This window comes from Phodopus roborovskii, unplaced genomic scaffold (assembly GCF_943737965.1).
Source record: "Phodopus roborovskii unplaced genomic scaffold, PHOROB, whole genome shotgun sequence".
In the NCBI taxonomy this organism is placed as follows: Eukaryota; Metazoa; Chordata; class Mammalia; order Rodentia; family Cricetidae; genus Phodopus; species Phodopus roborovskii.
In genome coordinates this window covers 27,042,591-27,114,679 of record NW_026126409.1, presented here as the reverse complement: position 1 = coordinate 27,114,679, position 72,089 = coordinate 27,042,591, and positions in this window count along the sequence as shown.

The window sequence follows — 72,089 nt, the reverse complement described above, 5'->3', positions numbered from 1 at the left end:
AGGATTCTCAAGAGGAACTCCAAAATGAGATACTAGAAAGAAAAAAATGAATACATGACCCAAGGTGGCCTTACTGTACTTCCTTTACCAATGCTTCTGGTACTCCTTGGAACCTCATTTACTAACCGTCCATAGGGATAATGAGGCCTACCTCTAAAATAATTAACTGGTATCAAAACCTAAAAGCACTTCTGTAACCAAGCACATATCAAGGGCTTGGTAAATATCTTTGTCCTTTTCTTGTTTCAGTGGGTTTCCAAAAGAAAATTGAGAGTGAGTTTCGAGAACTTTATAATAGATTGAATTAAATGGAAACTGATACAGAGACTCACAATAGGACAATGTGCAGTGGGCAAGAGACTTTAGAACACTCAGTCCTAAATGGGATGTCTCCATAAAACTGCTCCCTGCAGGGTTCAGGGAGCTATGTGGAAACGGAGGTGTAAAGATAGAGCCAGAGGGGACGGATAACACCAAGGAAACATAGTCTTCCAGACATAATAGGGTTGATATACATACGAACTCAAGAATATTGTAGTAGCATGCACAGGTTCAAGCCTGATGGGATTCCAACCCTATGAAGGGGATGTTGACACAGATGTGCTCACATTCCTAACAAAGAAACTATCTGTAATTGACTTCAATTTACAATGGTATTTTTTTTTTCTCGAACGGAATCTTACTGGATATATTAACCACACTTTAGGGCAAGCCCCACATCCATCAGTAAATGTCCAATACAAAATAAACCTAATACTATTTTTGTAGATGTTGCCTCATATTGCTTTGTTTGGGCTTTTTTTTTTTTTTTTTTTTTTTGTCTTATTGGTCTTTTGCTTATATGTTATGGTTTCCAATTTTGTGTTTTTATGTATTTCATTTTTGGTGTGTGGCCATGCCTGTGTAGGGGTTTATTTTTTCCTTCTTTTTCTTTCTTTCTGCTTTTCTTTGTTTGACTGCTTGTTTTCTATGGAGAGAGAAATGAAGCATGTGGAGTTGAGTGTGTCGGAAGGTGGGGGAGATATGGAAGCATTTGGGGAGGGGAAAACATGAACAGAATATAGTATATGAAAATTTCTTTTCAATATAAAAATAAAATAAACATTCTGAGACTTCTATGGATTCTTAACTTACCCACTCCCCCTCCCTTAGAAGTATTTTTTTTTTAATTTGCCATTTGTTCTGTGTTGTGCAGACTTACTAAATTCTTAGTATGTTGGAAGCAATTCTACAATAGTCTCCAGAGTTCCAACACTATTAGGGAAAATCCTCCCAGAAGGAGATATTCTTTGTTCAAATCTCATCTTCATCGACTCATTTCCTCTGTATGTTGTTAACGTAAGTCCTGTTTAGTTGTTTCTAAGAGAGGAGTGATCTAGCAGTTGTCATCATGGTTCAATTCATTGTAACTGTTTGTGATTTCAGTCGTTGATTGTTTGTTAAACCTAGAATTAAGGAGAGCTTTGAAAATACTTGCAGCTTGATTTTTAAAGGAAGGGAAAATACTCTTATTTGTTAGTCCTGATCAATATATGTGTAAAAAGACTGTAAAATTAGAAGTTTTACTTTCTCACCCCTTTTTCCAAGAAGTTACTTTGCTCCTAATTTAAATCTCTTTAATAGCATTCTGACCATCGATTTTTGGGGGCCCATTAGGACAAGTCACCATATGTTGCATTTGGACTAATACATTCAGAGACACATTTATTCACTGATATTGCTATTCACAATGCAGAACAGATAGACTTTAATTTACTTTATTTTGTCCCTTGCAGACAAAGCATCTGTTCTTAGAATGGACTTTACACAAAACAATGTGCAATTAATTAATTATGTATCTATAACACTTATCACCTCTTATTATGGTTACAGCAAAATAGAAATGAAGACAAACCAATTCAGAATATTATTCAGAAGTATTTGTACTTTGATGTACCAAATAGGATTTATTTTATAGTCATCTCTCACTGTCAGTGAGTCTTGCATCCTGAGGTAAATAATTGTGGGACAAGTACACTTGTAAAATTTGTACCTATACTTATCAATATTTTCTGTCATTATTTCCCAAATAATAAAGTATAGCAGCTATTTTCATAGTGTTTAAATTGTATTCGGTGTGATAAACTAAGGATGATTTAGAGTTGATGGAAGGTTTACACAGGTCACATACAGGTAGCTTCTCTCTATTGTTTATCAATGAGGAGCCCTGGGATGGACTCCCAGTCAATGCTGGGAAATGGCTACAGAGTTTTCAGACAGGTGGCTAAAAGTTTCAGAGACATTTTCATGACAGGACTTTATGTGTTTTGAATCCAGGCAGATGAAAGAGGATGGATAAACTGTTAGTCAGAAGTATTGAGACACCTTGCTGGGCAAGTAGCTCAGTAGTAGAAAACTTGCCTAGCAGGTAAGTTGCCTTGGGCTTGATTCACAGTACCTCAAGTAAAAAGCTTGGGATAACTGCTGATGTGACTCTTATATACATATTCATTTATCTCTGCTTAGTTACAGGCAAGAGGTGATTGAGTACAGATTCTAAAGTTAGTTCATGCCCCTGTTTTAGTACATGATAACTCCACTGTATAGAACAGTGTGAGGATGCTATTTGGTTCTCTGGGTGGTATAAATTCTGAAGCTTAATTGACAAAAATGTGAATTTCTGTTAAACCTGTGCTCAGCCCTAATGACCTCAAAGCAAGGAAGGCAGGGAAGCTCATTAGAAGTATGGCTTTTTGTGTTTGTCTTTTGGTTCCTTACCAGAATCTTCCTCGATATTTACATAATGCTGTATATATTGAGCATTTTATGACTTCAACTTGTAACTATCATTTGTTAATTTGCAATGTGCATACATCATTCTGATAGCTGCTTCTTGTGGTTCAAGAGGGCTTGGATTGCAGTTTCAGAGTGTAGGAGCTGAAATCCTAGTGGAATCTGAGGTAGAGTAGAATGTGGCAAAAGGTAGGAATCATGCATTTCCCTAAAGATAAAGACTTCAAAACTCCACACAAGTGTTTCTCTAAATGGAGAAGTCATGACCATTAAACATCTTACCCTTAACCAATAAGCCAATTAGCATTAAATCCATTTTCTTGTTCTGTGGTTTAGCATCAACTACCTTCTTGAGTTAGGCATTCCATGACTCTGGCATCCATCTCACTTCATGCCTACTGACACAGACAGTAAGAGGAACATCCTGTGTCCTTCTGTTCTCTTATGTGAATGCTGGATGAAAAGATCATGCTCCATGTGTGAAGTTTCCAAAGATCATAGGTGGCCACGTGATACTGTCCCTTTTCACATTTTCTTGAATATGGAATTTTACTGGTACAACAAATTTCTTTATATCAATTTTAGCAACATTTCTTGAAGTTTAAGGTGATTTTAGTTTTTGGTTTTTTGAGACAGGATTACTCTGTCTTGTTTTGGACCCTGTCCTGGAACTCATTTTGTAGACCAGACTAGCCTGGGACACACAGAGATCTGCCTGCCTCTGCCTCCCCAGTGCTAGGATTAAAGGCATGTGACACCAACGCCCAGTTTAAGGTGATTTTTAAATTTATTTTACCTGATAACTTTTGAAACTATGAACATGGTCCACTTTCTAAGTTTATTTGAGATCTCAAATTCACTGAAGCAGGAGCTTCTCTAGACCATGTTGCCATTCTTCTGCTAAGCAACATACTTCATTCATTCAACAAGTATTTAACTGAGCAGGTCACCATAATTATTATCATCTTAAGGATACAGGGGTGAGATATTAGTTAAATAGTAATAATAGAACACAGTGGACCATACAATCTACACAGTCTTACAGGATGTGCTTGTTCCAGCAGCCAAAACCTTTCAAAAGAACAATGACACTATATTTCCATCTGCTGACAAAAATCTTCTTCTGCTATAAACAGGAATGAACTTTTCACACCATCCCTGATTGTCCAGAGTGACTGCATCCAAAAGAGAGAATCTAGGTATTACCAGATCATCTATTAGTGGGTGGTACCCTGCAGAGATGCTTATCATTTACTGATTTCTGCTGTCATTTCTGTGTCCTTTTAATTTCCATACAGGCTTGTGCATTTCTGCTATTGCCAACTTGTCCATTGCTATATCAGTCCTGCACATGCAGGACACCAGTGTGGGGGGTGGGGAGGGCATCCACCATAGACAGTTTTCCTTTCTAGCATAATGAAGAAGCTTGGATAGAGGATATTTTTGTTTGGCTCTAATGTTGACTTACCACAAATTAGAATCACCTGGGCAAAGAACCTCATTAGAAGAATTGTGCTCATTGCCTTCATTGATGTGGGAAGACTCACCATGATTCTGTTTGACAGCCTCTGGTAGCAGTCTGGATTTAAAAACCCCAGAATTTCAGAAGGAAGTCTGCCTCTCCTTTGCTGGCCCAGCTTTCCCTCTTGCTGCCCAGTTGATTTGTCTTATAGTTACCGCTCCTGCTGCTGCTGCTGATTCCTTCACTCATAGCAGAACCCGAGTTTTCAACTTTTCGCTGTAATAGAGATCAGTGGTTCCCAAGAAATCTTCCAGGCTTCTGGAACTAACTTAAGACTACTGAGGTATCTGTTGTGGGGTATTTGTACACTGTGTAAAGATGTATTTGCTGTGACTGGTATAATTAAAAGCTGAACTGCCAGTAGATAGGCAAGAGGTTAATTTAAGTTATAAGAGCTAGGGTGACAAGCCTAAGCTAATGACCAAGCTTTCATGATTAATAGTAAGTTTCTGTGTCATTATTTGGGGACTGGTGATCCAAAGATAGTTTGAGAATGTTTATTAGAGTTATCCTGCCTTGCGGACTGAGTAACTGCAGGTAGGTTCTGTCCTCCTCCACAGTGAGTGATAAGTATCCTGGGACTACTCTGACTATTAGGGCACTAAGCCTCAAGGGTCGAGTAACTAGTAGATCCTTAGACTCTCCAGGTGGCATTTGGCTATTGTTACTTTTGTAATACTTGCTTAATAATTTCTGGTATGTGAACATGCCTGTCCCCTTTGCTCTACACCTCTTCACAATCAACTAAAACGGGATTTACACACACACACACACACACACACACACAAAAAAAAAAAAAAAAACCCACCCCCTGCCACCACCTTCCCCAGGAACTGCTTAGAATAAGGAAGATCTGAGACTGTCACGATCTCCTAAGGATCTTGATAATTCTAAAGGTAGAATCCTTCTAGAAGAGTGGTTCTCAACCTTCCTAATGCTGCAACCCTTTACAGTCCCCCCAACCATAAAACTATTTGTGTTTCTACTTCATACCTGTAATTTTGCTACTGTTACAAATAGTAATATAAAAGTCTGATGTGCAGATAGTCTTAGGTGACCCTGTAAAAGGGTCCTTCGACCCTAAAGGGGCCACAACCCACAGATTGAGAACAACTGCTCTGGAACAATGAAGCTCACACACCACTGGGAATGCTATACATTGTAGAGCACAGAGAAGTGTTCTCTCATAAAGTAGGTGGGGTTGTGGGCTCATGCTATTCCGGATCTGCATAAAGAAGTACCAGATGTTCCTCTTCTGTTTATACACCACGATTTCTAGCATTGTGGTGAGTAATATTTCATAGCCCAGAAATTCATAACTAGGTGACTTCTCTTAAAAGCTGACAGTGTTTGGATAACATGAGGATGCCACTTTCTGCTTATTTTTTTGTTTTGAGGGGACAGTCATGTAGTTGGCCAATGTTTTCATTTGCTGAGGAATCATGGAGTTATGACAGTATGCTTCCTCCATCACCCAGGCTCAAATTGGCCCAGATCAAGTGTGGTACCACTCCTATGGCAAAAAAATAAATAAAAACATTCCTTTTAATAGATTCAGGAACATGTCTGATAATGTGACAGATGCACAGACCTTTGCTTTCCCGACTCCATAGGGATAAGGGAAGGAAAGCAGTGATTGATAAGTGCATCCCTCTTTCAGGCTAGGCAGAGTTTTTTTGTCCTACACACATTATCTCACTTAATCAACAGGCCTTTATGTTATAACCAAAGCAATTAGCCAGGAAGACATAGACTGCTTGCTCTTGATCAAACAGCTGGTAAAGTGGAGCTGGAGACTTAAACAGTGGAGTTCAAATGTTGTTTTCTCTCCTATACAACACAGCCCCACATCTGAGTGCCTATCTGTGAACTGTATTTGTGTAAATATACTTGTGAAATGTCAAAGTACTATGAAGAGAATGTACAGACACTTCTGCATTTAGGAGAGAATAATGACCTCATTTGAGACATTTACCTGAACTTAAACCTGAGGTTACCCTGATATGGCTGGCTTATTCTTGGTTGCCATGTGGAAAATCACCTGTCCAGTAGGCAAATACCAAATGCCATTTTATCCCTTTCTCTTGTTATGAGAAAGCCACAGTGGAATTCTTTTTCTTCTCAGCTTTGTCTCTGAATGTTAAGATATCTTGTACTATCATTATTGGAGGAGCTGAGAGCTATCTGGTCCTTCACTTTCCACCTTCCCAACTAATGGTGGCATGTTATTATGGGAACTTGAACTTTTATAAGTGTATTACTGAAAGGGATATGGATATGATGAATTCTGTGTCTCCCTGCAATGAAATATATGAGTTGTAATGTCTAAAAGTCTGTATTGGTGATAAACCTCTTCAGGGTGTGTTTGTGTTTTGGATTTATTGTCTCTGTGGGTTTTAGTAGGGGAAATTTTGCTTTTTGTGAAAAGCGAGAAAAGCAATATAGTAAAAACAAGCTTTCACAATGGCATTCCTAGTGGAAGTCTGATACCAAGTCTGATCACAATAACTCAAGTTGCCACCATCTCCAGATAAATGTTTTTGTGAAGCCCTTTTTTTTTTAAATGTTTTTGTGAAGCCCTTTTCCTTGCCTCCCCTACAGAGTCTTTTATTTCCAGCCCTCCCTGCCTGCTCACTTGGTTTCTGGCTGGCTGGCATTCCTAACCAGGACCCTACCAGGATCTAGCTTAGCATTTCTGCTTCTCTGTTGTTGCTAAACTTATCCTCATTGGTGGACCCCACTATGCTCATCAGCGAATCATTTCCTCCCGGTTACACAGCCTTTTCACAGACCACATATGCTTTCTTGCCAGCCATTTTAAAGATCTCTCCATTTGACTAAATGGAACCTTATATCAGTCCTTTGTAGCCCACTGCAATGTTTTCCTCAGAGACCATCCACAACTCCTATTACTAAAGCTGCTCAATACTTACTTTCTGCAATATATTCTGTTCCTCTGTCTCCTTCTCTCTTAGCTCTGGAGGATTGCCAGAGCTGTCAAAGTTGTGTGTTCTGTGAACGCTGTGTGTGAGAAAAACGTAGTGTCTGAAAAGTGACCAAGTCGGTCTTGCAAAGAGCTGCATAGACTGAAGATTCACTCTTAAAACTGGAAAGTATAGTAATATGTTATTTATGATTTACTAAAGCTTGCCTGAGAATTCAGAAATTGAAGTCAGCCACAGCTATAGAAATCAGCCAGTGGTGGCACACACCTTTAATCCCAGGACTCAGGATTAAGAGGCAGCTGGATCACTCTGAGTTCAAGGCCACCATGGCCTATACAAGAATAAAAATTAACAGAGCTCATGTCCTTAATCCCAGCCCTAGAGAGGCATATAAAAGACAGGAGCCCAATGTCTTAGGCTGCGTTCTGAGAATGAATCCCCAGCCACACAGAGGAAAGCATAGCAGTCTGAGTGAATCTGAGGATCACCCTTTGGTCTGAGCACAGGTAGAGGCAAGATCTAGTAGCTGACTGTTTGGCTTCTCTGATCTTCATCTTGAAGCTTGAACCCCAATAGCAGTCTCTGGGTCATTTGTTTTTCATGTTACAGGAAAGTTTTGTTTGGAGAGAAGAAAGGAAAAGCCAAAACTTTCAGTCCATATGCTTATCAAAAGACATCTTTTCCTTCTCAGACTGCCAAGGGCTATTAATAAATTTTTGATGGTGTCTAGAGAATATCTTTGGTAGTGGGGAAAATACTTAAGAGTTTCTCTAAGAAAATGCCTTTCAATTTCTTGTGGTTACTGTCAGTCTAAAAATTGGATTCTGTTCTTTTAAAGATAATCTGAATACTCTTCAAGCCCTGGTTGGTGAAAAGACAGCATGTCCTGAAATAGTTGAAAGTTTACAAATCAAATATTTTAGATCACTTTTAATAAAAAGCATAAAACTTCACCATCCAAAGACAAATGCTTTACCATTCTTTATATTCCTTAATTTTCAATCAAAGTGTAAAAAGCAAGACACATTAATTATTAATGTTGACAGCTCACAAATGTATTAGTTTTGTATTTCCTGTATCAAACAGCATGGAACTATGAAATTAACAGCACACCACACTGCCATAACTCTAGGTTCTCTCACACTATCATTCTTCTAGCCTAGCAGATTCGGAGGTGCACCGAATTTTCTGAATTAGTTTCTTTCTCACTTCAAAGCTTAAGTAGTTCACTCTGGTAAAACCAGGCCTAAGAAAACAATTGAAGAGTATCTAAAAGTCCTCCATGGGTATATATCATTATAGGGAAATATATGCACCAGGCTTCGTCCCTTTTATTTATGTTGTGAACACATTAGATAAGAGGATACTCATGTATACAGGGTCACAAAGAGAAGATGACAAAGCTTAAGCCATTCCCAATTTTCCTTGTCATCTGAGCTCTAAGTAGGCATGATTATGAACAATCAACTCTCAGGTCTCTAGTGTTGCTGTAGCAATTTTAAGGGCCAGGGAAAAGTCAAAGACACCTGTGGTGATATTTGTAACTGGAAATTATTAGCATGCTTAAGACATGGTAAGAATATATTACAATACAAAAACACGTTTGCGCAACAAAATAGTTCTGTGGAACAGAATTTGATCAAGAGAAAGTTGTATGGTGGGCATTTGGTCGTGGAAATATAAATCTGTACCTAATGATGGCTGTGAACCAGCTTTCCAATCTATTACACGTGCCATTTAACCAGACAACATATGCCTGTTATTTTTTAGCATGAAAAGCAATTGCCATATGTTCAATGATTATGGAGTTGTAACTAACAGGTGTGCTTTTGCATAATAATAATGATTGCAATAGTATCTTCAGCTTCAACTCCCTTTCCATAATAAAGGGTGAAGGAGGTAACAATGATTATTGGGTATTTGAATTTTGTAAGCAGCTAGTCTAGATAATTTATAGCAAAGATCAATTTCAACAGTTAAGGTTATACTTTGTTTTTTCATCATTCAGATAATTATCTCAGAGTTCCATTTTTCATCATGTAGGTGGTTGAATTCCTAAATATTTGTAGTGAATCCTCAAAATCTTTTCAAGAACACTTTTGGATTATAATGCTCTGTGCTGAAAAGTGGGATGCTATTTGTTTTCCTTTAGATATCTGAGATTGGGATGGGCCCAAGTGACTGTTTTTCCTCCAGCAGAAAAAAATAGGAAGTTGTTGAATTTTCTCTAGTAAAGCTGTCAGCCTTAGTGATATTAAAATTACCTTACTAATAGTGTGTTATGAATGTATCACTGTCAACATGATTCTTTTTGAAAATAGATTGTATTCAGAGGTCAGGGGCCAGGAGAGGAAGGCACAGATTGAGAAAATAATGACTATGCTGTAGAGAGAACAGTGAAAGCTGGGACTACTTTTGTTCTGGCACATGGCTCCTTCATCATTAGCCTGGTACATTCTGTGGATGGTGTCCTTTTTTGAAGGAGATGGATGTTAACCTCATTCAGGTAAAGTGTCATGTTGGCATAGCATAGCAATTTATGTAATTAGTGTCAAATTCTCTCTATAAGGTGACAGGATGACATCACATGGATTGTGAAACAGCTTTTCAGAATTAATTGGTAGCTTACTTAAACTGTTAAAATGTAATGTCCTAGATGGGACTTAAACCATAGAAGAATCAGGCCAGAGATGGGGTGGGGAAGGAGAAAGAGGCCAAAGAGAGTTATGAGAGGGAGAGTAGAGGAGAAGGAGCAGAGGATGAGAAGAGGGAACCAAGAGAAAAAGAAAAGCTTCCTCCAGTTCTTTCAGGGAAAGTGATTGTAGACAGAAGTTTCTGTTCTGCCTGATCCCACAGCTATTAGTCCCAAATAAACTGTCTTAATTATAAACTATTTGGCCAATGGCAAAGGCTTCTTATTGGCTAGCCTTTTTCTATTAATCTAAGTATCTCCACGTGGTCTTGGCTTATGGGAGAGTGTCCAGTGTACTGTCTTCCCAATAGTTAAATGGCATCTCTCTGGAGACTCATTCTCCATTCCTCTTCCCAGAATTCTCCTTGTCTTTTAGACCTGCCTATACTTCTCACCTGGCTACTGGCCAATCACCATTTATTCATCAACCAATAAGAGAAACACATATTCACAGCACACAAAAGGACATCCCCGATCAAATTATATTACATATTTCTAGGAATCCTCATGCCTGATGAAGTGCTGTCTTCCTTGCATTGAAACAGTGGCAAGAGCAGCAGGTTGGAGGCATAGGAACCTAGCTTTAAGAGAAGCTAGGATCTGTACTTCACATCCCAGACAAAAGTCTTCCCTTCTTAATCATCTTTTTTCAATGGACCCAGACATACAGTGACCTATGTCTTACCATAATCAGGTCTTCATCTTCATCTGCTGTTGATCTTTGGTCATTTCAATTGAAAGATTTATTTTCAAAGTATTTTTGAAGAATGGTTTGACAAGTTCACCTTTTCATCTGAATATGGAGAGTCAGGCACCTTTATTGTTCTATCAGGATGTAAGGGAGGGTTGGCACAACTTTATCAGGTTTGTCAATTTCAAGCTAAGTAGAAAACATATGATCACCAATTGTATGTCCCAATGTAGCCTTCTTGGGTTTGGGATATAAAGAGCCTGGAAGATGTGCTTAGACTAAAAGAAAGGCTGAGAAATGTTAATTTCTTAAAATACATTTTTTAAAGGCTAATATAATTGCAACAGATAGAGGTGTGTCTCACTTGTGTTTGTAAAGAGTACCTTTGGAGAACAGGGTAAGGAAATGGTTTTTAATTTATTTAAATAAATATTTTTATTAAACCAAATAAAATATCCTATATTTTTTCTAATTCAATGTACTTCTAAAACTCAGTCTTGGTAATTATGACAAAAAGGGAAGATGTGAGACTATCCAGTCTGATAGACTGATAGACAATCATGTTTTGTTCAACTAACACTATATTGTGGCAAACTATCTAACATTCAGCTTTTGTCTTTTGATAATTGTACTTTTTATTGCAAACCATTTTCTATGAGACAAAACATGATTGGTTTTGAACTCAAATTGATTTAGGTGACTGGATGGTATACCCAAACACATGTTTTAACCCAACCGTGACTTATTTTTAATGACTTTCTCATATAATTTGGTTTTGGAAATTGATCTGCCCTTTAAAAATAATATCAGCATTTGAAGGAACTTCACTTGCCTTTTGTTTCTGTCATACCCACATCTGCTCTGGAGAATGCCTTCAAACATGCAACTTTTATAAAATGCAAACATTACTGTTTGTTGCTTAGAAATGGGAACCTAGGCAACAAGAACATGAATGTGGCTTGGGGAAGAGGCTGAGTACAAAAAAAAAACCACTAAATGCCAGTGTTGTCACTTTGATTTGGAGGCTCTGTGAGGAACTGGGGCCCATCTTTGGGCATGTCCAGCCTCCTAAGGCATGCAGACTATAGATATTTCTTCTGTGTCTGCTCAGTTGTTTCTTCTTCTGAACTGTGCCCTGCTTCTCTCTTCTCAGGCAATGACTATCAGTTCCAGTCATGGCTATGACGCTAAGGACAGGATTTGCAGAGCTTCCAAATAGGTGTCCAGAGGAGGTTGGCTACTTCCATCTTCTCATTGCATCTTGTTCTTATGTTGTGATGATAAACTTAACACAGTGCTCAGTGTTGCTGGCACATAGGAACCACTGTAAGAGGAGATGGAAAAGGCTCAACATAGCATTCAGTGTTGCCAGAATGTAAAACAACAGCAATGATCCTGAAGTAGATGCCCAGTTAATACATGGAAGAAGATATATTTACTGACTTCCCATTTTCTTTTGGGGGATACTTTAAGCACTGAATTCCCATACTCTTTAGTACTAATGTTGATATACTAAAAGTAATTGTCCTAGCCTCAAATATTTATCTATAAGATGGGATCAAAGTTCCATAAAGTTTCTCTGAATTTATTGATGTATGAGGAAGAATTATTACAATCATAAGAAAATAGCTTTGTTTCATGTCACTTGACCCAACATAGTTATCTGATAGGGCACTATGGCTTGTATTAGTCCTGACCTTCATACATAAAATATCTGTGTTCTGGTCTTAAGGTAACAAGTTTCCCATCTTCATGTGCATCTCACATTCATAAGGATGATAAGAAAGTTGAGAGCCAAGAGGAACCATTATATCCTGTATGGTGACTCAGCTTTGTCTAGAGATATGTGATGCCTGTCCTTACTTGAGAAATGCTTTTCTTGTTTTACTGTCTTTCTCCAAACTAGTGCCAGAAGCTCTGCCTCCTCCTTCATTTTTTTACCTGATTAACCCAACTTTCAAGTCTGACTTTAGATCTTCTAGAAGGCCCCTGTACAGTCTTTTCTCCATTCTTCCTCAGGCTAATATAAGTATTAAGCTGGGACCACTCACTTGGTTCATGGATGTGTCTGTGCACATGCCAGAGCAGAAGCATTGGAACAAATGTCTCTCAATTTGTAACTAGAGTCTCAATATCTAGAATACAAAATCTTTATGTGTTATTGATTTAATTGGTGGGATGGGTGTGGGAGAGTGGAGCCTAAAAATGAAGTGGACTAAAGTCCCATGAAGTAGTCAACTTAATTCATGGTATCAGACAATTTATAGTCTGAGGGTATTCTGAGGGTTTAGGGACGTCGTGAGCAGAGGTCACATGAGTTTAGGCTTTGAAACATCATCTGAATAATAGTAGTTGATGAGTAATCTGAAATAAACCCCCTCCTATTTACTACACCTGACAGGAGCATGGGAGAACATTCCAAGAACAGACCATGTGATGGAGGAACAGAGGTTGCAGGACTCTTGTTGATGTGCGAAGCTCTTGGAACACACAGCTTTGTTCCTCCCTCTCTCTTAAATTCATGTCCTCTTATTCTTTGTTACTGATATATATGTGTATATACATATATGTATATGTATAGATACATAAGTATAAAAAGACAGCATACCGAGTTGGTTTAGTGTCATTTGTGTGTATATCACTTCAGGGCTGACTACTTGGTATTGAAAAACCAGTTAGGGGTTAATCCCTGGGAACACTAATCAGTCAGCAGTCCTTAGTTAGCTATTGTTCTTTTCCTAGAGATGAGATCCTATGAAATTTCCTCTTCTGTGTTAGCATGTCTATTGGTGTTGTCCCTATTCAAGTCTTATTTTGCCATCCATATTGTTTTGATATCATGGTGTAGCTTTCCTCTCATTTCTAGGAGACACAATCCTACAGCAGACTTCCTGGTGCTCAGGCTCTTCCAATCTTTCCAACTCCTTTTCCTTGATGTTTCCTGAACCTTACGTGTAAGAGTTATATTGTAGATGTATCCATTGGTCATTGGCATATAGATGACCTGAGAAGTATCAAGAAAGGACAAACTAACTGGGAGGTACTTTCTGAGATGCCTGAAAAGAGATCTTTGTACCCTGGAGAGAAGAAAACATTAAAAATACCTCATTCTTTTCAGCGTTATGTTTATCATGTTCTAGTCAAGAAAGCTTTGTTCTACTTAAATTTGTGTATACTTTACCATAGATTTTCTAATTTCCAGTCAACAGCATAATAGACTGATTGATGGTGCTGCTTTCCACTAATTAACAACTGTTCAGTTTTTAAGATCCCAGTTGCTTTGACTTCTCTTTCTGATCTTCAGAAGCCCATTACTTAGTCCATTGTGGATTCACTCATCATGCAGATAGTTGCCATCACTTTGATGAACATCAGGAGACCATAGAGGTGCTGTGGACAAATAAACAGGTGGCTATTGTTGACCCTGAGACCCATGACTGTAGCACTTGAGCAATTAGATTCTTGAACAGAAGGTGAAGTATGTCCTTTCTAGGCAGACATGGTGAGAAGCGAGTGTTTCTCATTGCCTCTGCTCTAAAACAGTGGATTTCAACCTCTCTGATGTTGCAACCCTTTTACACACAGTTCCCCATGTTGTGGTGACCCCCAACTGTATAATTATTGTGTTGCCACCTCATAGCTGTAATTTTGCTACTGTTATGAATCATAATATAAATATCTGATGTAGGGTATCTGATTTGTGACTCCCATGAAAAGGTCTTTCAACCACATCAAGGGGTCTTGACCCAAGGTTGAGAACCATTGTTCTAGAGGATGCCTCCCAGGAAGCTCATCCAAATGATGAAGATTTATCAGGTCAGAACAACCTCACCTGTGAGGGACAGAGAGTTTGTAATCATTATGAAAATGGGAAAAAGGACTTACTTACTGAACTGGGTAGTCACTAAACAATATTATTAGATAGATACACATATCAGGAGAAGAAACAATGATAAACTTTTATATTCTGATGTCCCACATGGAAGAGCCAAACTTTCTATCTGGTTCCCATGTGGATCAGAAAAGGACATCTGTGGACTGGTTTTTTTCCCAAGAGCTTTCTCCTTCTTAGGCTCATTTGGGGGTCATCCAGGAGCTGTTATAAGTGACTCATCTTCAGGTTTGTATTTACATAGAAACCACTAGAAACCGCGAGCCTATATTCTTTACAATACTGTCAAATAGGTGGAAGTAAGTGTATATGTGTGTGTGAAAGCATTTCCTATTTGGGAACTATGAAAGCTTAGTGGTAATTAGAATTGAGCACTAAGGAAGTTGTGTGTTTATATTTGGGTGGCAAGAGACTGGCAGAACCAGGAACAGAAACCAAGACTTAAGAATCTCCCCCCTCCCCGCCCCCGGGGGTGGGTGGATGGTGTTGGATGGCAAGGATTGGAAGTGCTACAGTAATGACTCAACAGTTCAGAGCATTTACTGATCTTGCAGAGTTGCAGAGCATTCCAGTTTGGTTCCCAGAACACACATCTGGAAGACTGTAACTCTAGTTCCATGGGATCTGATGCCTTCTTTTGGCTGTTGTAGGCACGAACAAATGTGTGGCAAACATGCAGATAAGCCAGCAAACATACACATAGACTAAAAGTAGCAAATAATTTCAAGGAATAATCTTTTTTTCTCTATAATGTTTGAAGATGTGAGAACACAACTTGTGGGTTTTCCTTATGGGCAAGGAAAAAGGGGCGACTAAGGACTGATTAGAATCCTTGGGGCTCTTTATTTCTTTATATTGCAGTAAAACAAGACAGGTCTCACATGCTATGCTGCAAGTGCCAATTGGCTAGTGTCTATGTATTGTCTGAACGCAGGGTAATTTCTTGAAGGGTGTTAATACAGTTCTTGGTTGTCATTTTCAGCAAGAGTTAAAAAGGTAGCATTGCTCTTTCCTCTAGATGGGAAGAGACTTCATAAATTGCAGTACTTTGCACATGCATGGAAAAGTATCTTTGAAAATGTTCCCTTTTGTTAAGTCAAGTGATTTTTTTTTTAAAGTATAGGATAAGTGAATTTTTATGTTTCATTTTTAGTTATTGAATTGCTTTAAAAAAATGCATTTCAGGAGGATCTCATTCCTCCTGGAAGTTAAAAAACAATCATTCAATCTCACAGTCACTTTGAGATTACTATGATTATTATTATTTTAAGTGCAACAGTTTGGAATGTTAAGTCTTAGATGGCTCCTTTAACTTGTTTGGCTAAGCTGACATTTAAATTCAGCCTTTCACCTCTTCCTTTCCCTTCATCTTTGGAAACAAGTATAGAAAAACACCTTCACTTAACCCAAGAGACTTTTCCTGCTTTGTTTCATTGTAATCAGTTGAGAATGTCTGGGACAGGGGAGATTGCTGCCTTTCCGACTGTGGGAAGCCACATAACATACTGCAGAGCATCTGTGCCTCTCTCTCCTATTACCATTGGGAAAGGTGACAGGAAATAGATTTAAGGGCTTTGCCTGACAATAGACTTCCTTCATTTATATATTTCAATTTGTTTTCAGTTTTTTTTTTTTTTTTTAACAATTTTTTCTTTTGGAATCCTTGGAAGGATTTATGCCACCCTAGTTTCAATCTTAGTTATTTCTGTATATAAGTTATATAATTTGCATATTTACACACACACACACACAGACACACACACACACACACACACACACACATATATATATATATATATATATATATATATATATATATATATATCTGTTCAGTTTGAAACTTCAGCTTGCCTCTGCATGATCTTGAATGCTCTCTCTCTCTCTCTCTCTTTCTCTTAACCCTACCCTCTCAGAGAATCTCCAACAAAGAAAAGGCCTCAAAATTCTCAGTTCTGTATTCCTGGTGACCATGTAACTCCCTTCCCCGTTGCTGACAGCAGCCCAAGACCCTGCTGGAGCATTCCAGCTTTTGACCAATCTTGACCACAAATCCAGCTTGTGGCAGACATCACTCCTTGCCTACAGACTATATAATTTCCCCACTTTAGTTTGGGCATGTGTCCTAATCTCTGGGACTGGAGAACTCACTCTGGAGTTGCTTTGCTCAAATATACCTGTTCTTTTACTTTTTCAATTTGGTTTGATATGGCTTACTGTGCTGGTGGAGAAACCTATTATCAGGCTACAGAAAACCTATTAAAATAAACCTTATAATATAGGATGGCCCCTTGCACATGATTCCTTTTCATATTTGGGGGTAAAGATAAAAACTAAAGGTGCCAATTTAGATTCCTAAATTTGAAGTGAAATGTTTAGATACCTACAAATATTAGAGTGTCAGAAGAATATGTGCTCCTGAAACTGGCAAATTTTAATATTTAATTTCTTTGGGAAATGAATAAGGTTTTAAAGTCTGACGTCAGGATTATATTAACCAAAATGAAATATGAACTGTTCAATTTTAATCCAGGACAGTAGAGAAGTTAGAGACTGAGGAAATTAGTATATGGATTCTATACTGTATGTCTTATATTATTAATAAAGTAAGTATGTCACTAAAGATATATCATAAAAGAATCTAATCAACTGCATGAGACCAACACTGCCTTTGAACTTTCTGAATATTCTTTAATATTCTTTAATAATTAATTCTTTGCCAAAAATGATTATTTTATTTACATGATTTTAAAATTTTTTATCTATTTATTTTTATTTACATTAGAAACAATCTTATTTTATATATCAATTACAGTTCCCTCTCCCTTTCATTTTCCTGTGTCCCCCCCCCCCACCAGCCCCGATTCCATCCCTCTTCTGCTCCATAGAAAGGGTGAGGCCTTTAATGGTGGATCATCAAAGTCTGTCACATCACATAATTATTTTATTGACATTATATCTCTCATGGCCAAAGTGGAAATGTGTTAGGAATGATTGATTTATTGTGCCAGCCAACAAATATTATACAGTCCTGAGTATACTACCATTCCAGAAACAAATATACCTGTGTGTGTGTGTGTGTGAAAGTTCAAAGAACTTTCAAGTGAACTACTAGAGTTTGATAGCGTGAGGTCTGGGTTTAGAAACAGAGTTCTTAGGACAGTGGGTTATCAACCATTAGTAAGAAAATATGTAGTCTTCAATATTAGAGAACTGTTTTTAGGGAGCTACATGAACAATTCAACCACCTTCAATGTATGTTTTTCATGAACCTGATCAAGCACCCATTTGACCACCTTTTATTGTGTGACAATTATCCGTATTTTACTAAACCCATGCAATACTCAAGAACCCTGTTACTTAGTGAAGTGATGGACTAATTTACCCTACAAAAATGCATGACAAGGCCAGCTTTCATCTAACCCCTATTGTGTCTCCCTTTTTTGATCTTTCATATATAGTCATCCTCCATCATTCTGAGGACATACATCTTTCCCACCAGTGCAGGTCACCCTTAATCATATCTTAAAATACAAAATGTAGCTACTCACTGAATCTTCACAGTAATCCCATGAGAGACATTATCAATACTATTTTATGTATAGAGAAGAAAAGTTTATAAGGACTGCTTTAGTTGTCCAAGGTATCATAGCTAGTAATGTTGATTAAATCATATATTAATACTATCATGATGTGTGTGCTTGTATATGGACTATCTAAAATGTTCACCTCTCACATAAGTACCACTTCACAGGAATTCTGAGGTCTCCCCAGGGGGTTGTAGAAACTTCTCTAATATGAGTTTCTTTTTTAATGTTATATGTAGTTGTAGTGAAGTGGTTATAAAATTTAGTTGAATGATCTTAAAGTGACAGAATCAGACTCACATCGCTGATGATCAGGCTGGAGTAGGAGTTAATGCTCCATTAATTTCTTGTCTGTCTTAGATGCTTGACCTTATTATAATGACTAATTGTATATTGCTCTACATCTGAAACTATAGCCTCTTTTTATCAGACACAGACATCCTTCTCTGCCCAAATCAATGCATCCTTTCTGAATGAACTCCTGAAGAACATTGTTCCTACTTTAGACTCACTGAATAGACCTAGGCTGATGGTAGCCTTGCCTGACCTACCATCTCTTGATTCTACAGCCACACAGAGATCCATTTCTAGAGTTAGAATTTTCTTCAATGCTACATGGCCTCAGATTTCCTATTTGCATGCCACTTGCACACTAGGTATTGGGGGTGAAACATAGGTCAATGCATTACTATCACTTTTTCCTTCACATTAGGACTTTTCCTAAGCAATTCTTGGTTGAGGTAAAAGTTGTTACTTCATGGTCTCTTTTGTGAGAAATGACTGGTCCACATTAAACTCTCTCACATGTATAGTTGTAAATGGAGTTCTTAATTGGTCTAGATAATAAAAACCCGAAATCAGATATAGAGAAAAATGCTAAGAGATCAGAGAGAAGAAGGAGCAAGCCACCACCATACCTTTCCTCCTCAGTGTCTCCAGACAAGAGAATGAGTTCCTGTTTCTCCCTGCTTATTTCCTATTTCCACCAGTAAGCTTGCTTCCTGTCTCTCTGTACAGACCTCTAGACCTCTATAGTTAGCTAGTGTCGAGTTCCATTTTCTGACTCTCAGACAGGCTTTACTTGTACAAGCAAGATATCACCACATAAAGTTTACAGAAATATTTTATGCTCTGTTAAATTTGAACTTTAGTTTAGTACATAGGGGTTATATAGTGGAATCACTTGTGGTGCTCCCTAAATTTAAAGCATTTATCTAAAAGCTAAAGCGCTTCATAAAATGTAGAATTATTGAGTTGTTAAAGAGTGACATCTAATCCCATCAGTGCAATGATGAATTCTAAGTGTCTTTCTGAATGCCTGGACTTGGATTCACTGTACCGAATAAAACCTCTAAGGTAAAGTCATTGTTTGAATATCTTTTATAAGCTATCATACAATCCACAAAAATAATGAGAGCTTTAATAAGTAAGAAAGATAGCAAGGTAACTTAAAGTCTTATGGAATCTTCCCCCTAGAGTTGAGAGGAATAGATGTTTCAGATTTTTCTAAGATTTTAGGAAGAAGCATGGGATTATGTTACAGTAGTTGCTTTCCCTGCGTTTCTGTGGGGGGTAGAGGTAAGATATGAAGATGCCGGTCCAGGAAGACCATACTGAAATGAAAATAGAATTTAGTCATATGGCAAATGGGGTCTAATTATACTCAGGGACAGGTTAAAGTAATCAGAAGGGAAAGAGCCCAATTATGAAATAGGCTCAATAACACTGATGGCCCAATAAAGTACAACAAAATAGGAGATAAAAATAGAATGCTTTATATAAATTTCAGAGCAGTTTAGAATGAGTATTTCAGATAACTCTTAGATGGAAACATATAAAAATGAAATTAATAAGGTAGATTGATTTCAAAAGAAAGTGAAAGATGCATTTTATATAATGACTGATGCATTTTATATAATGACTGGACCAGCTTCCTTCTCTTATGTTCACTACTTTATAAATGTTTCTGGGTTATAGGGTAATAATTATTTAAGGAGAAGTTTATCAAAATGAAGCCAAAATAAAATTAATCACACTGTAGTGGTCAAATCATTCCATAAAGAATAATTCTCAGAGTCATTTGAAAGTAATGATTAAGAGTTGGATAGTTTTACAGAGGTAGTCGGAGTTGGGGGATGAGTTCACCCTGGTCCTGATTTCATCAAGAATTATAGCTGTGAATGCAAACGCTCTTAGGCCTGATGCTGCAGCATTATGCCTGTCTCACTGGTTATTCTCTTGAATCCTTTGTGTTGTAGAATGTTGATAGGAATCCTGAAAATAAGGGACAATAGTTCCCTCTGACTGATAGCTTGAAAAAGACTGATAAATGTTCATTTGTCACTGAAGATTGTTCTACCTTCTTTCTGTGTTCCAAAATCCATATTCCTGTATTATTTCAGAAAGAAAGGTGGGCATATGCATTTTTCAGAATGCTGTATGACAGGAGAGAGAGGAGTTGGACTCAACCCCAGCTAATGGTTGGTTTGTCCAAAGGGCCAGTGTCCTGCCACCCTCCATTTTTCAGATGAAACACCTCTGCCAAGCAGAGCGCCACACAACAGTGTTTTACTCAGGGCTCTCAGAATTCAAGATTCTCATCACCAGAGATGTCACTCCAGCATGGAACATCTTCTCTAATGGGCAAGAGGGGTGTCCAGAGATTCTTAGCATATCATATTTCATCTGAGCCTAAGATTTTCTTTCAAAAAGTGTGGCTCTTATTTAGAAATCAAAACAAGGAAATAACCAATAACTTATCTGTAATTTGATGTTTCCTGTCTGGACTGCCTGCTCCCTGACTGCAACTGCTTCCAAATTACCACATGGAGACTTAGTATTATTTATAAAAACTTGACAAATAGCCTATTACTAACTAGCTCTTACATTTTAAGTTAACCCACATTTCCTACTTATGCTCTGTCACATGGCAGTACTTTTATTAGCATGCCACGTCCATCAATCTCCTGCCCTTCTTCTGATGACTCTGTGATTCCACCCTTCCTCTTCCCAGAATTTTTAGTCTGGCTCTCATTCTCAGTCTCTTCCTGCTCAACTATCAGCCAATCAGCCTTTTATTAGCAAATGAGAGTAACATATTCATAGTGTAGAAAAGGATTGTTCCACAGCACTTATCAAAAAAAGGAAAAAAAATAATTTTCTTTCTACATACATTTTCTCCTTAAAAATCAAAGTCAAATTAACTTATTGACTAATAAATATGGCGATTCATATACTTTTGGATGAAAATGATTTGGCACTAACTGTCAGCAATTTGACAAAGTTTTTAGAAAAATAGAGATCTATGAATTCCAACAACAGTGTTGCTTTGTTGCTGTGGTTCTGGGTGTACTGGCTAGAAGGTCATTAGGATGTACGAGCACTGAGCAAATGCCCTTAGGTTTCACGTCATGATTGAAACATCTTCAATGTGCATCTGTTGTGGTACAATGTCCAACACTGTAGGTGCATGTCTGAAAATACTTGGATACAGTGAGATGGGGAAAGAACCTGTTAATTGCATGTCCTTTCCTTTCCATTGCCAGGAACTAAATGAATGGGAAATTCATTCACAAGGCTCATTATATACTTTTCTATGTAAAAGGGGCCTGTTTCCCACATCCCTTCCAGTATTGTCCTTATTCTACTTTGTCTTGCAGAGTGAAATACATTCCTTCTTATTTCAGCTACATCAGACACATTCATGAAACTTCAACCTTGTGGAAGTCTAGCACTTACTTCCTTACAGCCCTCTTGTTTCAAAACCAGGTTTAGAATAAATGAGAGTCTTTCTTTGTGGTTTAGACATTTTCCTTGTGACAGCTGTATGTTTTCAGCATTGCTAAGAGAAAATAAGAGAAAGTAAACTGTTTCCTCCTCTTCTATTTGGTGACAACCATAAGACATAAAGTTAAAAGCCTAGAGTGTTCTCTAGAAGCTATGTTTTATCTGCACTTGGAAACTCAGCCATTAAAAACCAGCCAGCATGAGAGGCTGAAGGTAGTGAGGAATCAGAACAGGTAGCTCATTTCCATTCAGCCTTTTGGGATAATATAAGGCTGAGATACTGAAACAAGGGCACACTGTTTTCTCATGGAAAGAATTAATCAAATCAGAGCCCTTTGAAAACCAAACTGTGAACCCTGAGAGTTAAGGGCAAAGGAAAGTAGTCAATACTCCCAAAGGTTCTTCCCCCAAATAGTCAAGCAATGGCATTCTTTATATTGGAGCTCCAAATAGGATTGCAAATCAAGCTCTTCCTGAGTGCTATAGTGAGATTGTCTTGCAAATTAAAAACAAAACACAAAAGTGTCAAATCTTGGTGAAGTTCAGTGGCAGAGTCTTTGTTTAGCAGCATGAGTGAGCCCCTGAATCCAACCTCAGGTACCATGAAAGAAAAGAAAAACAAAAGGCAAGGAGGACCTTCTACCTCCCTTCCCCCTGTCACCATCCTCCCAGCTCCCAATTAATTTACTCAGGAGATCCTGTCCCTTTCCTCTTCTTCAGGGTCCGTATGTCTCTCTTAGGGTCCTCCTTGCTTCCTAGCTTCTCTATGGCTGTGGTTTGTAGGTTGATTATCCTGAAGGTAGGCATCCTTTTTTAAGACTGTTGGTTCTAAACATTCACAGGAGACCAGCATGTCCTCACACATTCTGTCACCCCAGGGGTTGGAGAAGAGAATCCAGAAAACAGCCTGATTTTTGTGAAGCTCTTACAGGAGGTTGGCTGAGGGATTGCTGCAGTTTGAAACACACCCACAGTGACAAGACTGTGACAGATAAGGGAATGGATATGTGGTCTCTGTTTGGGAAAATGGTTGCCTCCCTCTGAACTTTGATATGTATAAAGTAACTCATTTTAAAGTACATCCTTTTCCTGTCCCTTTTTTGGCCCCATGCTCGTTGATCTATCACTTAATATGTGATTTCCTACTGGAGTCCTTGATCAATATGCACAGCTGTTTTCATTACATGAGGAAGCTAAAAGGGCCCTTGGCTGGTCATCCAGTTTAATTGAATCATGCCCAGGTTTTTGGCAGAGTTTGAGTTTTATGAATGAAAGGCAAAACTTCCTGTGATGTTTTGCTTTTCTACAAAGGTAGGTGAGAAAATATGTCCTCAGGGATGGGACTTAGGCACTTGTTTAACAATGGCATGTGGTAAAGGAGTCCTAATAGTGGACAGTCATGTTCTTTTGTATGTGATGCTGAAATGTAAGGTAATCTATGAATTATATTTGTTTGCTGACTTTTGAGACCACAATTCCTTTTATTATTTTATTAAAGTGTCGCTCAGGTTTCAACATACAAGTGGCTTGTTGGTTAGAGCAAAATTGTGGAACCCTTTGCAAAGACCTGGTGCCACTCAGAAATATAGGTCTTACATATTTTGTTTTCTTTCAACTCATTATTGCCCTTCTAGATCATTACTAAGTAAATAACAACCAACAGAAAGCATGTGCAGAAGTGCGAGCATGCCCCAGAATTTTCATTTTCATGGTTCCCTGGAATTTTTTCCTCCAGGGAACCAAAGAACTTGGCCTGCAGCCACATATGTGATGCCCTTGGGTAGAGCTGACTTGGCATCAGCTTCTTCCACCTCTTTCCACAGCCTAGGGTGAGGGGATAACTCTTATATTCAGGAATATGGATTTGGGGGAGGCTTGTGCTACCTCTCAACATACACTGATGGAATTTAGATCAAGAATGTCTAGACTTCTAGAACCAAGTTCATTCACATTTTCTTCTTGAGAATTTCTTTCTCCAGAATAAAGAAGGTACTTGAGAAGTGAAAACGCTTCTTGATTAATTATTGTGACCTAAACAAGGAATAGAAGTCATCTTTGGCTCTGAGAGCATGTAAGGGTGATTCTCTGCCCTTGCTGGTTTGGGTATCTCACAGTAGACTCCAGACACCTAAAGGATGGATTTTACACCAGTGTCAGGTGCTGATATGAAAAGATTTTGGGACTGTGTTTCAGGGAGAAATTCTGGTTCTTCTTGAGACATCTGGAAAACATCTGCTTTAGTCATTCCCCATTTCTAGAGTTACAATGCAGGGATATATAATATATGTCTACAAGGACAGTCCCTGAAGAACTAGAGATAGCTATGTATTTCTCAATACAAATTTCTTAGAAGAAATTTTTAGGATTTTAGGAAAAACTTGGATGTTCAGGTAAAGTAGAAACTTTGGTTTGTGTTCTGTGTGTCTGTTACCAGTAGACTTAGGAAATGGATTCAGTCATTGCAGAAATAGAAGTACACTTTTCAGTCACTCTGTCCTAAATAAAGCCATCTAAACACAAACCTTGGAGGAAAAGAATAATTGATGATAGAAACATCTAGAATTTACACCAATTAAAAGTTAGTTTCTTCATATGAGCTGTTGAATAATTTCTTCATGATCTAGACCTATTTTTTTAAGGGCCAAGAGATTATAAGAAAATAAGCCTAAACTAGAATGTGCCTCCCTATTTCACTGATTAAGATCGCTTATGTTAAACAGCATTTCTATTCATATAAACCTATCAAGGTGATAATGATAGTTACCTGCATGGTTCTGAGTATCAAAGGAAATGACAATTTTGGTTGGCAGTTAGAAAACTGGTCCCAAAGCCATTGTTCAATTAAGGAATAAGCAACACATAAGCACTTTTGTATCTCTGATTACTTTATTTAGACTAACCAGTATATGTATAAAATAATGATTACAAATTAACTGGGTAAAATAGAGAAAATTTATGTGACTGGTGTAGTAAATATAGGTGATATGACAAACCCTCATAGTTATGGATTGAAATAGTGAATCAGAGCCAATTTTAAAGTGTATTCAAGAGCTAGTCATTTTAAGAAATTCTCATATTGTTTGGTAATACTGTTTCAATTATAAAAAATGTTCTTTTCCTTTCACCATTATCTACTCTGTAATTCACTTCTGCCTGTGTAGCCCCACCCTTTTTTGTTGTAGTAATTTATTTTTCAAGATTATATTCTAATTACATTTCATTTTCTTTTCTCCATCCAAACACAGTCCTGCTCTCCCTCAAGTTTATGGCCTCCTTTTCTATCAGTTATTTCTTACATATATGTATTTGTATAAACATATATATTCTAAAATATACTTTAAAATACTCTGTTGTAGAGTCCATGTGTGTTTTCAGGGCTGATAATTTGATACTGGACAACGAATTTCTGTGCTCTTTCCTGGGGAGGAGCATCTCTACCATTCCCAGCTTCCCCCATCCCATGCAGTTCAATTTGTTTTTTGGTGTCCTTGTTCAGTACACATTTGGGCAGTCATGTTGGTGAGAGTTTATGCCAAAACTTCTGATGATGTTACTAGGAGAAAACTCTCAGAGCTGACTCCTTCATCATCTGCCTTCTACAAACTTGTCTATATACAGTTTCTTTTTTCCTTTCTTTCTTCCTTTCTTCCATCCTTTCTTTCTGTTTTTCTTTCTTTCTTCCTTCCTTTCTTCTTTCTTTCTCTCTCTCTCTCTTTCTTCCTTTCCTTCTCTTCTCTATTTACTTTTTTTAAATAAATAAATTTATTTATTCTACATCTCAGCCAAAGCTTTCCTTCCCTTCCCTACCCCCTCCTCTATCCCCAACCCTAATCCACTACTACTCCATTTCTGTTTAGGAAAGGGCAGGCTTCTTGTGGATATCAACAAAACATGCCATCAAGTTGCCATAAGACTAAGCATTTCTTCATGTATTGAGGCTAGGCAAGGTGACCCAGTACAGGAAGTAGGGTACCAAAAGCCAGTAAAAGAGTCATAGACAGCCCCATTCCCATTGTTAGGAGTCCCACCAGAGTACCAAGCTGCACAACTGTAACATGTATACAAAATACCTAGGTTAGTCCAATTCAGGCTCCCTGGTTGTCAGTTCAGTCTCTCTGAGCCTATTAGCTCAGGTTAGTTGATTCTGTGAGTTTTCTTCTGGTGTCCTTGACCCCTCTGGGTCCTACACTCCTTTATCCATCTTTCTTGCAGGATTTCCTGAGCTCTGCCTAATGCTGCATCTGTTTCCATTAGTTGTTGGATGAAGACTCTCTGATGATAATTAGACCAGGCACAAATCTATTTGTATAGCAGAATGTTGTTAGTCATCATTATATTGTCAGTTTTTCCTCTAGTCATGTTTGGTTCTGTCCTAGGTCTTTGGATCATCCAGCCTGCAGGTCCTGGTGCTACAGGTAGTGTCATAGGTAGGCTTACTCTCCTGGAAGGGTTTTAGGCTGTACCAGTCCTTGGTTGGTCACTCCCTCTATCTCCAGGTCACCCTTACCACAGCACATCCCATAGACAGGGCAGAATGTAGGTCAAAGATTATGTGGCTGGATTGGGAACCAGTTTTACACATCTTTTCAGACATTGACACTGTTGTATTTAGAATAGCTTGGGGAAGAGCAAGATGAACTAATAGGGCTAAAGCTCACTTGGGAGATTCTCCATATACCAGATGTGGTGGAATGCTCCTGTCTCAGTACTTAGGAGGCTGAAGGATTAGGTTTGTGAGGTGAGGCCAATTTGGGTTACACTGTGAGCTTCAGGTCATCTTTGGCTATAGAGTGAGACTCTGTTTAAAGAGAAAAGAGTGAGGGAGGGAAGAGAAGGATGAAGGGAGGGAAAACAAACAGAGAAATATTGCAATTAGCATTAAGACCACAAAGAAACAAACCTTAACTCCAATAATGTTCCTGATGATATGAACCTCCAATAGGAATATACTCTTAAAATGTGCATTACTGTCTTTAATTATCTACCTAGGGAATATATATTGAGGAAAAAGAAAGCATCTGTAAAAGCCTGGATGTTCTTGTCATGTGTAGAAGCCTACTTAAACTCCAATAACACCAGCAGAGCTTTTAGTTGATTAATTGTTAATCATTATAACAAACAACACCTATTATATTTTTGATCTGGTACAGAAATGAAGTTATATATGCTTCAGGGGTAGGGATAACTTAGAAATCATCTGTTTTAATACACTAATACTTCATTTGCTTATAATATTGAACACTGTATCAATTGTGTCTATTGATAACATAGACACATAGTATCTATAGTACTATGATTGGGTTTTACATGTAAATACAAGATGACTAAAATAGGAAGCATTATAAGGTTGTGGAAATAAATGTAGTGAATATTCCAAACCCTCTTTGTTATTAATTAGAGATATATGTATGTATAATAAATAATATCCATATAATATTGATATAGAACTAGATTGCTAGTATTATATACTTCATATATAGGCACTATGATGAGTACACATAGTATTAGAGATACTTGACATTAGGGACACTACTACTATGAGCATTGTATCTATGCCTAATATATTAATTAGGCTTGCTAGAAAATTTTACTTCTATATGTCATTCTAGAATCATATACTTTTACCTTGTTTTATAACATGCTTTTTCATATTGTATGCTATGCAATAAATGTTATCAATTAGAGGTGTGGCTCTTAACAAGAGCAGTCTCCATCCGAGGGCTTTCACATATGGATAGGAATTTTATTGCCTCAATGATTGGTAAGGGAAGGAATGACAGCTGCCCTGTCAATATACTGGAAAAATTTTGCTCAAAAAGGAATTACCCTACTTCTCATAAAATGTTTCAGTGACTCTCAGGATTTGCATGTAAGTGAACAACCTGTTCATAATTGCCTGAGCTAAGATTTAATTTCTTCTTAGTTATAAACCCCAAGTGCTGTTTCCACAATTTTAGCATTCTCTGAGCTTTCTAGAAAGATATTCATAAAACTGATCATATTTCACTTCATTTTGTTGATAAGTTCTCAGAGATGCCCAGTCTTTCAGAGGATGGCATAGCCAAAGGCAACCCTGCCTGTGGTACTTAAATTATAAATTCCAAGAAGCCCATCAGTTGCATGTAAGCCATGTTTTGCATTACTCACAAAAATCATAGCTACAAACATCAAGTACTTCATTACGTATTCTAATGTTTCTGACCAATTCTTCTTGTATTAGAACCCCTCTTTTATTCCAAAGGGACATCCTTTTGACACTTAGGGTATCATTATTGATATTTAAATTACTAAAATGCATAGATGATAAACACACTATAGCTTGTGATAATGAAATAAAAATTAATACATGACTCACAAGTAAGTTTGAGAAGTCTTAGCATAGGTGGCAGGCTCTGTGGAAAATTGCCACACCTGCCAGCCCACTTAGAACTTTAAGATGGTAAGAAAATGACTTTTGATTTACAGAGGTTTATTACAGCATACATACTTCCTTCTTGTAAGTAAACCCCTCCTGTGGTTACTTCTCCTTTATTGCCAGTCTGTAAGCAAGATAGGCATTTGCAGTCTTATGTAACATTATCATGAATTTGACAGTCTTCTTTACTCTATTCTATTCCTAATGACAAGTTACAGATTCTAATCTTAATCAAGGTAAGAAGATTGTCAAACAAAGCATGGTGACTAACATGCAAAGATAGTAGGGGACTGTCAGTCTAGTGCAATCAGCTTTAGTGGCAGTATTGGAAGGAGAGGCTGAAGTCTTCTGTTCTAGATGATAGCCAAAACTTTCAGTGGTCACTTAATATTATCCCTAATTTTGAAGCCCATTGAACTCAGAGAGGAAGGTGAGCTAAATGACTAGCTAAGTCTTTTTAGACTGCAAAGTCCTCTTTCATTTCATATGTATTTAATCTAATGGTGTTTTCTGGAGCCCTGGGGTATAGTGATGAAGGGGTGGGTCATCCTCATCTTATGTACTCTTTCCTGAAGATTACCAGTGGGTTCCCATGTTATATAAAATTAGAACCAAAGAAATATATGTAGAGATCAACTATACAGCTACCTAAACAAAACCTGAAGAAACACAATAGCAACCAATAGACTTATTAACATGGAAGAGGGGAAGTATCCCAGGGCCCCACCTATAGTTAAAGAGCTGTAGCCAAATAAGGACTATTGAGAACAGGAGAACTGGTGTTCCTCAGGGATAAGCTCTTTAACTGGTTATGCAATACCAACCTGTCAACACTAAACAGACTTAGCAGGATGAGTGTGTGTGTGTGTGTGTCTGTGTCTGTGTGTGTGTGTGTGTGTGTGTGTGTGTGTGTGTAAGAGAGAGAGAGAGAGAGAGAGAGAGAGAGAGAATATAAATGGCTAAATTTTCAGAGGGTATATACAAGAAGGATGGAAAGAAAATGGAAAATCTATAATTATATTTCAATTTTAAAAAGAAAATAAAAGAGGGAACAGTTTAAGACTTAAATGCCATATGTACAGTATAAATGTTTATTACGTACATGTCCTGTGTTAGATATTATTTAAATTTATTAGTTCATTTATGGATATGTGTGTGTGTATGAATGTCAGTGTGAATGCAGGTATATGTGTCACAATTTGCATATGGAAGTCAGAGAACAACTTTCAGTAGTAGTTTTTCTTCTTTCGTATAGTTTTTGAGGCCAGCGCTCTCTTTTGCTTGTCACTGATATTCAAAAATTTCTGGCAATTTTTTGTCTTTGCCTCTCATCTTCCCAGGAACACACATGTACCACATCATCCAGTTTTTCATGTGATGCATATCATCCATCTAGTATGGCAATCACTTTCAACTGCTGTGACATCTCTTAGGCCCCGGGTGATTAATTAAAAGTAAAGGACAGTGATTCCATCCCTGTGAAGCACATTGTTGATGTCAGGTGTAGTGGAAGCCACGAGGTCTTCTAGTACAATGTATACAGCAAGTGATGTATTAAAAATACAGATCTGGAAATAACAGGGTTGTTGAAAGTATATATCTATTGTGAGATCACCTTAGCTTATAGTCGTTACTCTCTTCCATCCTTTATTTCTTCAACTGAATAGTTGTGCATATGACTATTGTCCTCGAAGAATTTATCTCATGATTTTAGAAGCATCAGTGCATCTGGATGATCAATGTTAAATGTCTCACTCTTTTGTCAAACTGACAGTTATAAATTGGCCATCAAGGGAGGCTTTAATATTTAACCCAAGCCACAAAGTTATACAAAATTTATAAATACCAAAGATTTAACTAATTGCTCTAGACAAAGTCTTTTGGTTATGTGCAGTTCATTTTTATTATTGCCATTATAAGGTCTCTCAATCATCTTTAGAGCTTCCTGTTTGTTATTTTACTATGGCAAGTACATCCTAATTGCCCAATTACACAAAAGACTTATGTGATTCAAAGAAGAAATTCTTAGTTGACAGCACAAATAATATTCTCTTTGAAAATGTGTGCATGGAAATAAAAGTCAATTGGCTGGAACATATATTCTTATCTATTTTGAACTTACCTGGTGCTTCCAGTCATACAGTATGCTGATGGAATCATGGAGAATAAGGAGTATTCACGTAACTAATAAATGCTTTAAAGTCTCTATTTCAGGCTCTGAGTATTGAAAAATAATTGAATATTATACCTATAATGTTTGGCAGTCTAGACAGTAGGTTTATTTGGAGGATGTTTATCTGCAGAACAAGCAGAATAATCCAACATTCTTGATTAGGAACTCACATGCACAGTTTTTTGTTTTTTTTGTTTGTTTTGTGTGTGTGTGTGTGTGTGTGTGTGTGTGTGTGTGTGTGTGTGTGTGTGCAATAGAAAGTAGGAAAGAGGGTTGCCACATAGCAGAGCATTCTTATATTCTGTTGTTCAGTTGGTTGTGAGGTATCTTGGACTGTTGCCATTTACTGTACCTTTTGAGTTGAATTCATATCAATTCTGTGGTATAAATGAATTCTAGCCTTTACAAAGGAAAGTCTGTTAATTGATTCATATACTTACAATCTTTGACTAAGTAGACTTAATAAAAATTTGAAGTTTATTATATCTGTAATTATTTAGCACTTTTGTTTGGCACTTAGAATAAATATGCAGGTGCATGTAATTTGTCTGCATGTCTCATTTGGTAGCTTATATCTTCTTGCTGGTGGTGGTCTCTATATGTAGCAGTTAGTCACAAAAATTTTGGTGGCTTTAACAGTCTTTCCACTCTCTCTTTTACAATGTTTCCTGAGCCATGGATGCATGAGCTATGCTGCACATAGATTGACAGTGATTAGCTCCCCACAATCTATTGATCTCAACTTTGTGTTCAGTTATGATTTCTGTAATTTCTGTAGAGAGCAGGGTTTTCTTTGTTTGGGAAGGGGTTATAGCTACATTTATCTATGGGTATATGATAAGATTTAGAATATAGGTAAGGAAGTTTGCTCATCTACAAAGTGGTAGTAGTAGACTCTCTTCTACTACTTTACTATCCCTGAGTGGTTGAGTAGGTTCCTCCTACCAGGAGTGAGTCCCTGAAGTCTGCTGTTAGATTTCCTTTCTTCCATATGGTTGCATAAACAAGACCTGAACAATGACAGTATCAATAGGCATTCTAACATGGAAGTGGGGACAGCCTTATGGGGTCCTACTCCTAGAAGAAATAATAAGAGGCAACTAATGACTATTGAAGAGAGAATTAGTTTCTCCTAAGGATTCATGCCCTGATTTGTTCTCCAATATAATGCAGGGCAACCTTGAAACTATATACATACACTCAATGAAAATGGACTAAGCAGTGTGTGTGTGTGTGTGTGTGTGTGTGTGTGTGTGTACATATACAACAAAAATTAAGAAAAAGAGGCTATCAATTTGAGAGTGGGGGGCATGGGAGGTATTGGAGGGGGAGCTGGATGGAGGAAAAAAAGTGAGAAAGTGATATAATTATATATTAACTAAAATATATTTAAAAGTATCTTGGTGGTTATTATTTAGATTTTGAAAATAAACAGGTCCCTATCCATTTTTCTATTAGTAGCTGATAAAAGTTTATGGTTATTATATATGTTCTTGGTTTCTGTTTCTTTTTAAGACCTTAAAATTATTTTTCATTACATATATGTGTGCAAATCTGTGTATGGGCTTATACGTGTCTGTGTATGTGTGTGTGTGTGTGTGTGTGTGTGTGTGTGTGTGTGTGTGCGCGCGTGCTGGTGCCTATGTAAGAGGCATTGCTCTGGAGCTGGAGTTTCAGGCTGTGAGGTGCCTGATGGGTGCTGGGAACAGACCTCAGCAAGAGCAATAAACACTCCTAACTTCTATCTCTCTGGTCCTGGCTTCTGATCGTTTGGTATGTTAGGAATACTTTCTTGCAAGTTTTAAGGACATTATGTTTGGCACTAGTGATTAATACTTTGAAAACTTATGTAAATACACTCCAGTGTTTTAATATTCTTTGGACCCTGGAGGTAGTAATATATAATAAAAACTCTAACTCAAAGAAACCATGAAAAATCTTTTTAGGAAAAAATGTAGTAGGCATAGTTCTTCCATTGCTCTAAAAAAGAGCCCATGGCTGCTTAATCCCTGATAAGCGAAACCAATGCCAGAAGGAAGGTACCTATTGCCAGGAAGCTGACCCAGAGCCAGGACTCCCTACCTCCTACATTATTTTCAGTCACTGATCCCATAAGGCACCTTGGTGAATTTGTCCTTTCTCCACCTCCACATATTGTGACCATTCTCTTACTTTCATCTTCACCTTCCGCCGAAATGGTATTTGAGCAGTTATCTGTACAATGTAAGTACACATGTGTGAACGAGAAGAGCACAGTTCTGAGTTCATATTGAAAGTCAGAGCATATGCAAATAGCCACATATTTATTCTACAATTTTGTGATTTGTGGCTTAGCAAATTGATCATTTTAATTGCTTATAGACTATGTAGACTGACTATTACATTGATCCTATATTGTGTGCTTTTGGCATATGGTAATTCATGTATTTTTCTCACTTTTTCTATGATAGTCAATGATACCACTGAAGAAAACGGTAAAAAGGACAACAGCTTAAAGTATAGTGTGGATTAACAAAAGAGAGGGACTAGAACATAAAGGAGGCAAAAAGCTTTGTAAAGTCATTTCAGAGTAACTAGGGCATTACAATGTTGCTTCTCAATTTAATAATTCAGTGCTTGGGGGATATGGAGTTTTTCAGTGATCTAATACAAGTGAAATAAAGGACAAATCAAAAGTAGTTATGTATTGTTTTCTGGAATGTATTGTCAGCTAGTGAATTTAATTCTGCCAGTGGATGTAAAGTCACACCACTCAGTATAATTTTGATAAGGTCCAAGTAAGTGTCAAATCAGAAATGAATATTTCATGCTCAGAAATTATGATTTCTAAATAAATGACTTTTAGGTAATTCGCTTTTAATTTTCTTCCTGATATCTCAAAAGGGATGGCTATGGGACTAATAGTTCAATATATTAATAGTTAAAGAACACAATAAAAACGGAGGTGTAGAGGGATAAGATCCTGTTTATAAAACATATTTAGATACAGAGGATGTTGTGGTGTGGAAAGCTACTGCTGGGAGAAAATGCTCACTGCCTAATTTTAGCCTCTGTTTGGATTGCTTTTGTTATTGACACATTTGGTTAATCAACTCCTGCTAAGAATTCTATTTGTCTATCCAAATAAAATATCTATAATTCATTATAAGAGAATAGATGGCATGCATGTGTTCTGCTCCAACAATGACAATGGCAGTTTTAACTAGGTATGTATATGTAGGTACAAGATGCAGAAGACATTCTGTAACATCAGCTGAAAACCCAGGAAGAAGCCTGGGAAATGAAGCATTACACACTTGTTTTGTAATTTAAATGATTAAATAAATATATTAATCATTTCTTTCTCTTTTTCCTTCTCCCCCCCCTTTACATCCCTATTTCTTTTCATTTCCCCCCATTTCTTAAGTCTCCCAAGATGGTTTTAAAATCCCAGGGTCAAAGAAATGTTATTACCTCAGCTCTTTAAGTGGTTAGGGTTATAAGGGTACGTGCAGTCTATGGCACCCACACTGTATAATACATGTTTTCATCATACCACTGTACTTCTTAATTGCTTATTTTTCTTGAATTAGTGAAATGGTAAAATTGGGTTATGTATTGATTTTAATGAGGTAAAAGTACACTAGGCACATAGTATAGTTTAGTGCAAATTGTTCATATATGCCAAGAAATATAGTAAATTAATTGGAAGTAAGAAACTATATACATAACATTGTTTTGTTTGTAAATAATGTTTTTATTATTGCTTGGGAAAAGAGTAAAAACTGGTAAGGGACTAGATGAGCTACAAGGTTGATGTAATATTATAGTGCATTCCTCAATAAAGAATACTAAAATGTATCCCTCTATCTGTTTTCCATATCTGGAGCTAATGGAACAGCTTTTTCAAACTCATTTTCTAATCATGTGGTGGCTTCAAAAAATAATAGTGTAGAAGATTATGGTGTTTTTCTCATAAGAAAAGCATACTTTCATTATTAAAAATATGGAAAATATAGACAATTTAATGAAAGCAAGTGACCATTTATAATGCATTCTATAGAGACGATTAGTGTTAATGCTTTGGCATAATTCCTTCTGGCTTAATTGCGTTGGTAATTTTATTTAATTATTTTAATGCAATATATCAAAAATAGTCAATTCTTTGTGTGATTACAAAATAAATTCAAGTTCAATTCTGGAGAAAAATGGTGAATTGTCAAAATGGTAGAAAGATTATTTTAAGTTTCTGGAAAACAGGCAGCTTCTATTGATGTCAGGGTAGATGATCAAGCTTGGTAAAAAGAGGAAGAGTCCCAGTTGAAACCAAAGTTTCACTGGCCTCCATTGAATGCATTTTCTGTAGTCCTCCCTAACTAAAGTCACTTTCTAAAGCAAAGTCCTGGATGTATTCTGTGTGAGTGGTGCTGATGGAGCATGAACATCTGTTGGAAGCAGGCATCCTAGGCAACGAGGATTTGGATACATGCCTTTTGACCACAGGTTTGAGATCCAGAGAGCCCTTTCCTCTGGGAGTGCCTGTTCCTTTGGGAGTGAGGGACAGTAACTCCAGCTTCAGATGATTTTCTTTCTCATGTAGATTTATTCCAAGGAGAAATTATGTGGGTTAAGTGAATTGCATACCCTCCTCTTGGCTTTCCTGTTCTCTGGAATGTTCTGCAGAATGGATTCCTCATTTTCTCATTATGGCAATTGCTCAAGATATAAGTGTTACTTTTCTCAGGTTTAGTTTGGCAAGTGTTATCAATAAATAGATCCCTTGAATATTTCCCACATAGTACTGGGAGTCTGTTTATTACTTTTATTTGGTTTCCTCTTCCAGAAAAGCCTGGAAAATAAGTACCCAAAAGAATGAGATAGCAAATGGTTTTCCTGTGATGCAGCCTAACAATTCATGAGATAAGATTAATAATGACAATCATATATAAGAGAAAGACAGACTCATTGTAAAATGTTTTAAGATGTCTTGGTCCTTCTAGAATGAGATGGGGGAAGGATATAATGTGAATATACAATATATCAACCGATTATAATTTTAATGTATGTGGGAGTTTTACCTGTATATATGTTTGTGCACCACAGGCATGCCAGATGGCCAGAAGAGAGTAACAGATATTCTGGTATTGATACAGATGGTTGTGAGCCACTATGTGAATGCTGGGTCTCAATTCCAGTTCTCCTAAAAGAGCAGGTAGGCTCATAGCCCCCAAGACTTCTCTCCAGCTCCAATTGTGATCATTTTAAGTTTTGGCTATAATAATTTAGATTTATTCCCTATCTATTTGGCACACATTTGGGGATGTTGTGAGTAGTTTTAGAGTGGAAGCCATCCCTATTTTAAATTGAAGCCAAGTCAATGTGTGACTTTCCCATAACTAAAAACAGAAAAGGTCACTTGTGTGGGTGGTAGTTTTTGAGAGGAAACAAAAGGAGGTGCATAGAATGTGGAAGTTTCGAAAGGATTTTCAAAGTGATTTAAGACATAGAAAATGTGGTATCTTAGAAATTAGAGACTTGGCATCAATTTCCCCAAGGAAAAATGGATGTGAAGTTCTTTAATGAGAGTCAAACATGAACAGATGTAGATGGAGAATACTGACCAGCTGTTCTGAAGCTATACTTGGGATAGAAATAGGTCTTATAGGATTTACATTATTAAACAGAGAAGAAATGTTCTGGTCATCAGAATTAAATGTTAGAAATTCATAAGTAATACCAAATCATTCTGTTAAAATTAGGTTAGTCATTTGTGTATAGATATTTAAGGAAATATGCAAACATGTATTGTATATATAAAATAGTGGTACATGTACAAACATGTGCTCACTGTCAGATTAAACTATTGAGTACAGCAGACCTATTAACTCTAAGATTGCATCACCATGAGACCCACTATTAGGTGTCTTCAAATACTGTTGGAAGGCTTAAGATTAGACAGTACTTGGAAGATAGGAGTACTAAGGAGTAACTTAGTCACAAGCCTTACACCATGGCAACAACGAGGTGATGCAGCTTACCTGAAGAAAGATATCACAGTGTGAGTCTTCTCTGTCTACATTCTGAACCAAGACAGTTTGATGTTCACAATTTACATTTTCTTTCATTTGTTGACAGAAAAGCACACCAAGCAGGCTATGCATTTCTCTGAGAGCAGTGATGCATTTCACAGCATTGACAACTGTCCAGTTGTCTTTTTGAGGTTTCCAGACTTCTGAATTGTCTTTTCTTGAATAGGCCAGGGCATTTTTCTTCATCTTTTCTACTTAAACTGCAAAAAAAAAAAAAAAGGAGACCAACTACTTTAAAAATGTTTATTGCATACAAATAGATAAGCCCTCCAGTCTATTTTTTTCTCCACAAAAAGAAAAATAATAAGCAGCAGTGATCTACAAGAGATGCTTTGGATACAGTTATTAGGTGCTCTAGGACCTTCTTGTGGCAGATTTTATTTACCCACATCATTAATAAATCTGTTGTCAGCATAATGCATTTATTCATCTGCTGATAATTCCTTTCAAATTTACATGCCCCTACCTTCTTTTGATGAAAACCATCAACATGAGTCTAGGGCATATAAGGCAATTCCAAATTTAAACAAAGAAGATTCAGAATGTGATCTAATGGGAGTGAAGCATTTGACTGTTTTCTAGTCCCATTACCATTAAGCCTCATGACTTACTGAATAGCTGTCACTAAATGATGCAATCAGATGTTTGATGGTTGAAGTATAAAGTCTTTTTAAAAACAAGATACCATTAAAAGTAATGGGTTTTATTATAGCATCTTTATGTCTATATGAGATTATCAATTGTTTTTTACTCATCTTTTCCCATTGTCCTCTCCCATTAACCTGTTCCACTATTGATCATAAGCTTCCATCACACACATGGTCTTCTGCTTTCCTGTAATTTATACTATTCTATAACCCTCTTTTCCCCAGTCCCTTAAGGGTTCTTCCCCAACCATTCATGATTCATATAATTCATAGTGTCATTGTTACTTTGTCATATATATATATATATGTATGTATGTATGTATATATATATATATGTATGTACAGACTCATGTGTGTATTTAAATTTAGATTATGCATATGAGATAAAATGTTGATATATTTTCTTCTGAGTACGGATCATTTCTTTTACCATAATCATCTTCAATCTATTTTCCTGCAAATGTCATGATTTCATTATTCTTTACACATGCATAATATTCTATTGTGTCTAAAAAGAACATTTTCCATAGCAGCCTATTTAGAAAATGAGCAAATGATAGAAGGTGATGGGATTGTTGAAATGATGCATCAGGGAAGAGTACTTTTCTCCAAGCCTGAGTTTGATCCTGAGTACCTCATAATGGAAGCAGAGAACTGACTGTCCTTATCTCTATTTGTGATTTGATTCCACACCACCCCAATAAATTTAACAAAATTAAGTGATGTGAATTAATTTACCAGAAGGTTATCTATAGATGGCAAAAAAAGTTTACTAAAATGTTCAAAATTATTAGGTTTTAGGGAAATGGAAATTAAAGTTATAATGATATCCGAATCAGGTGGCTAAAATAAAAAGATTATTGACAAAATAAAATCCTGGCCAAAGTTCTGAGACACTGCATCAATATGGTATTATTATGGGTATTTAAAATGTGATTGCTATTGTAGAAAATATTTTGGCTATTTTATTTTTAAAAAATGCCCTAAATGCAATTATGATCCCATAACTGAGTAATGATCTGCCTAGTCAATATCCCAGAGAAACAGAAAGTGTGTTTACACAAAACCTAGTGACTAATGATCATAATCATAATAAATGTTCATTTGCAGTAGCTAAAAAGTGGAATCAGCTCAAATGTTGTCCACCGGATGAATGTTTAAATGCATAATGATTTATCTGTGGCATGGAATAGTATTTAGCAATAAAAAGGGAAAGACGACTGGTATATGAAGCAGCCAGAATTAATTGATCTCTGCAAAGTGGATTGTGCTGAGTGAGAAAGTATGAAAGCTCAGTCCCTAAAACTTACTTATTGCACCATTCTATATATAGAACATTTCTGAAATAGCAAAAGCAGAGAAATGGCAAACATAGTGGTTGCTAGATGAGGTAATGGGTGGTAGGGGAAGGAAGTGGCTATGAATATAAATAGGCAGCCGGCGGAATGGTTGTGCTGTTGAAATTGTCCACACCTGACTCTGTGTATGTCTGTCTCAGGCATGTATTTCACCCTTACATCTTTAGGTTTCCATTGTGACAGCTGGGCAAGAGGTCCATGGGATCCATGTTATTGCTTATAACTGCCTAGATGAACCTATGGTTCTCTCAAACTATACAGCTTAGTTAAAAATTTACATTACATATTTACCTATTAAATATTTACATTTATGATTTACATGTGGTAGGTAATTCATATATATATTATATATTATTCATTCATACATAAGAAAATACCTTAAGAGAATGGGAAAAATCTATACTTAGATAATTCATGAATAATTATATATAAATATTTTCATATTTCCCTTTATTTAAAGAAGAATTTTAGCATAATTTAGAGAATAAACCTGTCATCTACTAACCTCCCAATTTTTCATTTCTTTCTTCCTTTTCAGTTCTTCTTTGGGGTCTGTTTTCTGACTTCTGAGAAAAAAGTACATAGGTCTAGGCTCACTTCCCTACTTTTGAGTAATTCCAAATGTCCAATACTGGTTTGTTTTCTTCATGTGTGAAATGGGGCATGAGATATATGCAGAAGCATATGACTGTTTACAGAGAGGTAGTTCATGTTACATGGAATAGCTGCTTGTTTGAATTACTTACTAAACTGAGAGTAAGAATAGAATAGAATTGGATGAGTGTTGGTGGTGCACACCTTTAATCCCATAACTCAGAAGGCAGAGGCAGGTGGATCTCTGAGTTTGATGTCAGCCTGGTCTATAGAGTGAGTTCCAGGACAGCCATGGCTATTACACAAAGAAACCCTGTCTTGGGAAAAACAAACAAATAAACAAAAAGAATAGAATAAAATTAAAATGAAACTCTTCACTGTTCTTCTCTTTTGCTATATAACATGTTAGCCATTTAATGGCATCCTGGCTATAACTTAGATATAGGAGGTATTAAAAGACAAACTTCTAAGAGATTTTTCAGCTCTACATCACTTCCTTGGAAAACAATATGTGAAAGATGTGAGATTCCTTTATTAATGTACATATAGTATAATTATGAATTCAACCCAGCTCTTCGGTTTTATTTTGAAATTTAAGTATATATATAATTTTTGGTGGTATTTATTTATATTTGTATAAATATGAAAAGAAATAGTTACATATTTGTTGTGTAAATGGCGATTGTTTTATATGATCACACATTTGAATTGATTATTTATATTATAATGTCTCATTTTGGTAGGGGTTACTATTTCTCATATATAATATACTTTGTAAATGAGAAAACTGAGTACTGTCAGAAAAAAAAGGCAAAAGTTATAATATAAATATAATGAAAAATACACAAATACCCAAGTACTCAAGTTATTACTAAAATAACTTCTTTCATTAAAGAACAAAAGACCAGTATGACACTGCAGGGGTTATTTAATATATGATTTATGCAAATAAGCACAATTATTTGGAAACATGTTTAGGTATTAGCACTTCATATTGTTAACATTATTTATCTTTTTTTCAAATCAAGGTATATATTATGGTCTGAGTTAAAGCTCATTGCAGAGTTTCCCCTGTCTACACTGCTCTGTTACTGATGCTCTCAATGTAATGCCATTGTGGATATATTTGTAATTTGGGGAGCTGCAATACTGTAATGCATTTGTAGTAAATGAGTTAATGTTTAGGAAAAATTGAAAATTTGTGTTAAGGGAAAGATTTAGTTTTTAGCAGCTTGGGGGAGAAAGGGTCTATGATGGGGGATAATGTTCTTGTACACTGTAAAGACTTGTCACTTGTATTGGTTTAATAAAATACTGATTGGCCAGTAGCCATCCAGGAAGTATAGGCTGGGCTACCAGACTTAGAATTCTGGAAAGAGGAAAGGTAGAGATACATTTGCCAGCCAGATGCAGAGGACACAAGATGAGAATGCCTCACTGAGAAAAGGTACCAAGCCACATGGCTGAACAAGATAAGAATTATGGGTTAATTTAAGTTGTTAGTAGTAACCCTGAGCAATAGGCTTATTAGTAACAGTTCATAATTAATTTAAGCCTCTATGTGTGTCTTTGAGACCAAATGGCCACAGGACCAGGCAGACAGAAACTTTGTCTACAGGTCTATTTCATCTTACAGGTTATACTCCATCTTCTAGGGAAGCCAGAGCAGAAAGTCAAAGCAGGCAGGACATGGAGGAGAGGCCATGGATGGGATGCTGCCTACTGGCTTGCTTACCATGGCTTGCTCAGCCTGCTTTCTTGAAGCATCCAGGATCACCTGGCCCTCCAAACTGGGGCCCTCCAAAATCAGCCATCAATCAAGTAAATATACTGCAGCCAGGCCCACAGGCCAGTCTAGTGAGGGTGTCTTTTCTTGAGGTTCCTATTTCCTAATGACCCTAAGTTGTGTCAAGCTGACATAAAACTAACTTACACAGGATCTTATTAATATTATTAAATTTACAGGGTGACAGAAAGGTAATATAATGTTACTTCTATTGAAGCAAAGTAGAGGAAAGGTGCTGGGCTTACATAAGAGATTTTAAAAATCCTTGTTATTTTTAAGCTACTGCTTAGAAAACTCCTTCTCTGTTTAAACAGTGGTTTATTCACAAAAGAAAGTAATTGCAGCATTGTTACCGATGGTAAAGTTAAGAGTTGATCAATAGAAGAATGTTCACACCACATGGGGAGTTCCATTCAGGTATACCATTATGTCTCTGAGGTGTTTTGCTTTCATAACATGGAAAAAACACTTAAGTATAATACTAATTGATTAAGCAATGAGTTTACATTAAAAAGCTACAAGAAAATATGGTAGCACAGTGGAGGTTAAAGCTAATTGGTAGATTCCTGGGGCATTTTCTTGTTTGTTCTTTGAATGTGGCAAATTGGCAACTTTCTCCATAAAGTCTCTTTAATCAGAAAAAAAAAAGGTAGTTAAATTTTCTAAGACTTACATATGGCATTAGAAACATTGCTACATCCTTGCAATTAAAATAGGAAATGAAACTATGGTACTCCTGAAAAAAAAAATCTTAGCTTTGTCTTTTTGGGCAGTGTTTTGTCACTGCCTGAATTTAGCATGATTAACCTCTTAGACCTGAATTGATAGCAAGTGCATATATGATGAGGGACGCTCTGGAGATTGTGGTTCTTTCCTGTTGTATTGAGGTGTGTGATAGATAGATCTCTGTGTTTCTTGCAGTCTTATGTGCATTTTCATTCGCATGCCTTCCTTCCTCCCTCCCTGCCTCCCTCCTTTTCGTCCTTCCTTCCTCCCTCCCCTTCTCTCTCTCTCTCTCTCTCTCTCTCTCTCTCTTCCTTCCTTCCTTCCTTCCTTCCTTCCTTCCTTCCTTTCTTTTTTCCCCTATGAGTTTTGCTATTTAAACCAGATCCACAAAGAAGTGAGGGGGTTAGTTACCCACAACTTGGCAGGAGGCAAAATGTCTGCAATTACTCTTGTTGCTCTGAATTGACTTTGAGTACTGTCCTTTTGGCCTGCACACCTGGCTCTCTGCCATCAGGAGGCAAAAGTCTATCTGTTGGTTTTTTAGATATCACCCTTTGGCTTTATTGAGGGTAAAATGTTGCCTTTGTGTCTGAAACTGGAAACAGTTTTTTGTTTTTTATGATGGAGCCTGGGTGTGATTCACTGAAAGTCCATCTGCCATCTGTGGGAAGATTGGCATTTGGTCTGCTCTTCATTTATATCCAGGTGAAAAACTCTAATACTTTGACCATTAGTGTGGCTCCTCTAATGCCATCCCTAGTTCTGCTATGCTGTCTTTAACTGACAGTCCTTAATTATATCCTTCCACGACTAACTCTGAGCCAGAGGCCACAGGATCTAAGCTTCTTCTTCCCCCTGAGGATATGACCCTTTCCTCCTTCTCTGCCATTTGGTTGGTTTCCTTGTTGGGACTCACAGGCCTACCCATTCTTTGGCATAAAGAAAAAAGTCACTCTTTTCTTACCTGTTTGTTCTTTCAGCAGTTAGGATCCCTCTCCCATACACTTACTCTTCTTACTCCCATGAAAGAACTTGAAGTTTTATCTCATTATCAGGGGTATGTTTCTATGTATACATATCTTAAGTGCACGGTGATTTTGGCACTTCTATTTTATTCTCACACTCACTGGAACACAGTTTTGCCTGTTTTCCATAGGTTAAAAAGAAAGAAAAGAAAAAGTGAATCTGATGAAGTTAACCCCCCCCCAGCTGTCCATCCAAGTTTCACTCTTCTCCCTATAAATACTACATTTTCTCACTGCCGCTTGGACATTATGGAAGTAACTGCACTAGAATACATCTTTTGTGAGTGCACTTTTTAAGTGCTACTCATGTGTTATGACATACATGTGCCACCTCCTTCTGTGTCCACGGGAAAACAAAGGCGACAGGCCCTCTGCAATTCTCCAACCCATCTTACCACATTAAACCCATGTTTTGTTTTGTTTTTTCATTGTTGTTTTGTTTTGTATATATATTAATGTGGGAGTGACGACTTTCCAACAAGGCCCCTGCTCCTGACCCATCCTCTTCTATGATCCATCATTCTCCTGCACTCTGCAGGACCAGCAGGGCAGTCTCCTTTGTCCTGTCTAACTCCTGCATCCACTATTGGTGTGCTCTCCTACTTTCAGCTTCCTGGGATCCGTTGCAGAATTTATTAAAGCACAGATCCTTGGGCCAACCTTCACTTCCCCGTGTCTCTGGTGCCACAGTTTATAAAGCAACATTTTACTTATCCTTCACTTATTCTTCCACACCTCCCCCACAAGTCACTAAATAATTACTTTCTCCTCACCACACCTCACCACATTTAAGGCTCCTTCATCTTGGCTTTCATGTTGCCAACTCTTATAAAAAGCCTCTTTCCTTGTCTTTCTTTGGGAACTGTGTCTTATTTTCTACCTTGTGAGGGATAAGACTCATACCTGAGTCTAGATGTTCATGGGCCAACACGATGGGAACTCAGTAGGAATTTAAATGGCCGAATAATACCTGGGAGCATTCTTTCAGTTAAAGTTGCATAAATGAAGGACATTCCTTGTTTCACTGATTGTGTCCATGGTTAGTTAATCTGTGTGTGAGCTGGAAGAGGAAAGCAGTTAAGTGATGTATGGTAGGTACAAGAAGACCCGTGTACACACACACAAACACACACACATATATGTGTGTATATGTATATGTATATATATATATATACATATATATGTATATATAGTCCTTTATTTGTATATATTTATATATAGCTTCATACTTATTCTTTGTTTTATCTTTTGCATATATTCTTTATGTATAAAACATGCTTTATATATACTGTATATACATATATATTTATATATATGTATGTGTATAAAATAATTGTACACATGCATATGTATAAGAATATGTATATACTAAGATAAACTCTTATGGCATTTTACACTATCCTCATTGTATTGTTACATAATCTGAAGTTACAATGTGTTCTTTCATAAATACCTTAGGACTAAATTCAGTATTTTCTTACTTGAGACTTGACTAGATCCACTGCCTCTAAAATTAACTCTCATCCATCCTGTGGCCTGTCAAGGTAATGGGACACCAGCATCTATCTGTGAATAAAATGAAGGCAAGCTTCGCATTAGCAGTCCTGGACATGTCTCCTGCTTCCCTCCTATCTTTGTGTCCTTTGCATTCAGGTTCAATCCCTGACTTTCTGTCTATGCCTGTGGAGTCTGCACTGCACCCTCCAAGTTAGTAAAGGCACAGATCCCATGCCTTCATATGCGAAGCCTTTCCAAAATGTTTCCCAGTCTGTCAGAACAATTGATGGTTTATTTTCTCCTTTAAACAAACAGAAAGACTAAAGGAGATACTTGAAAAATGCCACATTATCTTTTGCATTTTGGCAAGTACCTGCATGTACAGCTGAGGAAAAAAAGTAGAAGTTATTTTCAAATGTATTCACAATGAAAAGTTTATTCTTCAATCTTTGTGTTTGTGTATTATATATCCTATTACATTAATCCTTTCTCCATAAATTGTTCTTTTCTTTATTCCCAATTATCCCAGGATTTTTCTCAGCACAACTTAGAAGTCATGGCTGTGAACTGAAAGCTCATCAGTTTCTTTCAGTTCCCTTTTCAAGATTATTACCTTTTTAGGAATGACGGTAGATTCTTGCTTTCAAGGAAGGAACAGGTTTGAATCTATTTGCAACAATTCACTTTAGTAATAATTCACTCATGTGAATTTCACATTCCATGTCACACAATGGAAACCTGAAATAATTTAGCATTTATAAGATAACAGGTAGCTTTGCTTCTTCCTTGTGGATATGGAGTATTTTCATACTTGAAGTGAAGTGTTCTGGGTTCCGCACTTTTAAATCTGTGTAACCCAGTTCCCACTGGGCATGCTAGAGCTTAGATTGTGGATCCTGTTGAGACACAAGACAACTGTTGTGTGAGGTTTTCTGGTCCAGCAGGGTCCCTCCACTCTTCTCTGCCTCAAAGAAACACGCAGATACAGTATTAATTATGAAACTGTTGGCCAGTGACTAGCATTTCTTTTTGACTAGCTCTATCTTAATTATTAACCCATAATTACTTATATATGTATTTCTATAATGTCTTATCTTACCAAGAACACCAGCTATATATGCCTATAATACAAGCAAATAAAATAACTATCAAGGCACTTCATATCAGTGGTTTGCCTGTTTGCTAATTTAGACTATTGGGTATTAGTTATTTCTTAGACTTTATCTGTTTCTTCCATGCAAGTCAGTCTATATTTAGCTACACTCATAAATATTTCTAAAGATAGGGTCTCCTCTTTAGCCCTGGCTATGCTAGAACTCACTTTGTAGATCAGGCTGGCATTGAACTCAGATATCTGCCTACCTCTGCTTCCCAAATGCTGAAATTAGAGGGGTGCACCACCAGGCTTGCTTTAATTAACCATTTTTATATAAGAGCTCAACAGAGCTTTACCTAATACTCTAAAAATAAATGCAGTTACTTTAACAGCATTACCCAAGGGCAAGTGATAAAAAGAAATAGAATATGAAGGCAATGATATGAGTTGAAGACTACACTCTATTGGCTTTTTCTAAATTTTGGTCCTATCCCCCTAGTGGGCTTGGGAAAACAAGTTGAGACTAGGTGTTTCATGTATGTTTGTATATACACATTCTTTCAGAATTTGACTTTTTCAGATGTGTTGAATTAAAAGCAAATTTGGGGTACCAAATAGGTGACTTATAAATCTAGATGCAGTGAGAAGCCAATGAGAATGTTTGGTGTCAAAGAAGGATAAAAAGAATTTGCTTGTAAGAGTCTTATTCCAAAGCCACTAATGTTGCCATTCATTCATTCATTCATTCATTCATTCATTCTTTCTTTCTTTCTTTCTTTTATTCATTCTTGTCCTGACATAATAAAAGATTGGCTATTCCCCACAAAACAAGATAAATAAATATGTAAATGGCCACAAGATACAACAGAATTTACTGTAAGGTCACTCAAGAAAGCTTGAGAAGAATTAAAAGCATTTTACAGTAAGGTAAGGGCATCCCATTTTCACTGTCATTCATTATATAGAATTCAACAATAGCATTACACTAAGACACTAAAAGAATAGCTGCACAATTATATAAATATTTAAAACACACATCCAAGAAACTACAGAACTCTCATCATGGCTATCATGAACCCTAAGTCAGAGCTTTCTATCAACCAAGATCGAATAAACCCCTTGGTTCATATAGCAACTTAGAGCATGTCAAAACTTTTTATTAAGGACAAGTAGATGCCTTTGTCCTCTGTGGACCACATCCTGAACATATCCCATTCTGGCTACTTAATACCAAATAGGAGTTCCCACTCTAGACCTCTTTCCCCTTCACAAGCAAGCTCCCCTCCCCAAGCTCTGTATTTTTAATCAGAGAAAGTGTCCCTGCCTCTTATCTTCTGGTGCTGCTTCTTACTAAATAGATTGAAGATAACAGCAAGTGGCAGGAAGTGCCCTTCCTGCAAGCAGAGGTCAGAAGCATTGATGCTGAATCCCTTGACAGTGATTTTGGACATTCACTATCATAGTCAGATTCAAATTTAAAATATAACTCTCCTCACCATTCCTCAAAAAATTAAAGGTTTTATGAGGGTTCTTGCTGGAGAAAGGCTATGAGTTTTATGTAAAAAAAAATCTAGCAATTAATGAATAACTCTTATTTTTCAGTGTTTATAATGAGAAAGAACATTGCTAACTGCAAAAAAAGAGAGAGAGATAACTTTATGGGTTTTGTGAATAAGTTAGGATTGGAGCCAAGTAAAGAGGGATTGATGCTACCTTACACCCATGTCACCCTGATGTCACAAGGGTTCCTGAGATTTGACATGGGATTCTGCCTTTATACTGCTGACATGAAATGTTTTCTCTTCAAGACATCTACATTGTTTATCACACCCATCTGCACTGGCCTCTCAAGTGAAAGTAAATAGCAAAGCGAGAAGAATGAAAGGCAACATGACTGAAGTCTTTGGTCTTAGTCCTCAAATGTTAAGTAAAAGAAAGGCATTGACTTCTTAGCCAGCCTCTGTCCTTTGTACAAGTGCATAGAATCACATCAAAGGCCACAAAGCCATTTGAACAAGTGCTTTTAAAAAGCATGTTAAGCAATCTCTCTGTGTTTTTTTAGAGTCTGGATAGTCTGCAGAGCTGCACAAAATAGATGGTATAAAATGAAGGAACTAACAGAAAATACCTGTCTAGTAAGGAGTCTATGATCCTGGGATGACTGTCTTTTCAAAAGACTAAGTGACTTCTCTAAATTAAATGTTGTATATGGTTGAATGAAGCTCCGTGTAGCTACGTCTTTCTTCTCCCAGTAGTGATTTCTAGATATTGTCGTAATTCATTTATCAGAGGTTTGTTCCTTCCTGATTGCATTTCTAATCCATGCATTTGTCACTAACAGTTTATTACATGCTCATTATCAGTTCTTCTTTCTTTCATACTCCAGCAAACAGAATTCCCTTCCAACTATGTCTGGGCTTCGTACATGACACAAGTATAATCAGGGAAGATATGAACAATTGTTTGTAGATAACCTACATTATATTCAAAGTTGTGCTAGTTAAAATCATATTTTTTATTTTAATGAAATAAATTTTTTCAAGGAAAGGCACCACCATGCTAAGGATTATCTTAAGGAGAAAAAGCTAAAGTAAAATGGAGAAATATGGATGAGATAAATAAGATATCTGCTGCTGAAGTACTAGATAGTAACTGCACAGGGAAGATTGCAGTCTTTTCTCCAGTCAGGGATTCCTTCTGTGGAAGTAGGTCTTAAAAGTGAGAACAATAAGATGAATGAAAGATCATTTCCAAAAGTGAGAAGTGATGAATGAGTTCATCATTATGAATCCTTTTTGGTTCTTGGGTCATTGTATATATCTCAACTTGGACTGCAGAATGATCAGGAATGGTGACTGTATGTGTTGCTAGGCAACGATTCAATATATAAAAACATTTGGCAAACACTTTACTTGTCTCAGTGTGTCAAAAGTTAAATATTGACCAGGGGATCATTGCTGGAAAAAATGCTAAAAATGAAACATTACCCTGAAAAAAGGTAATTAGTCTTTTGACAATGCAAAAAAAGGAGAAACCAATTAAAATATATATTTTTTGTATAGTTTAGCTTGTAAGCATTGTAATTCTTGGGACATTTTCCAGAAATATATTCCTTTGTGTCTTTTTCTGGAGATATTTTTATAATACAAAAGTGTGCTTATAACTAATTTATGTTGATGTAGATTACATTTTCTGAAGATGGTAACATCAGTGCATTCTATCCCATTTGACTTTCTTATAAATTGTGTTGAAACCCATCCTTGGGGAGTTGGGATCTCTGTTTCCTTTTGTTGGATATGGGCCAGTCTTAAAGATAGAGTTCAACCCAGTAGAAATTTGGACAGTGGCCTAGGATGTAAAACACAGCTGAATTTTCAATTCTTTTCCTGATTTTGGAACCAATTCACAGTGGTGTGAAAAGTTATAGACCATCACACATAGAAAGCTTACATGGATATCTGCAAAGATAGGAAATGGGAAAGTAGCTGACCTTTAGTGCCATTACTATATGTGTGAGCAGAAGAGACTTCAGATGCATCCAACCTAGAGTCATGAATTTAGAGTCTTCCCTCTGAGGCCCTAGAAATCAGAAAAGGACAATGCCCACAATTATTAATTCCCTACCAGCACGACTACTAGCATTATAGCATGAAATTTTTGAATCATTGGTTATGTAACTAAAGCAACCAGAAAAAAACTATTCAAATTGTTATATCTACATGTACATTAGTTCTTGGTATATATTTAAGAATTAGTCTGTAATTTACAAGTAATCTCACCTTTAAAACAATGAGAACTCAATTTCAAAACAGCAGACTAGAAAACCTGCCAAAATTGTATATATATTTTAAATGTCACCTGTGTCCCCTAAGTGTGATACCATTTTCTTGATTGTGTAAAGTGTTCAATAAGGTAGACAGCATTAAAAAAAAACTGCACTGAAGCTGCTTGTCCCTTGAGTCTTGTCTGTACCTCACTTGAGTGCTGAATAACTGCCTCAAGGCAGTCTGTTCATATCTACTTATGCCAAAATTTAGAACTTTCTTCCTAGAGGGACAGCCACATCAGAAGCTACTCAAGTCATGTAGATTTTGGGGGGGGGTTATTGTAGGCTTCATGGAAGTTAAAGAGGCCCATTTGTAGAGGTGGTATTGAAACAATATAATCTGAGAGAGAGAGAGAGAGAGAGAGAGAGAGAGAGAGAGAGAGAGAGAGAGAGAGAGAGACTCCAGGCACCATGACCTTCATTAATACTCTTGCTATTTTATTTTCTGAAATCTTAATTGAATCTTTGAACGCAGCTCCTTTTTCACTAAATTTTTGTTTCCCTGTCTTCTCAGTCTTGAGTCTAAGAATGACTAAAGGCTGTTAAGAACATATATGTCTCTCCCCCCCGCTCCCCCGACTGGAAGGAGCCATGGAAGCAGCACCAGAGAAGAAAAAGAAGGTTCCTACTGTGCCAGAGACCCTTAACTAAAAGCGAAGGAATTTCGCGGAGCTGAAGATGAAGTGCTTCAGAAAAAGTTTGCGCTTCTGAAAAAGTTTGCACTGAAGATGCTCCGGAAGGCACACAGGAAGCTCATCTATGAAAAGGCAAAGCATTATCACAAGGAATACAGGCAAGATGTACCGGATGGAGCATGGCTAGGATGGCAAGGAAAGCCGGAAATTACTACGTGCCTGCAGAACCCAAGCTGGCATTCGTCATCCGAATCCGAGTTATCAATGGTGTGAGCGCACAAAGGTACACAAGGTGTTGCAGCTGCTCCATCTTCGTCAGATCTTCAATGGCACCTTTGTTAAGCTCAACAAGGCTTCGATTAACATGCTGAGGATCGTGGAACCATACATTGCATGGGGGTTCCCCAACCTGAAGTCAGTAGACGAGCTCATCTACAAGTATGGCTAAGGCAAAATCAATAAGAAGAGAATGGCCTTGACGGACAATTCCTTGATTGCTCAATCTCTTGGTAAATTACGGCATTATCTGCATTGAGGATCTGATCCTTGAGATCTACACAGTGGGGAAACGCTTCAAGGAAGCCAACAACTTCCTGTGGCCTTTCAAACTGTCTTCTCCACGGGGTAGAATGAAGAAAAAGACCACTCACTTTGTGGAAGGTGGCGAAGCTGGCCACAGGGAAGACCAGATAAACAGGCTTATTAGATGGATGGACTAAGGTGCCTGTGGTATTTTTGTAATCTGGTCAGTAAATAAACAGTCACAGGTTGGCAAAAAAAAGAAAGAAAGAAAGAAAGAAAGAAAAAAAAAAGCACATATATGAAAATCACTGGCATCATGAAAGCTTTATGCACCAGACATCCTGGCCCTTCATGTCTTATGATCTTTCTTCCCACCCTTCAATGATGTTTAGTAACAGAATAACCAAGACTGGATAACTCAAAATGTACAAAAATGCATCAACTTACATTTCTAGTGGTTAGGATATCTAATGTTAAGACAATAGACTCTTGTTCAGGCATCATGAGGCAGGAGGCATCACATGGTGGAAAGGCATTGAGAGGGCAACAGAGTAAGGAAGAAGAATGGAGACAGAAGAAACATGCATATGAGAAGGCAGTCTTATAAGATTACAACATTAGCCTGTGAGTGCATAACCTTCATAACCTGAATACCAAGTCCAGCTTCCAGCACCAACATGATAGTGACTAAGTTTTACTATGAAGTTTGGAGAGGACATGCATTTAAGCAGAGTGTCTGTGAAGTGTATATTCACTGATCTCTCTTCTTTCTCAGGGCATAATTACCTTCTTTAATGTCATCCTCTCTCCTTAAAATACAGAAATTCATTTATATTTCTCAAGAGTTATCCTTTCTACCCTTAGAAACCTATAGATTAAAATGTTACTAGCAGCACAATCTTGAAATATTTGATTTTTCTAACTTTCATATATATGCATATGCATATATATATGCATATGCATTGGGGTTAGTTATGACTGTTTTTTTTACGTGTGCCATGGAACATAAACAATGTCAAATGCTCTGAGAAGCTGAAGACATAACTTGCCTTTTGAGATGTAAAAATGTGTGTGGGGGGAGGGTTATTGTTAATAGTTAAATCACATTAATAATGTGGTTTTTCCTTAATGTTTATAACATTTTTTTTTCATGAAGATCAATGTAAGCAACTGTTGTTTAATATAGGGCAGATAATTTATAAGTAGACAGAATGGTTCTTCTAAAATTTACAATCCTAATTTCTAGATAACATATTCATCTTTTATTCTTTGTCACCAAGCTGGCAGTCTCAGCAGGCTGCAACATGTACTCATGTGGAGCAAACCAGGTTAATTGTTGAGCCAGGACCTTATTTGTATTATGTAAATGAGTCCTCTCTTTTATTCTTTATAGATTATGAACAAGCATTGTGTCTTTACAATATGTGACATTAAAGTATTAACATTGTGCACAAACTAAAAAAAAATGTTAGCCACCTACTAGGTACTCATAATTCCTATTCATTGATCAGCCAAGCACAGTAGCTTTTCTCAGCAAAGTAGATTGTTATTAGTTATATAAACGTTTCAAAGTTTTCAGAGAACATAGAATTCCTTCATTGTTCTACATGTTTTAAATGGCTTAAATGATGGATAGCACAGACAAAGGACTGTCACACAACCTAAAACATTACTTAGCAATTTTCTCTTTTAAAACTGGATTCTGGAATTTACTTCCTTTTTTTTAAGTAGTAAGTAAAAGTGGTATATCATAATTTCTTTGCAAAACAAAATAATTCCATTATTTTCTCATTTTGTTTCCAAACTGCTTCATAGACAAAAATTGTGGGATTTCATTTTGAAGCACTCAGTACAGAAACAGATCAGAAATTATTTGTAGTGGTTGACAAAGTATCTAGGGAGGCACCAGGCAATGAGCCTCTCAACAATTGCCATTTAGACATATCTTTTCCCTTTCTAACATGCTTATACATGAGACAGTACTTATAGGAAATTCTCTGTGAAGAGGTTGTGAATTCTAGTTAGTGGGCAAGAGTGGGCCTAGGTCTGCTAAAATATGTAAACAAAGATTAATCCAACTGCATAACCAGTCTGCCTTTTAGAATCTCCACACCTGGCTTGGCTTCCTCGTCACACTTTGATCTCTAACACCTATTGATCTTGTCTTTATTGCTGCTCTTGATGCCTCTCTGTCAGTTATTTATATCATGTGTATCAGCATGGGATAAGAACTTTTGATTCTGATAAAAATGCCTGTGAATGTCACATCTACTGCTTATTACCCAGCTCTGTGACTTAGAACTGCTTGATATTCTGATCCTTCCTTTTCCCACTTTTCTTACTTAATATCTTAGGTAAGAATTAAAGAACCAAAATAGATAAAGAGCTTGGCACAAGGCCCTCTATGAAGTGAGCAAAGAGAGTACCTTTATTGTTATTAGAATTATTTACATATTCTCTACCATCAGCAGCAGCCATACTTCTGTATCTTACCTACCCTTAGTCCAAACAAGTAAGGGATCTCATTAAGTTCCTAACTATGCTGGTGCCTTTCCATCTCATTTTGCCCTTTAACTGATGGCCTACTGATCACCTTGTCACTAATTATCACAGTATTTGCCATTTTTAAGAAGCAGGAGGTTATTATCTTTATCTTTCTACTGTTAAGGAAGCCAAAATCTGTTCCATTTGGGTGGATTCAAGTTTTTTGTAAGGCTATATTCAAGCTCATGACTTGACTGTGCTATGACAGCCCACTTCTAAACTTATGACTATTGATAGTGTGTGTGTGCGCACACACATGCTTGTGTGTGCGTGAGAGAGAGAGAGAGAGAGAGAGAGAGAGAGAGAGACAGAGAGACAGAGAGGGGGGAAGGGGAGAGAAACAGAAAATACGAGGAGAGATATTTACTTCTATAATACAGTATTAGAGCTGACAAGTCCTGGTATAATGTAGAGGATAAGGTATAGATAAGGTATAGATTAGAGGCTGGGTATATCAGGGTTATTGGGTGTCACTTTGGAGGGGGCATACAGTAGTAGTTACTTTTCTGATTCTATGAAAAAATCCACTGACAAAGCAACCTAAGGCAGGGAGTGTTTATACTGGCTCACAATGCAAAGTCCAGTCCATCATGGTGAAGGAGTCAAGGTAGTAGTAATGGAATTAATTGATTACATTTTATCTGTAGCCTTGAAGAAGAATTCAATGAATATCCATTTTTATCCTATTTTTTTCCTTTAATTTACTCTAAGATCCCAGCCCAGGGAATAGAGGTACCCAAATTGTGTAGGACTGCCCATCAGACCTTCAATATTTAGGTTTATTAACCTATCAACATAATTCCCATATTTCAGGTTATTTAGATCTCATCAAGTTGACATTTGAGAGTAACCATCACAACCACCATTTCTTGACTTAATACCCAACATATCCCTTTAAATAATAACCTCTGGTCAATGCAGAAGAGGGAGCAGAAAGAATGTAAGAGCAGCAGTGGTAGATGACTACAGGGAATTACCTTGCAGACACAACAGGACAGCTGCACATGTGAACTCCCAGAAGTTATACTAGCATGCACAAGATTTGTGTAAGATAGCTACACAAACTCATGTCACAAAAAAAGGAAGAATGGCCATCATATACCAGCTACATTTGAATATCTTTTGCTAGTTGATTGCCACTGAGAAAGAGAGGTTCAGTTTTCTTTAGGAGTGTAGCACTTAGTGAGGCGACTATGTTCTAGAAGACTGCATGTCCAAGAATTATGGGCAGCACAAACTGGATTCCATGGGTGAAAAAAAAAAAAAAAAAAAAAAAAAAGAACACAAAGCTGGGGATCTAGGGATGGGTAAGTAGATCTGAAAGAGATGGGGAAGTCAGGTGAATAAGATCAAAATACTTAGTTTAAAATTTTCAAAGAACTAATAAATTTTAAAAGTCCTGGAGTGGAGTGACCTACAGAAAGTAAAGCTGATCAACAGGCTAGTATTGTAGAGAGTGAGGGCAGGGTATGGTGAGGGTGGCGGATGGGTGTGGTGGATTCCATGAGTCTATACATATAACTAAGAAGCTATGGACAGTTGATACTTCTAGGGGAGAGAGAGAATAAGGTTTTGATAAGGTTATGTATGATTGCTGGTAAGTTGAACATACTCCGATGGATGGCCCCACATGCAGGAGTTTATGGGAAACCCAAATTGGAGTCAACAGGTTATTCAAAACAAGGAATATAGGCAACATTCAAGGTAGGATGGGTAAATATGCCAGGGTGTGTCTGAGAGAAGCTGAGAGGTGAGTATGATTAAACTACATGTATCAAATTCTCTAACGATCAATAAAATATTTGTAAAGATATATTTATGTTTCCCACACTTGTACACATACTATCTTTTTATACCTCAATGTTTATACTTAGAAATACTTTTAAGAATAATTTGTCTTTCTTTCTTGAGGGAAGACTCCCCTGTGTATAAAAACAAAGTAACCATTCACGATCTCTTCCCAGTGTATGGCACTCTGTGGGTTTGACTCGACTATTCTGTTAAAATAGTCTATTCTCTATGGAGGACATGCTTTTAAAAAATTACTCTTAAACCACAAAATAAAAATCTTTACCTATGAAGTCTGTCAATTCAAATGGACAGGAAAATTCTCAGTGATAGAGAAAAATAAAGAAATAAAAACTACAGTCTTAGTCTGTAAAAGAGGTAAGTTGGAATAGATATACAGGAAAAAACAATCAGAAAAAGAGAACTGCTCTTTAGAACGGAAATTGGGAGCCACAGCATAAAATCCAGAGCAAAGACTTGGGAGTCCCGGGGGTGACACAAAACACCAGTCTCAGAGTATTTTTGTGTAAAATATTTTCAGTGTTTTGGGGCTAACTGCAAGCAAACCAAGAATAAAGCAGGACTTCTGGGCATCATAGAGAGAGAGTTCTTACTGTGTTCTCTCAGGAGCCTCATGAGCTGAAATGTTCTCCAGTTAACTGACAAGGAGAGAATACAAACTTCTGGTGGAAGATGCCACAGTAAGATCAAGCCAAATGTTTTTTTTATCTCTTTCATTTCCTTAAGGAAAGACTGGGAATTGATAACAGTAAGCCGAAAAGCCAACGAAAGCCTTTAGGCAAAGTAGATTGTACCTTTTTAAATGCACAAACAAATGTCAGATTTCCTCTGCCTTAAAAGCATATGTGTTAATTTGTAGACTTCTGAAGAACCATGTGGTTCTTGGGAATTAAAGAAAATCATGTTTTGATTCATAGTCCTACTAATGGTAACAGGTTTTGCTTGACATCTTAGTGCCTTCATAACTTCATTGTAAAATATAAATACTAATACTTAGTAGGTCCTTTGTAATTGTAGGCATATTTAACAGTTAACCTCTGATGTCCTTCCTTTCTAGAATTTTGATTGTAGGGAATAGAAATTCTATTTTGAAATGTTGTCATGTTCAGATAAAATGATACAAGGATAAAACTCAATCTTCCCATAACAAGATTCCAAACTGACCATTGTCATCAATATTAAGGTTACTGGTATTGTTTTGGAGACAAGGTATTGCCCTGCAACCTAGGCTTTCCCTGAACTTGTCCCAAACTCCCTAGCACTAACAGTACAGGCGTGTGCCAACATGTCTAGCTTGCATTGATTACATCTTGATGTTACATTAGCTTCTTAATTATGGATGTATTTTTGTCATGTGATAAAAATTTGAACTGCAAATGATGTGAAAACAGGAACTGTTATTCATTACTTTATCTGCAGTTTTTCTTTTCTTTTTACTTGCACAGTGGTATAAACACAAAAAGTACTCAGTGAATGCCCTTTAATTTAAACTAATGAACATGGAGGGTGTTGTTGTAAAACACTCACCACATTTTCCTTCCTAATGGCCTAACAATACATCAGTGTTAGCATACTCATGCTTACTTGGATTCTGGTATCTTATAAAAAGGCTTCAATAACTTTCACCCAAACTTAAAAATTTGTGTGAGCTAAGAATTTGTGTTATTTAAGTTATTTTACTTTTTATTTTTGTAACTTGTTGAGACACAATGATTGCTTTCTCTGCTCATTAGCACACCTGTCTGAGTGTGGAGATGGAAAAAGTTAAAATGGAACATGCAAATCTGAATTCTTAAATCACACAAATTCTTAACTCACACAAATTCTTAAGTTTGGGTGAAAGTGATTTTTCTTTTAATTTTTTCCTTATCTGGCTTATATCTGTTGGCAAGTGTATTTGATTGTCTGGACTTGTTACTTGTCAGCACAATTTGGAAATGTTCAGCTCTTTTACATATGACTGAGACTCTAGGGTAACAGCACTTTAAAGGTACCAAGGACTTTCAGCTGTGTGTGGTCATGTGCCAATTAACTGATAACAATTAATAGCAATGATTGAAAATTTAGCTCTGTGACAAGAGTACTTGCCTAGCATGTGCAAAGTTCCTGTTTTCCTGTCCACCTTGCCTCAAAAACCAAAAACAAATGAGACAAAAACAACAAAACAGCATTTATCACCAGCCTAGAGCTCACAAAGTCTTCCAGGGTGGATGGCTCCCCACCCTGGAATTACAGTTGCATACCACCACATCTGGATACTTTTAGGGAGGCTCTGGGGCATGACCTTGGGTCCTCATACACAAAAGGCAAAGTCATCTTATTAGCAAACAAGTTTCGTTCTCATCTCAGAGAACTGCTCAGCCCTGTAAACAAGATAAACCAATGGTTAAGTTTCACCCTGATCTTCTACTGTAAATAGTCTCATCTGAAATAGCTGCTTGGCCTTGGAGGTGAAAGGTTTGCTTGTCAGTCTTTATGTGTAGCGTATGTAATAATGACTTGTTTCTAGTGCCACAAACAGGGATTTTATCTGGTTTTTGAATGACAATTATCAGAAGAATTAAAAAAGATGTACTTCTACATTTAACTAATCACAAAATATGTTCTGCTCTTGAAAATAAGTTCTTGAGAGAAATAAACCTGCAATATTGCCTCATCACTAAAGGACATTTGATGGTCCTTAAGGGTGTTCAACAACAATAACTGCTTGTTATTGTATAAATATGAAATGCTCTCCTAAAGTCTCATATTGCAGAGGATTGGTTCCCAGTTAGTGGTGCTAACCTGGGAGGTTCTAGAGCTTGAGTAGGTAAGAGGTAACAGAAGAAAGTACAGTATGTCCTTGAGATGGATCTGGTCCCTGTAGAACTGAATAGATTGAACCTGAGGGATAGTCATTGCCTGCCAACTGGCATGTGGTACAGGCTCTGTCCAAACCATTGGACTGACCTTTCAAGTCCTTCTTCAATAATGCATTAGCATTGCCAGGACACAGTTTAATGATTTAATATTCTTGAGAATAAATCATTCCCAACATGATCTGCCTGCTTTAGTTAGCTCTTGTGCAGGTAAGTACTTAGAAGTTGTTTGGTCAGTGTTATGCCTGTGAGTCAGAGCTGGTTCTGTTTTGGTAATGTTCTTGGTTGCATATTCAAATGGTATATTATTTCTTCCTCATATGCCCCGTCATGCTGCTCTTCTTGGAACACCCTTAGCACTTGTCTCACAAACACTTTTTGGTGCTTCTCTTGTTCACCACTTCTACTTAAACCATGCAGTCACTGTTCTCTGTGGGGCTTCAGAAGAAAATGTGCAGTTCAAAGGCAACCCCAAAATCAATCATCTAATTAATTGCAGATAGTGATAGCTACAAGAAACAGAGCATGATAAAAACAAAGGAGACTGGCTTATTTCAATAGGACATCTAAAATGGTATACCCCAGAAGAGATAAATGTTTAAATTAAGACCAAAAGACTATTGGACACTACGAAGCAAACAGAGCCAAAACTATGGGCAGGAAAAAGTTCTCTAATTCCTTCTAATCCAGAGACATCATCTTCCTCTTCATTCCCTTGCTGTGGAAACAGGTAAGATCCAGATCACACTGAGTTGTTATAATGTATCTGAACCAGAAAGTAATGTGACAACATTTCAGAAATAAAACAAAGAATCAGACATGATGCAAGGCAGGCAAGACCAGATTGGAGGTTTCTGGGATAGTTCAAGGGTGATGAAAGAATACCAGAAATTGTGTAGCTCAATGGTAGAGCACTAAGAAACCTAGGCTCTGCGTTCAATCCTAGTAGCACACAGGCACACACATACACACATGTGCCATGCTTTCCAAATTTTACTTTTCATGTTCCTGAGGCATCTTGGTGACAGATTTCTGTTAAATGTGTACATCTCGGAGAACACATGTGGACCAGAGATAGATATCTGCAATTCTGAATGAATATATGGTATTTTATTTTTCTTCTCTGAAGACTTAACAAGGTAGACTAGGGTGAAACTGTGAGGAGCTCTATTTTTAAACATGAGACATAGAATAAGGGCATTAGTCCAATGAAGATTTGAAGGCAAGTTAGTGATTTGTGAGGTGAAGCAAGGCAGAGGGAGAGGATAGACATAAATATGGTGAGGCATGTGTGTTGGCAGGAGTCATCTGAGTGTGGATCATTCAGGGGACACAGATTGCTTCCTCACTGCAATGCTCCCCACCTCAATCTTATCCATTCCACAGGTAGGACTCTAAAGATCAGTCGGGCTGTTGGTCCTGGATTTAAATGCACATGTCTTCCTTTGCCTGGCTTTTGCTAGTAGCTGAGCCTAGAGATAGTGTGAAAATATATTGTCCTGTGCCTCATGTTTGAAGAATCAGTGGGGTGGACTCTTATGTAGACCTGGGATGAGGAATTAAATTAAACAATAATCTACATGGCCTCTTGATTTGTAAAGATACGTTAGATTTCAGTATTTTATTTGTGTCATACTGTAAATTTACCATTCTAGCTATCATGTAAATTAATGGGTTTCACTACAACATTTTCACACATATATGTCATTATACTTTGTTTGTATTCATCAACTTTTCTACTTAAGAACAAGAACTTTAAACTAAGCACCCGAATCTTAGGTTGAAGTCCCAGCTCCACCAGTTTGGCATTGCTTAAATGCGGGTACATCATTGAATCCCTCTGAGCCATAATTCCTCTTTGAGAAAATCATCCCCATGTGATAGGCAACTGTCATCATGGTCCCATGGCTTAAAACACAGAAAAGGCAAATGATGAAGGACAACACACTGTTGCTGGCAGCAGTGTATTGGGAGGAAATACAGGATAACATACGGTTGCATAGATCATTACAAGTCAAATGTGTTGTGTGTTTAGGCTTGATGTCTATTATACATCATCTTTTTAATTTCAGATGTGTCACCTTACCTTTTGCTTTAGATTTGTTTACTCTCTGTGTCTTGTGGGTGGGTGGCCAGGAAAGAGGTTGGCTAGCAGAACTTAAAGAGAGGATCAGATATGAAATGCAGGCCGTGGAACCAAGGAAACTGTAGAAGCAGTTGCTCTAGGGATAACATCCAAGGGCTGTCTGAAGGGTGAGAGGGCCATTACAAGGAAAACAATAGGGTAGGTATACCTCTGAGAAGCTGGACACAGACTGCTTCTGGATGGCCCAGAAAAGTCTTCATAACTTTAGAAACATTCCTTCCTTGGTTTGGAATACAGAAACTCAGATGATGTGGGTCTGTTATTCAAGAGGTACACTTTGTACAAGAAGACAAGGTCAAAGAACCAGATTCTAAGTGTTATTGGTCACCATGTGGATCTCTATCCTGCCCCCTGGCATGTTTTCCCCCCAAAGAGTAAATCACATGTTTATTCATACTTGACATTGTGCTCCTTCATCATATCTGATAGACAGATTCTGTCATTGACACTCATTTTTCATTATTCTATGTGATAAGCCTCATATATGATGCTGTCATTTTTTGTCTTTTTTGTCTATATATTATATGTGTGTATGTGTGTGTGTGTGTGTGTGTGTGTATGTGAATTCATGACTGTGAATGTGCATGCATGTTCACCAAGGCACGTGTATAAATGACAGAGGACAACATCTGGTATCAGTCCTTACCTTCCACCTTGTATGAGACAGGTGGTCTAGTGTTTGCTCCTTGGCCACAAGCTTCTAGTGGTTCTCCTGTCTCTGTCTCCTCTTTCACCATAGGAATACATTAGGATTATGAACATAAGCTACCTTGTCCATATTTCAATACAGAACTTCACACTTGTACAGTAAGCATTGTGCCCATTCCTTTAAAAATGAATTCTGGATTATGTCTTCATCTCTAAAACTCACTATTTTGCTATTATGTTTCTTTGATTTTAGGTGGTCATTGTTTATTGAGCACTCTAAAGTCAGTTTACACAATTAACTTGATTCCAACACTTTATATTTAATTTAACTCAGACCCTTTGTAAATGGGAATTAGGCTTCATTATAGAATGAAGTAGCCCTGAACTTAACAGAGGTCATATCACTCTCTTCATTTCCTATGCCTAGAATGTAGTAGTTCCCTCATTCCAACCCAGGTTTGTCAGCTGCAAAGTTCAGTGTGAACCTCTCACAGAGAAGGCAATATCTCCTCCTTAGGGTCAGCACATGCGTCTTTTATTTCCTTATTACAAATAAGCATACATCCTCTGCCCTTACTAAAGTATTTATAATAGATGGGCAAAAAAGAAAGCATATTTACTGATCATACCATGTGCTATAGTTCTTTTCAAGTATGTTTTCTTGTCCTAATGGGTGCCTTAATCCTTATCATTTTTAAAAGTGTTTTTTTTTTGAAAATTTCATAAAATATGTTTGGATCATATCCCCCAACTCCTCCCATATTTCTTCCCTACATACCCTACTTTATGTCCCTCTTGTTTTGTTTTGTCACATCAAGTTCACTTTGTATTGTCCATATATTCTTGTTTGTTTGACACTAAATGAGTGGGGCTGACCTACCTGAGTTTGCACTCTTAAAAAAAATTGTTTCCAGCTACTCAGTGTATGCCTTTTCTAACTGAAGAGGGGTCCTTCAAAGGGACCTAATCCCTAGGAGGTTTACTTATGCACTGAAAAATTTGGATGAAGAACTCTTGAATGATCTTTTTGATGATAATGCCCCCAGAATGTGTAAGGATAATCACTTGCTGCACAAATATGTCATGTTTTCTTTCTTTTTTGCCTAACTTTTATTCTTTATATATTCACACAAGAATCTTTTTTCCTTATCTTTATTTTTTCCTTTTTTTAAATTATTTTTTCTTATTTTACATATTGATCCCAGTTCCCTCTTCCTCCTTCCCTTCCCCCCATGCCTCCCAATGCCCCTCTCATCACACTAGAGGTAAGAGGGAGGGCCTAGTCCCTACTCCAAATGACTCCATAGATTATGTTGATCCCTCCTGGAAGTCATCACACCAAGAATCTTTAAAATTCCAAATGAAGAAAGTTTTTGAACAATTCTTTGGGGTTGCCTGCTGCCTATTTCAAGGCTAAAGACAGTTTTGATTCTGTGTTGGAGCTACTAGGTATAGCAGCCTGCGTGAGATATCACAAATGAACTGTAGTTTGACTTTCAGTAAGTTCTAGAGAAAGAGAAACTAAAGCAGTGTAGGTGGAGTGGTAAATAATTCCTTTTTGGTTGTTTGTTTCTTTGTGTGGTCTTTCCACCTACAGTGGCTTCTTTCAAATGAAAGACAGTTAAAATGTTTTTTTATAATATACTATAATTACAACCTCTTTATTCATTAATTGCTATTTTATGAAATATAATCCTAAATATAACCTGTTCAGTCTGTGCAATATTACTTGTATGTATGTTTTCAGGGATTGTCACTGGAAATCCTTGCAAATTTGAGATAATAGGGTTTGGTTTTTTTTTGAGGGGGGGTGGACCCATACACAGTTGGAGTATACTTTCATGAAAGTAGGAGCAGTAAATAAAATGACCTATTTGGAGGTTAAAAAAATATATTCCTCTTATCACTCAGTGTGATTTTTCAGGATCTTGATTTTTTTTTTTGTTATCAAATCTTAAAATAACTGAATAGTATGTTTCTAGTATAGGACCAAAGTTTAAGAGTTTACTTCCTTTTCAGTTTAATTGTTTGCCTAAAACCTGAAAGGATTCATGTGGTCAGAATGTTAGCATAATTAAATATATGCAGTTATATGACTGATATTTTCTTTTTGGAGTTATTTTATCCCTTTCAAAAGTCATCAGAAGGCATTATTAAAATTTACCACAATTCATAATTACTTATGTACTAATCATAGATTATTTTAAAAGATTTTTATGTTTCCAAGTCATTAATTTTATGCCAAATGTTCTTTTTTATAAAGTATCATAAACTCGCTCAGAAATTGGAGCTATTACATATTTTAAATCATTGTAATATCTGCCATTCATCTTGGGACTAGTCGTTCAGAAATTCTGTTTTCAGTTTATTTTAATTAAAACCATTTCTACTTAATACCAGATAATTGTTAACATTGGATACATTTTTTTTTTTACCTAAGGGCAAAAGAGCTAAGACCATAAATACTAATGGCAGACACATGTTTCTCTGACAAATCTATATAAAATGTTGCTTCTATCCTCATGTCAGTTCTGATTCACTCATCTCTACTGTAACTCACCGGGGAGCCTTTTATATGTTGTGGTTTTAAAAACATCCCTATCACCCTGAGCTCTGGCAGCTCATTTCTTGCTCCAAAAGAAATAATAGAAAGAAACAGAGTTACATGTGAGCTGTACTTAGATAGGCAGTGGCAGTGTAGCTTCAGAAAACCAAAATATTTAATAGCCGTGACCTGATCTAGCTTAAAGTGGATAGTTCACGATGTTACAACTGAACAATTGCAGGGTAGATATAAAATGCACACAGGACTCATGTATAAATACATGCTCACTTTATATGCTTTATAACCTTATAGATTCACAATCTACAAAGGCCACCAGTATTAGAAATGATCAATAGAGAAACTTTTGCTGCTGAGCAAGTTATTGGCGAACACAGATTTTCCAGTTTTCATGTTTTCTAAATACATTATGCACATTGCTTCTAAGACTAAAGGTTTTTACTTTGCCTCAGTAGCCATTTCTTTTGCAAAATAATAGTTATCTTCAGGAGCATTGAATACTAAAGGCTTCTAGTAAACATCTCTTAAATAGATGATTCTCACTACCAAGCTCCTTTCTTTTCCCCTTCACTCCCAGAACACTTCATAGGAAATGGAAGTGATCAAGGAGACAGGAATATATTGACTCTGCTTTATACTATTTTTGTTATCCCACAAGGAGACAATGGACCAGGAGATAGAATATTGTAAAATACCTCATTTCAAATGTAAAATATCATTTCAAATAATGTTTTCATTGAAAGTTATGTAAAGGATCCAGTTCATTTTAGTTGGTTTGCTTTTTTACCTCTAAATATTTGTTACATATTTTCAGGGACAAAGCATTTTGATCACAGTTTCTTTGTTCTCCTTCTCTTATACTCTTCAACAAAATAAAGAAAAAATTCTCATTCATATCTATTTTCAATGTACTGAAATATCAGAAAAAAAGACTTTAATTTTCTTTAGGATAAGATTTTTAAGTGTGGCTAGCTGCATGCTTTATGGTAGTTATAATTTATATATTGATTTGTAGCAACTCATACCAAATAGATTTTAAGGAAGCAGCTTTAAGTATGACATGTTACAAAACTTATCCAGTTATTAATAGCAAATTATTTCAAATGAGGTGAAGATAAATTGGAATTAACTGGACCCATTACTTTGCTCACAGGGCTGTATGTACAATGGTGAACACCCCACAGCGTGAGCACTCTGCTCCTTACTTCCAGATAAGGTAAATAAATAAGAGTATCATACTCTCAAAGAACCTGGAAGATGTAGTAGAAACTAGGTAAATAATGGAATCCATTAAATATAAGGGAAAATATGGCACAGTTCTATAGGCAGCATTGTGTGAACCACAGACTACAGATAATAAAGCATCAAATTTAATTTGAAAAAAAAAAACATTGTGTTGAGGCATCTTACGAGACCCACAATAAAAGCATACTTTGTTACACATTTTTACATAAGAGCAATGTAAAAATCTCAAGTACTGTCACTAAACATTCTACGTGCCATAGTTTTAGCCACAAAACCATTTTTGTGACTTTTTATTTTTCATTTGACAGTTAAAGAAATGGCTCAGTGGTTAAGGAGTACTGCCTGGTCTTCCAGATGCCCTGAGTTCAATTCCCAGAAACCACATGGTGGCTCACAACCATCTATAATGGGTATGATGCCTTCTTTTGTCTTAAAGGCATATATGCAGAAAAAGCACTCATATCATAAATAAATAAGAAAAGCATATTATTTTTAATTTGAGTTAACTAGATCTTTATGAGTGCCAGTGACATAATTCTTCTTTATTCCATAAAGTAGAAAAGGAAGGATCACTATCAACTTTTTTAAAAAGCCAATATGGTACTTACCTCAAAGATAAATAAAACTAAATCAAAAATTTAGACTAATGTCCTATTGAGCATAGATACAAAAAAGTCACATAAACTATCTATAAACTGATTTCATGAACACACTGAAAAAAAGATCATTCACCATGATCAAATTCACTTTATTCCAGAGATGCTAGATTAGCTCAACTTATACAAATTGGTAAATATTAATACACACATAAATGGAGTCTGAGATAGAACTCTCATGATCAACTCAATAGATGGATATAAAACCTTTGAAAAATACAATAATCTTTTTATAATAAAAACCCCAAAGAGACTGGGAATGGAAAAAGCATCTAAACATAATAATAAATACTAAATATGACAACTGTACAGCCAATGTTATGCTAAATGGAGGTAAATTAAAAGCATTTCTGCTAAGATAATGAACAAGACTAGGATGTCTACTCCTTTCATTCCTAGTCAGTGTTGCTTGGAGACTTACTTAGAACAATAAGGGCATAGATGTGATGAAATAGGAGGAAGCAAAGTATCCTCATTTACATCTGGTGTGGTTCTGTCTTTAAGTGACCCTGAGGACTGACTCCACCAGGAAACCTGTTTGTGATGAATCCCTTAAGCAACGTGGCAGTTTACAATATTAACATGCAATAATCAGTAGCCTTTCTTTATGTAAACAACAGACATACTGAGAATGAAACTAGGGAAATAATACCATACCCAGTAGTCTCTAAAACAAACCAACAAAAATATTAGAATAAACCTAATCAAGGAAGTAAAATGTCTCTACAATAAAAAGTTGAAACACTAAACGAACAAATTGTTTAGAACACTGAAATCTGAATGTGCTTTTTTTTTTGGGGGGGGGGAATAATTAATGTTGTGAAGTTGGGTATGTTACAGATTGAATGAAACTCCTTTTAAAATTTCATAGCTATTATTTGAAGAAATAGAACATTGATTCATATGGAATCAAAAGGACCAAGGATAGACAAAACAGCCCTGAACAAAAAGAGATGCTGGAGAGATGGTTCAGCAGGTAAGAGCACTGGCTGCTCTTGCAGAGGTCCTGAGTTCAATTCCTAGAAACATATGATGGCTCACAACCATCTGTAATGAGATCTGGTGCCTTCTTTTGGCCTGCAGGCATGAATGCAGGTAGAACACTGTACCCATAATAAATAAATATTAAAGAAAAATTCTGGGTTACCTCATTCAGGATGGTCTCTTCAAGTGCCATCCACTTGCCTGAGAATTTCAAGATACCATTATTTTTTTCTGCAGAGTAGTATTCCTTGGTGTAGATGTGCCACATCTTCTTTATCCATTCTTCAGTTGAGGGACATCTAGGTTGCTTCCAGGTTCTTGCTATTACAAATAATGCTGCTATGAACATAGTTAAGCAGATGTCTTTGTTGCATGGATGTGGATCATTTGGGTATATGCCTAAGAGGGGGATTGCTGGGTCCTGTGGTAAACTAATTCCCATTTTCCTGAGGAACTGCCATACTGATCTCCAAAATGGCTGTACGAGTTTGCACTCTACGAGGGTTCCCCTTTCTCCACATCCTCTCCAGCACGAGTCGTCATTGGTGTTTCTAATTTTAGCCATACTGGCAGGAGTAAGATGGTATCTCAAAGTTGTTTTGCATTTCCCTGATAGCTAAGGATGTTGAGCACATTCTTAAGTGTCTTTCAGCTTTTTTGATTTCCTCTATTGAGATTTCTTTCTTCAGTTCTGTACCCCATTTTTTAATAGGGTTATTTGGTGTTTTGTTGACTAGTTTCTTGAGTTCTTTGTATATTTTGGAGATCAGCCCTTTGTCAGATGAAGGATTGATGAAAATCTTTTCCCAATCTGTGGGCTGCCGTTTGGTCTTGTCCACTGTGTCCTTTGCCTTACAGAAGCTCCTAAGTTTGAAGAGGCCCCATTTATTAATTGTTGCTCTCAGTGTCTGTGCCCCTGGAGTTATGTTCAGGAAGGGGTCTCCTATACCAATTTGTTCAAGGGTACCTCCTACTTTCTCTTCTAAGAGGTCCAATGTGGCTGGATTGATGTTGAGGTCTTTGATCCATTTGGATTTGAGTTTTGTGCATGGCGACAGACATGGGTCTATCTGCAGTCTTCTATACACCCTCATCCAATTGTGCCAGCACCATTTGTTGAAGATGCTGTCCTCGCCCCATTGTATAATTTTAGCTGTTTTGTCAAAAATCATGTTTTCATAGGTGTGTGGGTTAATATCAGGAGTTTCAATTTTATTCCATTGGTCTACCTGACTATACTTGTGCCAGTACAGGCTGTTTTCAGAACTATAGTTCTGTAGTAGAGCTTAAAGTCAGGGATGGTGATGCCTCTTGAAGTTCTTTTATTGTACAGGGTTGTTTTAGCTACCCTGAGTCTTTTGTTTCTTCATATAAAGTTGATTATTATCCTTTCAAGGTCGGTGAAGAATTGTGGTGGGATTTTAATGGGGATTGCATTGAATCTGTAGATTGCTTTTGGCAAGATTGCCATTTTTACTATCCAAGAGCAAGGGAGATCTTTCCATTTTCTGGTATCTTCTTTAATTTCTTTCTTTAGAGCCACAACGTTCTTATTATATAGGCCTTTCACTTGTTTGGTAAGCATTACCCCACAATACTATATGCTGTTTGTGGCTATTGCAAAGGGTGATGTTTCACTGATTCCTTTCTCAGCCTCTTTGTCTTCTGAATAAAGTAGGGCTAATGATTTTTTTGAGTTTATCTTGTATCCTGCTAGTTTGCTAAAGGTGTTTATCAGCTTCCCTGGTAGCTGTTTATTGGGTTGCTTATGTAAACTATCATATCATCTGCAGGACCATAGTATATACTCACTCATATATGGATTTTAGACCTAGAGCAAAGGATCATCACCCTATAATTCACACCACCAGAGGAACTAGGATACAAGGTGTATTCTAAGAGATTCATATAAAGTCCCTCACAGAAGGGGGATGGGGCAAGTCCCCCAGAGCACATAGGAAGTAGGGGGGGCAGTGAATGGAGAGAGAAATAGGAGAAAGAGAGGGGGAAGAGAGGAAAGCACGTGTGACTAGGAAGATTGAGTCATGGTAGGAATAGAAGACAGAAGACACACACACACACACACACACTCAGAGAGAGAGAGAGAGAGAGAGAGAGAGAGAGAGAGAGAGAGAGAGAGAACATAAAAGAGGGAGCCATTATTGGTTTGAAGAGAAAACTGAACCTAAAGAAAGGTCTAGAGACCTACAAGTCTGCTTTTCATTGGTACACTTACATCTGAATTCTGCAGAGATCAGTCACATTTGATATCTAACAATTTGAACAACTGTGGAAAGGCTACCATAAATGCCCTTCCAGGATAGTGAGTTCAACAACTAACATCCATGGAGCCCTCATCTAATACCTGTTGGAAACAGAAGCAAACACCCATACCTACACACTGAGTCGAACTAGAATCCAGATGCAGATGGAGAGGACAAGACTGGGTTGCGGAAACACATAGAGACAGCTGACCTGAACAAGGAGGAGCTGACTGGCCCCCAGACTGATAGCTGGGAATCCAGCATGGGACTAACTCAGACCCCCCTGAATATGGGTTTCATGCAGAAGGACTGAGCAGTCTAAGGGACCTCAGACAATGGAACCAGGATGTATCCCTGGTGCACAAAATTACCTTGCGAACACATCCTCCATGGAGGGATACTGCCTTAACCTAGAGACAGGAGAGAAGTCCTAGTCCCTACTTCAAATGACCTGTCAGATCTACATGACTCCACCTGGATGGCATTGCCCTACATGTGGAATTGGGGTGGAGGAATGGGAGGGAATGGTGGTCAGGGTGCCTGTGAGGGGGCAGAGAGGGTGAAAGGGAGGGAGGGAATGTTGGAGGGAGGCAGGGAGGGAGAGGGAACTGGGATCAACATGCAAAATAATAAATTAAATTAAAAAAATAAATTTAAAAAGAAAAGAATTCTGTTGGAACACCAGCATCTTTGATATCAAATTATACTACAGAGCCATAATAAGAAAACAGCATAGTACTGGCTCAAAACAGACAGTGGATCAATGGAGTACAAGACATATATAATCACCTGATATTACAGTTACCTGTTTTGTTTACAAAGATGTCAACAATACGACATGGAATAAAGAAAGTTTCTTCAACAAATGGTGCCAGGAAAACTGCATATCTATATATCACATGTAGAAGACTGAAAATGGATCTTTATCTCTCTCCTTGTACAAAGAAGAACTCCAAATGGACCAAGGGCATAAATGTAAAACCCGGAATACTATCAGAGGGAAGTATAGGGATCAAATTTCAAAATATAGACATAGACAAGGACTTTCTGAATAGTACTCTGGTAATTTGGGAAATAATACTAACAGTCAACAAAGGAGTCAGTATGAAACTTAAAAATTAAGTACATACCTACCATATGACCCAAATATACTGCTATTACATATTTACCCAAAGGACACCAAGATAACACATCACAGAAATGATTGCATGCCAGTATTTATTGTATCACTATTTACAATAGCAGAAGTTATTTACACCAAACAATGTGCCCAAAACAGGAATGAATAAAGAAATTATGATAAATATGTGATGGTTGTTTTCACCCCCCTCCCCATCCCCCCAAAAAAAACCAGTGATCCTGACTTTCAACATTACAAATGAATCCAACCTGGTATACTATTTCATTTTTATTTTGCTTAGCATAGTTTAGAATTTTCATGTTTACAGCGATAATATTTTTGATTTTCATTAATTGTAATTATATTGTGCTTTTCATGATGAAAATTATTTATATTTAATTCTTTAATTATAAATGAATATGATGGTTATTTTATAACTATAAATATTCATTACTAATGCTCTGTACTATCTTAATCAATGGTGTTCAAACCCCAAACATATGGCATTATCTGACATTGCTATGCTGTCCAGAATTTAGATATGAATTTTTTATAACCAGTATAATCAGATGAATTTTAAGACTGGCCCAGGATCTACCTGCCTCCTTGAAGCCTTATGTTACTATGGAAAGGACTCGGATCCCATAATCAGGAAAAGACTCCTTAGGTTGAATCAGGGTTCAAATCCAGGCTCTACTACTCATTGTATTTGTGACCTTGAGTAGCTTTTTATTTTTTTATTCTATTATTTTTTTTTGCTGGTTTCTAATGTGCAGAATTAGGAACAATATATTATGTATCATTTATTATGATATTATCAGTTAATACAGACAAAGATGAGCTGCAAATCAATAGCTAGACACTTGAAATGATCTACCTCGACATGTGTTGAAAACATATTCTGAAAACTATCCTCATTGTATTTCAAAATCTCTGTCAATTTCTTTTATATGGTAATGACAGGTGACATATTGGTCTTACTAACTATAATGGGTAATTTCTACATAATTAATAGGAAATACAATGATGTCGAATTTTCTGGTACAAAAGTATAATGTGTAGTACCTCCCCACTGAGGTATACAATAATGTTTCCTAACTACCCATTACTAAGTATTGGATTTCTATCATTTATGAAATATATCAATTGTAAAAATCTGGAGATATGCCTAATTTAAGTGTAACTCTCATATTTCCTGAAAGTGATCAGGATATAATGGATAACAAATCAAATCTATCCGGCTTACAATGCCTGTCAACAGAACAACACCATGAGCAGCTGTGCTCTCCATTCCCCTGTCTCAGTGATTGGTGCCAGTTCCTTGAAGTATTCCAGCTGACTTAAAGCCAGCCTACAGGACCCCCAAAGAGTTTTGCCATGATAAAACACAGGCAATGTGCTTAAAACCTCAAGGGATAGCAATTGTTTGCATATATTCACGTACACACACACACACACACACACACACACACACACACACACACGCGCAAACCTCCTCCTCCTGATTGCTTTACTTTCAGCAACAGGAGACAATGCCAGATAAGTCTCTGGCATCATATCCAGTTTTTTCCTGTGACCTCTGTTTGGGTCATGTGACTGATCTCTGCACAATGTAGATGTAACTGTACCAATGAAAAAAACCTCCTGGAAATCTAAAATATAGCATTGGCCATTAGTTCATTTTACATGCTGTGGAAACTATATTTGGCATCATCAACAGCTGCTGGCATGAAATGTTTAGCACTAAAATATGATTGGTGAACATTCAGGATTTTATTTCATGGTATTACTTGCAATTATGGGGATGTTGACAGATCAGTTCCCATCTCATCTAAACACTTAGAAATAAACTGGTCTCTAATAGACACATTCCTTCTCTAATAGACTTGGTTAATTTTCTTGTTTTTTTCAATTGTTTTTTTGTATAAAGGAAATTAAATTTATCTTTTAGTTTCTTTTGCACTGAATTTAAATTGGCATCATTTACAGATTTTAAGTTACTCAAATAGCTATCTTCTTTTGGGATACTTCTACTGATTTGCTGGGCCTGGAAGTTCAATATTATTTTGTGAAATTGTTGTAATGACTTCTTAACTTTCGTGAAATAAGGATAGTGTATTTATCTCCAAAATTATTATCTGTGGGTTGTTGTCTTATTGTGGTGGTTATGGTAGTCAGTGAGAAGAGGCAATAGTGTGAGTTGTGATGGCTGCAGGAAGCATGAAAGAACCTGGGTAATGTATAAGGAGGGTAGCAGCAAGATTTATACCTTAAAATGAAAAGGAAAGAAGGAAAACACAAACCCTGCTCTAAAGCTCAAGGGTCATTGCAGAAGACGTGGTCCCTTAGGGTTTCTATTGCTGTGAAAAGACACCAGGACCATGACAACTCTTATAAGGAAAACATTTAATTGTGGTGGCTTACAGTTTCAGATAGGCAGTCCATTATTATCATGACAGAGAACAAGGCAGCATGCAGGCAGATATGGTCCTGGAGTACTAGCCAAGAGTCCTACATCTTACAGGCAACAGGAAGGAGATTTATACACTGGGTAATATCTTGCGCATAGGAAACTTCAAAGCCCACCCCACAGTGACATGTTTCCTCCAACAAGGCCACACCTCCTAATAGTTTCACTCACTATGAGATTATGAGGGCCAATTACATTCGACCTACCACAGGGTCATAAGAATCTAAAAACCAGAGGAACAGAGATCTTGCTGTGAAATTATCTCATAGAAATATCATAAGCTATACCCATATAACCAACATGGCAGCCTAAACATAATATTTTAAAAACATGTACACATAGTTACATAAATGTTTGTGTGTAATTTTTGATATTACATTCATGAGAAAAACTAATTCTTTAAAAGGTTGGGGTAGAAAGCTGATTGTGTATACATAAAGTTCAGTACTAATTCTCTTTTTCCTTTTTTCTTAAAATGTTTTGATTAGTATAACTTCTTCCTTTCACATTTAAAAGAGTTCATAGAGAAT